The 72,089-nt window shown below is 36.0% G+C and overlaps 3 protein-coding genes and 1 pseudogene across 4 annotated transcripts in view; all 4 read left to right on the plus strand.

The window, feature by feature from the left end:
• LOC143613011 (patatin-like protein 2) overlaps nt 1-3,237 on the plus strand; it is a 21,410-nt pseudogene extending 18,173 nt beyond the window's left edge. The window contains exons 5-8 of the transcript XR_013150039.1: nt 681-873; nt 948-1,108; nt 1,610-1,913; nt 2,896-3,237. The product of XR_013150039.1 is annotated as a patatin-like protein 2 (transcript). The remainder of the gene's footprint in view (nt 1-680; nt 874-947; nt 1,109-1,609; nt 1,914-2,895) is intronic.
• Nucleotides 3,238-30,212: 26,975 nt separating this feature from the next.
• Nucleotides 30,213-31,886, plus strand: LOC143613007 (uncharacterized). Its single transcript, XM_077086841.1, has 2 exons — nt 30,213-30,684; nt 30,802-31,886. Exons 1-2 carry the CDS (start codon nt 30,213-30,215, stop codon nt 31,884-31,886), a joined length of 1,557 nt encoding a protein of 518 aa, XP_076942956.1.
• Nucleotides 31,887-41,882: 9,996 nt separating this feature from the next.
• Nucleotides 41,883-44,069, plus strand: LOC143613008 (phosphoglycerate mutase-like protein 4). Its single transcript, XM_077086842.1, has 6 exons — nt 41,883-41,953; nt 42,311-42,380; nt 42,499-42,613; nt 42,716-42,843; nt 43,626-43,701; nt 43,787-44,069. The coding sequence occupies exons 1-6, from the start codon at nt 41,883-41,885 to the stop codon at nt 44,011-44,013; spliced, it is 687 nt and encodes a 228-aa protein (XP_076942957.1). The 3' UTR covers nt 44,014-44,069.
• Nucleotides 44,070-44,631: 562 nt separating this feature from the next.
• Nucleotides 44,632-51,176, plus strand: LOC143613009 (phosphoglycerate mutase-like protein 4). The gene is made up of 8 exons (XM_077086843.1): nt 44,632-44,685; nt 46,109-46,284; nt 46,427-46,526; nt 48,191-48,241; nt 49,062-49,172; nt 49,731-49,862; nt 50,601-50,676; nt 50,759-51,176. The coding sequence occupies exons 1-8, from the start codon at nt 44,632-44,634 to the stop codon at nt 50,983-50,985; spliced, it is 927 nt and encodes a 308-aa protein (XP_076942958.1). The 3' UTR covers nt 50,986-51,176.
• The last annotated feature ends 20,913 nt before the right edge of the window (nt 51,177-72,089 follow it).

A 72,089-nucleotide genomic window follows, 5' to 3' on the forward strand; every position in this document is an offset into this window, starting at 1 on the left:
ATAATTTATAGTCACATTTACGTAGTTTATTTGTTAAAAGTATATATCGATGCAGATTCAAGCATCACGTCATCAAATGTTTATTTTCCCACACATACAAGATGTAGGTTGATGAAAAAAAAATTAACAATCTGTGTATGTAAATATGTGTTATGTTTGGATGAATAGTATTTGCGTGTTGGTGAAAATGGAAAGGATTAACAATCCTGCACAGTGAAATAATCCTACATTCATAGTAAAATAATAAATGCACACAGATTAATTATACGATCATAATATATAATCCTACGTATATGAATTACTATATGAACATATAATCCTACACGTATGCCAACGCAACATAATGTTTAACTGTTTTAAGCAACAAAAATAACAATAAAGGTTTTCATATGTTGCCCTATCAATCAATTTTATTACATGCAATCTTGCTACTTCTTGCATCATAAGTTTCGAAAAACTTGATCAGTATATATTCCTAGACGACTTTGAGTTTTGTATACATAACTTCATATTGTATTTGATTACTAGCTATACAACCAACCTAATTGTGTTTTAAGGGATAAAAGAAAGGCTATTGATTATTAGACTATCCTTGTGATAAATCTTATATATATATATATTATTCCTTCTAACATGGAAAACTGATAACTGGTAACTGGTAACTTTGATTGTGATATTAGCCGCATCGAGTTCATAAATAATGTAGCACATTTCTTTGGGGAAGTCATCGGACCAAAGTACGATGGGGAATATCTCCGATCAATTGCGAGGGAGGTTTTGCAAAACCAAACTCTCAAACAAACATTAACGGATGTTATCATACCAACATTCGACATCAAACACCTTCAGCCGATGATCTTCACCACCGATGATGTAATAATCTCTAATTTCCTCTCTACATTTATCAACTTTCATATGCAAATTATGAATTTTGTTAATTTGTTTAGGCAAAAGAGTTCGTTTGGAAGGATGCTCGTTTATCCAACGTATGCATTAGCACATCGGCGGCTCCAACGTTTTTCCAGCCTCATTATTTCGAGACCACTAACTCTGACGGAACCAAGCGGGAGTTCAATTTAATCGACGGTGGAGTGGCAGCAAATAACCCTTTAAGTCACTAACTGTAAACTTCTTAAATAAACAGAAAGAAATCTTTTTTATAGAGGTATGTGAATTTGAAATTTGGGATTACATAAGGTGGTATGGTTTTGAAACTTTGTTATCATGCATTCATGCCAACATCTCCCAACCTTTTTTATTCATGTTAATTATTTTTTTTTTTTCATAGTTAAGTTATTTTATATAACATGTAGTTATAACAACATTTCCATAAACTTAAATACACAAATTTGTTTTTTTAATTGCTACATTTCAATATAAATTTATTCAAAATGGAGTTATATCTAGCAGATAACATATTTTTTAATTGCTACATTTCAACATTTCCATAAGAAAATACGTTATTTTGAATAAAACTCGGTTTGCAATAAAATTTATATTCGGATGAAAAAAAATCAACATATAAGTTTTAAAAATGAAAGGTCAAAAGAATTAAAAGTCAAAGTAACTAAAGTATGACTAACTAATAGTTGTCTGAACCACGATTGCAAACGCAAATAGCGATCACGCATATAACGAAGGAGATCTTGATCGGAAAACATAAGTTTTCCGATATCGAGTCCATCGACGGTAGAAGAATGCTTGTGCTTTCATTGGGTACGGGTATTCCGAAACGCTCGGAGAAATATAATTCCCACAAAGCTTCCCGGTGGGGTTTGTTGAATTGGGTCTTCAACAATGGTTCGTCTCCAATATTTGATATCTATAGTGATGCAAGCTCCGATATGGTCGATATCCATGTCACCACTCTTTTTCGATCCCTCAATGCACAAAAGAATTATCTACGCATTCAGGTAACATAATTTTGGTGTGTAAACGAGCCAGCCGAACCCGAGCTTGCTTAAGCCTGAACTCAACTCATTTAACTTATGATCAGTGTGAGTTCAACTCTATTTGTAAGGTTCGTGTTCGGCTCATGAGTAGTTTCTAAAGCTCGAGTCCAACCAAGGCTCGGCTCATTTATATATTATTTATTATTGAGTTGATTACCATATATATATATATGATTACAAATTAACTTTAATAAGATTTAAGGCTTGGCCAGTATACACCCCTAAAATAAACTAGACGACGTATATTACTAAACATTTGGTTGAAGAAAAAGTTTAATTAATTTAACCGAAAAATTGAACTAAATTAAGTGAACCAATCGAAAAAACGATGGTTTCGTTATTGTGGCTTGGTTTCGATTACACACATGTTTTAACCAAAAACTGAACCGGGCTTATATATAGGTAAGTATACATGCACAAAAAACCCGATGTAATCCATATATATATATATATATATATATAAAAGGGTTTAAATAAGAATAAAAAGTTTCCTAAGAATGGTAAGAACTAACAAAATTTTGACATTTGGTATTACAAATTATGGTGAAAGAACAATTCTAAGAAACTAAGTCGGTTATAATGATGAAATAGTAATTCTAGGAAACTATGTCGGTTTTGGTAGTTTTAAATCTCAACCATTGATCAACATAATCCAATGGTTATGATTTATTCTTAGTCTTCCTAGAAAACTACTTATTTTTAGGATAACCCTCTCCTCTATATATATATATATATATATATATATATATATATATATATAACCTAACATTAAATTGGGGAAAAAAGTCATTTAATCAAATTAAAATTGTCATAACTTAAAAAATCCGGTAGAAAACCCAATAACTGGTTTAACTAGAATAATATTTAAGATTTCTTGTTAACGGAAGTGTTTAGTTATTATGCTCACCCATGACTAACATGTGACCATTGTGGGTACCGGCAGGAAGATAATTTAGTCGGGGACACGTCAGCAGTGGATATTGCCACCGATGAGAACATGAAGGCTCTCGAGGACATAGGAAGGAAGTTGTTGAACGAGAAGGTGTCACGAGTGGACATAGAGACAGGCATATTTCAAGAGGTGGAAGGAGAAGGCACAAATTCGGAAGCGTTGACTCGTTTTGCATTCCTACTTTCTGAGGAATGAAAGCATCGTCAAAGTAAGTAAATGATTTGTTTGTTTCGTTAATATCATTTTGAGCTCGGATTAGTATTCGGATTTACATAATCAAAATCTTTTTTTAACGAGCCTGTAACTGAAAATGTGATATTAACGTGGAAATGTAACAATGTTTTGTGAAGGATGATAGATTTAAAAGGAGATTTGTGTTTTTGAATGATGGATGTATTGCTAAGGTTGAAGGTAAGAGTGTTGGTTCCGATTTGGTTGATCGGAAGCTCTATAAATATTAGTCCTTATTGTTCCTTAGGTTAATGATGATTGAGAATATATGAAAACGGTTATATTAGAGATCTTTGGACGTTTTCAAATGGTGCATTGGCTCCTCATTATGTAGACAACATTGAATCCTGGTAATCCAAATTATCATTTTTTTTTCTTATAAAACCACTTCAAAAAGGTTGTTATGCATGGCTTTGTTTCAATTTTCTAACCCAAGGTCAATAATACTCACTTGTATTCATATTAGGTAGCAAAAGAAAAGATTGTGCATTGTATTCATAATATCTTGAACCTCACCAATTGAACTTGCCTTATAACCAAACTCTAGTTCTCAGCAAATATATATTACAAATAACTTTAATCATTGAATTTGTGACACCTAATAGGCATAAATATATAGATTTGAGGTTATGAGAAATGAAGAGTAAATGAGAAAACAGGATGATGAAGCATTATGGTAGTATTTTTTTTTATTTTTTATTTTTATTTATTTTTTTGCAAAAATGGACAAGTCGTCATCAAACCCCAAAGACATTGACGACACAAGGAAGCAAGTGAACACCTTGGATTTGGTGAATTTCAGAACGTTAGAACCTACAAACAACATTAGTGAAAATCATCTAAGAATGTTAAACAATGTTACTTGGGTAGATCATAGGATAATTTCATACTATTCAGTGTTAGATTCTTAATTTGAAATGAAGATGATGGGGAAATTCACATAAGCAAAAACAAGGAAAAAAATTTCATCACGAATAGGTGTTTGAAATGCGAAAAGTTTGAGGGTTTAAATGTTAACAAATTTAAATCATAACGTTAAGAGAAAAAATGTGTATGTGTGGCCATTTTTACTCTATTTTCACATCATATCAACCAAGGAAAATAGAATAATAACCGAAACAACACAAGGAGTCACAATCAAATTTAAGTAATTATAAAAATAAAATGAAAGTATAGGGTCATTAAAAGTAATTATTTATACAAACCAGCGAAGCAGTTTGTAAACTATTTGAGATCATATAAATTAAAAGCTAGATACGAGTTGAGCCTTATTCAGGAGTCACAATCAAATTTAAGTAATTATAAAAGTAAAATGAAAGTATACCAAACATAAGGGGGTCATTAAAAGTAATTATTTATACAAACCAGCGAAGCCGTTTGTAAGCTATTTAAGATCATATAAATTAAAAGCTAGAAACAAGTTGAGCCTTATTGAGCCTGAGCCTCAAATAAAGTTCATTTAGTTATTGAACAGGAAAATCGTTTACTCTGGTCGAACCTTAACAAGCCTAGTAACTATATAACTGAGTTTGAGTCAAACTTTTAACGTACTACATACGAGCTCGAGTCAAGCTTAAGCCGGCATAGACGTGCACAAAAAAACCGGTTCCGGACCCGACCGGTGGACCCGACCTATAACCGGTTCCAGGTCGTACCCGGTGGACCCAATACCCGGTTGGGTATTTATATACCCGAAATTTCTACCCGGTTCCTCATATTATTTCTCAAATCGGGACGTACCCGGTTCCGGTTCCTACCCGGAATAACCGGTTCCGCCGGGTTTTGGGCAATTAATGTTGCTGCAACTCAAAAAAGAGTCGCTGGAACCGGTTCCAACGGTAATATAGCCGTTTTATAGCCGTTGGAACCGGTTTTTAATGTCCATGGCCCATATAAAATGATATGTTATCAACTGTTTTACCATTGAAAATACTTCTCCATTTACACTCGTTTTACAATCCCTACTAAGCTACGTCTCAGTTTTTTTTCTCTTCCACCACTTCTTAGTCGTTATTATGGCAAGCACCAACAAGGCTAACAAGAAGGCTTCTACATCCGTTTTATTGACCCGGTTCGTGTTGAAGAAGACCCCGAAGTTGTGCAGGTCCTCACGCATACTCGCAACGAAGATGTATGGAAGAATTGGGATCGATTCTAACTCGAATTTAAAAAAGCACATCGACAATAAATTTTGTAAGGCCTTGAAAATAGTTCACGCAACTGATCAAGTCGATTGGGTCAAGATGATACACTCTTTCGTTACAACATGAACCGGGTTCATGATAGAATGGCAAAGTTCGTTATTCAACAATGTTTGTCGCCTAACCACTTTGACAACCCCGAGTTGACGGCCATTATTCGAGAAACTCTACAACCGCGATACACACATTTTAGTCGTAAAACCCTTAGACGTCATTATATCAAATTGTGGGAGTGTGTAAAAACAGATTTAACCGATTTTTTTCAAACTTTACAAGCGAGTGTCAGTTTAACTAATGATGTTTGGTCGGCACCACACGGGTTACCGGAATCTTATATTTGTGTCACCGCTCACTGGATTGATCTGGTGTCTTGGCAATTTATGAAACACACCATCGCTTTTGAAAACTTCTCGTACCCACATACCACCAATAAATTGTTTGAAATTGTAGATGAGGTAATAACGATTTATAACTAAAAAAAAAAAATTCAATGTCATTTGATAACGCCTCAAACAATTCAAAGGCGGTAGAAAAATTTATCATAAAATATTCACCACCTTGTTACGGGAATATTTTTCATGTTCGATGTGTTGCACATATTATCAATTTGGTTGTTCAACAAGGTCTCGGCAATGATAAAACGATACTTGGTTTGACTTTCTTTAGATTTATGTTACAAGATGTTTTTAAAAGTGATAAAAGAAGGCATCTTGAATATAAAAACTATTGCAAATCGATTGAAAGAAAATATATGGGGCCGAATTGGGACGCTCCAACCCATTGGAACTCAACTTGTCATACACTCAAGTGTGCTTTTGCCCAAAGAGAAACATTACAAAGTTTTCATAACACTCTTGTTGATCGATGCGAGGCCGATTTGCTTTCCGAGCGTGTTTGGGTCAATGTCGGTTATTTCTTGGAGTATCTTGATGTTTTCAAAATCCCAACAACTAAGTTATCAGGGGGTTTGTTATCCTACTAGTTGTTGGTTGTTTCAAGAATTGTACAACATCTCCTTGAAATTTAAGGAGTTTGAGGAGAAGAACGAACTTTACAATGATATTGTTAAGGTAATGAAGGAAAAGTTCCTAAGATATTATGAAGACATACCATCGGTGTTTACTTGTTTCGCCGCTTTAAACCCCTATTGGAATGTTAACGAGGTTGAGACATTGATCGAGGAAATATTTGACAACATGGGTATGCACGAGATCGACCCGAAGTTGTCGACGGAAGCGAGTGATAATTATAAAAAATACCTTCAACAACTTTATGATCATTATTTTCAACTTTATGGTCCATGATCAAGGTCGTCTTTTGGGAGGCAAACAACAAAAAGTAAGTTGGGCAAGGACAAGCTTGTCACACCCCAACCTACGACGGAAATGCCGGGGCGAACTGATTAAAATGACAATATCTATTTAATTCGATTTAATAATTCAAATAATTCAAGTACAAAATATAACTTATTAAACAAACAACAATTACAAATTTAAATTCTTGATTGTATCTTTCCTAACTTAAATTCTTCACTAAGTCTTCACTATCCTGCATTAAATGTCTATGATAACCTACATATGCGTATAAAATAGAATTTTGTCAACAACACATGTTGAGTGAAAAACACACCAGTTTAGTTGTACATATAGTATATATAACAAAATATGTAGCTGCAACAAGTCATATGAGAATAACAAATTAACCAAATGAGCAAGTATAACTGAGATGTCGAGAAGCACAAAGGCTAACGACTGGCGTATGATCATACTAGACTGAGATTATGTTGGACCTCTCCGAATGCGGAAGCATACAAAGAAAATAAGCACATAAACAAGTAAGGTATAAGTTGTTAACACATAAGACAAAGTTGCGGTTTTGAGTATTAGTATATATGAGAAGTATATTTACGCATATGTCCCCAAAACGTGGAAAAGAAGTAAAATAGGGGAATGTGGTACTCACCTTAGCAATAAGCAAGAGATAAGCGAGTGCGGTAAGAACGATAGTAAACACGAGTTACGCTCTTCGGAAGTTGTCAACGAGAAATCCTAAGTAACAATAGTTGAGAAAATAAATATGGATAGAACAACGAAGCTATACTAGATATAAGTTCGAGATTCGATGATCGGGTACACTCTAACGAAAGTTAGATATTACTTAAATTTATTATAAATTTTATTATCAAAGTTTTATCATAATAATATGATTTTGATTATATATAAAATACAAAAAACATTTAAATAAATAATTATATAGATTTTATAGTTTGTATAAAGAGATTCGTTTTAATCATTTATTTTGAACTAATAATACGTTTAATGTATCTTATTATTAATAGAGCTTTCTTTTAAATACATAATGTAAATAATCAATAATAAGTAGTAAATACTTTATATAACTAAAATTCTTTTATAAAATATTTTATAATCATATAACATAATAAGGTTTAATATATATATATTCGAATATATTTTAAATAAACAAAACCTTTTATAATCTTTATTACTCAAAAACTTTATAAATCTTAATACTCATTATATATATATATACACACACACATCTATATATGTATATAGATATAGACATATGTGTGTATACAAAAATACTTGCACAATATTTATTTGACATGAAACGTAATCTTAGAGTTGTCGGTTTAATACAATTATTGATTTATAGCATTAGTTAATCCTTACAAAATCAATTGTATAGCATATAATAGTTTTAAAAAAAATAAAGAGGCAAATACGGGGTGGCAGGGGTTTGAAGCCGTGACCAGCCACTCCAGAATCTTAACACCACCACCCTAGCCAACTAGGCTAGGGTGCTAACTGGTTACAATACAACATCGAACATTTAAAACTAAACAGACGCAGGTGACAGGTTCAACTAAGAACCCTAACGAAGATCAATCGGTTAATCCGATTCAATTAGGATTAGGGTTAATGATCATGACCTCACGACGAATTTGTTAGTATGATTATTTACCTTAAACACTGATAAACCAATGGCCAATTAGCGTAAACTGTCGCCGACGTGAATAGAGATCAGAACGCAGATGTAGAGGTCGATATAGAATAATTAGGTATAGAGGTTTAGTTGGCGCTGCAAAGGGGGTGCTATATGAGTGTTTAATTGTATTATTATGGTAGACTTAATATATATCAGTAAACGGGTTAAAGATCCCTAATAATATCAATTCGTATTGTTTAAGATCGAATTTCCTAATTCCTTACGTCGGTGGACTCGATTTGGCAAGAAGAATAATATCCCTGATTCAATTTCAAAGTTTGGTACAAAAATTATTGTCCAAGCTAGCCAATTTCGTATTCGGGTACAAGAAACTGAATACGGCTCCTGGTTTGGGTTATGGTTATCCAGAAAATAAATGGGTTATAACAATGTTACAAAATGGACCCTGAAGTTTAAAGGTGGTTACAATATAAGCTAACGGTTTAAGTTTGGGTTAAATTTGAATATAAATCAAAGTGGTTATATTTATATTAATTGAATATGATAAGCAAATATTAATAAAATAATATAAACTTGAATAACGCGATACGTTTATCGATAAAGTTTCCCGAATGTAAAACGATTCGGATCAATGAATAAAATATTATTTTAAAAAACCGAGTTGTTACAAAGCTTATAAATTTGATGAATGTTGTTCGTGAGTCGGCGGCTAAGCGGCAAAGGGAAAACACACCAACAAGTGAACTTGGTTGATATAGTGGAGCAAACTATGTTGTGGGTGCAACGGTCGATAAAATTCGCAACATTAATATTATGTCTTGGTGGAAAGGAAAGCAAAACGAATTTCCTATTCTATCCGCCATGGCCATGACTTGCTTGGCGTCCAAGCTTCAAAGTAGCTTCAGAATCAGTTTTTTCTTTTAGTGGGAGGGTATTATCAATGCGAAGAACAAAACTAACTCCCAAGTCTCTAGAGGTGTGCATTTGCCTGAAGGATCATTTGGATGCGGTGGATCGTATACAAAACAAGGCAAACTTTGAAGACCAAATACCACTAGAGCGTCCAATTCATGATGAGGAAGTGGAAGAAGGTGTAAGGCCCCGTTACCGGTACCTCACTTTTGGCCTTGGATTTACTCGTAAACACAATTTTAAATATCAGAGTTAATTAAAACTTTACGCGGAATATAAAACTTTCATAAACATTACATAATAAACCATAACTTGTCTTAAAACATTCTTGTCTTTCAAATTTAAAACATTAAATATAAAACATCATCAGTCTTCAGATGCCAGACTCTTATTCTTCTGCCATGTGTCCACACTCAAGCCAGCTGTCTCATTCTACTCACCTGCGTGCATACTAAAAGTCAACTACGCTGAGCGATTTCTAGTTAATCATACATTTTACAATACATATACTTACCTTCAATTATGCATCCGAAGATACATAATAATTACTTTACTAGTTTACTTTCATTACATAACTTCATACATACGTTCATACTTTATTACTTTCATAATATATAATTACCGTCCTTTCTATCTCAGATATTATTAGGTCTGATCCCTTCTTTTCTATCTCAGATATTATTAGGGTTTGATCCCTCTTTCCTTTGTCTATCTCGGTTATTATTAGGGTCTGATCCCTTTCTTGTCTATCTCAGATATTAGTAGGGTCTGATCCCTCTTCATTTCTCTATCTCATATATTATTATGGTCTGATCCCTTTCTTCTTTATCTAAGATATTATTAGGGTTTGATCCCTTACTTCTTCGTCTTCATACATTCTGTCTTTACATACTCGTAACATACATATACATTCTTTACTGATTCATACATATTCATATGTTGTACACATATCTGTCATTCGCATTCATTTATTATATACATACCTCCCTTGTCAATACGTGAAATATCCGAAGATCGTTCACATACCGACAAGCTTTCGTTCACATTCAAGGTATACATCACTAACATATAAATCATATATGGCATACACTTACCATTTAAGGTTAGTGTATTAACTATCACATCGAGTATGCACACAACCCCGAAAACATAACAAGGAAATGGGGTTAGAAACTCACCTGAACTCGGTTACGTTCACCGTTAATTGTTATTCCTTTCTTGAGCTGTGCACGGCTAATTGTATAATAATTACATATATCAATTAACTATCACTACTCGAATCATGGTATCTAGTTTAATTATAACCCTTAATGAACGGGGGTCCGGGGGCAGCGCCCTTGGCAGCGGGGTTCTAAGGGCGGCAACCCCTAGCAGGGTCCAAGGGGCAGAGCCCCTGGCTGGGTCGAGCTGCTAGGTCAGCTTGGAAAAATTTTATTTCTATTAACTGTCTTAACACATTTTCCATTAGAATTTTAAATTATTTTCTAATTCGTGATAGCGAATTGCCTCTGATTCGTTATGTAATCTTCCTTAATTCATTATCCTGATTCGTCTCTTATCATCATCTGATTCGTCATTCCAATTCGTCATCTGAACATGACTTAATTCGTTATCTTGATTGTAACAAATTGGCGAGTAACAAATCACCTGCTTCATTATCTGGTTCTTTATCCTGTTCGTTAGCCTAATTCGTGATCTTGACGTAACGAACTGGGTGAGCTAATTCGTTATCTTGTCTTAACGAATGGTTGAACTAATTCGTTATCTAGACATAACGAATGGATGAACTAATTCGTTATCTTACCATAACGAATTGCATCAGTCTTATCAAGACTTTGACCCAGGGTCAAAGTCAAAATTATCAAGAACACGAAATAGTCAACATACACCAGTCTGCAATTAAACCTTCGATTCTTAACGAAACAACATGAAACTGGTACCATTGAACTCGCAATCCAAGCGCCTACAAACCCTAACCATCAAATCAGCCAAACATTCATGTTTAAGGGGTGCGATTTGTTTCATTATAGACCCGATTATACACTTGGCAAATTAACCTCTCTATTGATAACGGATTTCAGTAGGATTTGTTGTGTTGGGTTCGTTTTTAACACACTCAACCAGATCTATGATTTCTAGACGTAATCCGAACCTAAAGGAACAAGTTTTCTATATAAACGTACCTTAAACGAGTCGGTTCACGAAAACGGTCTAGTCTTGATGTTGTTTAGTTTCGTTACAACGTTCCAGCACCAACAAGCTCGGGTTTTCGCCTTCGGATCTTGGTTCGGGATATAGGATGATGTTGTGTGTGTTTTTCAAGGTGTAGGCTATGGTGTAGAGATGGATAAAATTGGAAAGGTTTAGGTTTAAGGGGTATTTATACTCCCTTAAGGCCATGGATCTAAGGCCCATTCCATCTTGACGGGTGGTCCATGGGACAACCCTTAATTGATCTAAAGCCGTAATAATCATGTTTTGAATTTGTTTATTTTGTGAAATTAGATAATTACGGTATTGTTGGTGAATTGTAGGTTCAAAGGAGGTTTCGGGGCTATTATGGTGTATACCGAGGCAACCGAATTAGCCGAAGACATGCGAGAGGCCAAAACATGTGAAAATTGGAAGGCAAGGCTGAAGTCCACCGTGGCCCACGGTCCCCACCGTGAGCTGTCACATCCCAAGAACCTTAACTTAACAGCGGAAGACTTAATCAACTAATTTGGGCGGTGACAGACGCTGTTCAGCCAATCATATTCAAAATAATGAACCATTAGTTGGACTTTATTAAATATCAGAGTTTTACACGTGTCAAACATGCACGGTTCTATTTTAAATTACAAGTCCAACTATCATCCAGTCAAACGCACAACACCATTTTCCCGAATCCTTCAGGAAGCATCCATTTTCTTCATTTACCTGAAAAGTATGTTAAAATAATTTTGTCAACACGAATGTTGGTGAGTTTCTCAATTAAAAACCACGATGTAACAGTTCTTGACTTTACACACATTTATTCATCATTGTTATCAATGATAATTCTCATTATTCATCATTCTTATCAATGGGAATTTAGTTTTCCACTTTTCCAAACATATCTGTATATTTCTTAAACAAAACGTGTTAGTTGTAAACGTGCAAAGAGTACAACACATGTATGACTATTATTATAATAAGCTCGAAACATACCAAAATCAAAATATTCCCACCTTTTCAACTGTAACATCCCGAAATTTCTAAGTAATATTTAATATATTATTTTGTCGGGTGAAATAAACGAGTTAGTGGAACAGCATAATATGAAGACTTAGTAGGATAATTAGATGGGTTTGGATATGGACCAAAAGGAAATATGGACCTTCGGTCCATGGGCTTGAGGGAGTATAAATACCCTTTTAAACCCCAATCCTTTCCATTCCATCCATTTATCCATATCTCTACACACACCTAAAACACACACACCACATACACCGCCGGCGGCCGAGGAGAGGAACGAACAAGATCCGAGAGAGGGTGAGCGATTAGTTGTGATTAAATAAGTTAAACGAGATCCAAACAAGCTTAAAAAGGTATGATTCTTGATCTTTGAAGTTTAAAGATCCAAGCTTTATAGTGTATAAACGACCGAAAACGGTTGGGGAACGTAGTGGGTGATGTTGAACCATAACAAGGGTGTTAAAATCGCCAAAATGCTTGATAGAAACCAAACAGCGGCTGGACTGGGCAACTTCGCCACGAACTGGGCAACTTCGCCTTCAAAGCGATAACTTCGCCTTCAAAGCGATAACTTCGCCTGAGGCCAAGTTCGCCTAATTGATAACTTCGCTTACGGCCAAGTTCACCTAACTGGTAACTTCGCCTGAGGCCAAGTTCGCCTAATTGATAACTTCGCTTACGGCCAAGTTCGCCTAACTGATAACTTCGCCTAAAGCTAAGTTCGCCTGATGACAACTTCGCCTAAAGCCAAGTTCGCCTAAGGTTTAACTTCGCCTAAAGTCAAGTTCGATTAGAAAATAGATTAAAAACGATAAGTAAAAGTAAGCTAATACTAGGCCACCAGATTAAATCAGGCAAGTATTGATACGTGTAACTTATACAGTCACCCGAGCTCAGTTAAAGAAGGGATTTACAACTATCGGAGGAAGAAGCAGAGTTCAGGTGAGTTTCTAGCCCCATTCCTTGTTATGTTTTCGGGGCTGTGTGCATACTCGATGTGAAGTGTGAATACACTTACCTTAAGTGGTAAGTGTATGCTATAGATGTTATACGAGGTATATGTTTTATAATGCTTGTCGGTACGTGAACGATCTTCGGATATTGCACGTATCGCAAAGGATAGTAAATTCCAAGTGGTTGATAGCGTGTATGAATGTTACGATGTGACTTGTTCATTACGTAAATACTGAACTGATATGAAGTGTGATATAGGCAGGTAGAGGTAGAGTGTGTTAGAAGTGGCAAGAGTCTAAGGGTGTTAGTGGCATAACGTGAGCGCGTGATAGGGAAAGCCTGTACGTGCCATCGTTATTACGTGGGTATGAATGCTATGATGTGACTTGCTTATTATGTAAATGATATGAAGCATGTTGTAGACAAGTAGAGGTAGAGCGTGTTAGAAGTGGCAAGAGTGTAGTAAGAGTGTTAGTGGCATGAAGATAGTACGTGGTAGGGTAAGCCTATACGTGACTACGTCATTAAAGTGGCAAAGTGGCAAAGTGGCATAACGTTATACGTTATTAAAGTGGCAAAGTGGTATAACGTTTTACGTTATTAAAGTGGCAAAGTGGCATAACGTTTTACGTTATTAAAGTGGCAAAGTGGCATAACGTTATACGTTATTAAAGTGGCAAAGTGGCAAGGTGGTAGGTGTAAATAAGAGGCTAAGTGGTAAGGTAAGCAGGTTAGATGTGAAAGTGTGAATACACTTACCTTAAGTGGTAAGTGTATAGATGTTATACAAGTAGCTATTATGTAATGCTTGTCGGTACGTGAACGATCTTCGGATATTGCACGTATCGCCAAGGATAGTGATTGTCAAGTGGTTGTTAGTGTGTATGTATTCTATGATGTGACTTGCTTATGATGTAAATATTGTATTGATATAAAGTGTGCTGTAGACAAGTAGGGGTAGATTGTGATAGAAGTGGCAGAGTCTAGTAAGAGTGTTAGTGGCATGACGATAGTACGTGGTAGAGTAAGCCTATACGTGACTTCGTTATTAAAGTGGCAAAGTGGCATAACGATATTCGTTATTAAAGTGGCATCAAGTGGCATAAAGTGGCATAAGTGGCTAAGCTGTAGGGGTAATTAAGAGGCTAAGCTATAGGGGTAATTAAGTGGTTAAGCAGTGGCATGTTAGACTGTGGACTATGTGTCTTCGGATACGTATATATTGTATGTAGTGGTTGTATGATAAGTTGCTTGATTAACTAGAACTCACTCAGCGTAGCTGACTTTTAGTATGCACGCAGGTGAGTAGAATGAGACAGCTAGCTTAAGCGGGCACATGGTGGGCGAATAGGAGACTGTCATCTGAAGACTCAAGATGTTTTAATGTAATTGACGTTTATTTTGAAAGACAAGAATGTTTAATTAAGGCAAGATTGGATTGTTGTAACGTTTCATGAAAGTTTTTATATTCCGCGAAAGTTTTAATGAACTCTGATTTGTCAGAACTGTGTTTATGAGTAAATCTGACGCTAAAGTAGGGCTACCGGGTTCGGGGCCTTACATCAACCAGAGCGACAGGAAGAGTGGGGGGCGTCGCCCCGATAGAACTACCAATATTTTTAGGCCCTTTCCTAGGTTATTTATTTATATATTTTTGTATCCATACAAGGACTTTATTTTGTGTAACCCGCATACACCAAAATTGACCAAGACTTCACGCCACAGTTGGAATATTAATACGGAAATATAGGCATTGGCTTTTTCACTATTCTAAAACAGTGTTAACGTGTCGAGAGATTACTTGGGATAATCCTTCAGAGTAGGTCGGTATTCCATATCCTCTACTAGCACAATTGTGTCTTGTTTTCAGTGGCATATTGTCGTTTATGTTATTCTTGGATAACATAGATAAACAACATTTATTATTAATTATTATATGCGGGTGACTAAATTTAGGAAATAATCAGTTCGCACAATAACCAATATATCAGTCAAAGGATCATTGTGACAATTTAACTTGGAAAATTATAATATTTGTTTAAAAGTTAATAAAATAACTATTAAAATAAGTGTGAATACGCATCAGCACCAATCACAAGTTTTTAAATTTTCCATGCCAAAACATCAAAGGCATGCGATGCCTATCAAGATCTACAAGAGAAAATTACAAAAGGTCCAAGCACTTAATCAATGGTTCTAACACCTGAATCGAAACAGCTGTAGCACCCACAACCAAGTTACACAACCTCAAGAATCGGTAGAGGTAGAGTGACATTGTCATCCTCAGCCACTTATTACTTGAGTTAGCCATAGGATAGGCAACAATAGCAAATGCAAATTGACCTGTGCAGAAAGATGACATGTAGCCTAAAGCTAGTAGGGGAGTAGGTTATAGAAGTATGTGCACAGTTTCTAGCATAACATAGGTAGGTGGAAGCGGTCTCTCAACTCACTATAAATGTTGTATATTTATTTTATAGTGTGTGAATAAGACGTTTGTGACATAATCCGTACAAAGTAGTCCTAATAACATTAATATTTAAACAACATATAGAAATTTATCAATTAAATTTCACATTATACATAAACAGATTAAATGCAACTTCTCTTTTTCAATTCTTATGAAAAGTTGTTTACAAAATCTTTCAGCTTCATGAAGTGGGAAAACGTTTGTTCTAAATACTGGGTTATCGTCTAGAAATGTCTTCAAAATTTCTAGTTTGCTATAACTATTGGCTCTAATACCAACTTCTGTCACACCCCAAAAACCTAAACTTAATAGCGGAAGACTTAATCAACTAATTTGGGCGGTGACAGACGCTGTTTAGCCAATCATATTCAAAATAATGAACCATTAGTTGGACTTTATTAAATATCAGAGTTTTACACGTGTCAAACATGCACGGTTCTATTTTAAATTACAAGTCCAACTATCATTCATTCAAACGCACAACACCATCTTCCCGAATCCTTCACGAAGCATCCATTTTCTTCATTTACCTAAAAAGTATGTTAAAATAATTTTGTCAACACGAATGTTGATGAGTTCCTCAATTAAAAACCACGATGTAACAGTTCTCGACTTTACACACATTTATTCATCATTCTTATCAATGATAATTCTCATTATTCATCATTCTTATCAATGGGAATTTAATTTTCCACTTTTCCAAACATATCTATATATTTCTTAAACAAAACGTGTTAGTTGTAAACGAGCAAAGAGTACAACACATGTATGACTATCATTATAATAAGCTCGAAATATACCAAAATCAAAATATTCCCACCTTTTCAACCAGAGTGACTGGAAGAGTGGGGGGCGTCGCCCCGATAGATCTACCAATATTTTTAGCCCCTTTTCCTAGGTTAACGGTTTTTCCTTTTATAATGACTCATCCCATTTAACACAATTTGTAAAATATATAGCCCTTTTCTTTACATACTTTCCCCCAAAAAAACATTTATAAATCAGTAAAACATTTATAAGTGGGGATTTATGAGAAAACTCACATTTGCCTCAGCTCAAATAACATATATGTGTGATAACATGCCAATCAACGTCAAGATCTTATTAATAGTCATCCAAATGATAACCGGATTCCTATGTTTAATACCAAGTATATTAACACATAAATATAGATACAAATGGAATCCTATCGTAACATTTGTTTGTCCTCACGTGTCTTATTTATTATAATTTTAATAACTAAATTACAAACTTTTATTTTCTTTAGGAAAAACCGTAACTGAATCGAATGTTTTAAAATATCTTATAAATATATTGGAACACCATAGTTTCAAATAATCGTTGTAAAACTAATATATGATTTTGAAACTACATTTGGACGTTATTTAATAAAAGTATATATAGTTATTTTAAAATATAATATTCTTTTATAAATAGACGATTGTTTGAATTCTGACAAATATATTATATACCAATGTCTTAACAAAACATAATATAATCGTTATTATTTTTTTATTCCGAAACGTGTTATATTAATATTCTTAATATAAAAACTTTGTTTTCATATTTTATATAAAAGTTTACATTTTCTAAAAGTATATATTTATTTTTAATATTAATTGTGGTCACTATCCGGATAAACTATTTTAGTCCAAATATCGTGTTTATAAATGTATATATATACAAACGCACGAAATCGTCCAAGTCTCAATTGTACCATTTTTATTACTCGATATTTACTAACGGTTTTCTAATAATTATTAACAAGATTTTCATGGTCCAGGTTATTTCCGATAACAATATTTATACTACTCTCTCGTTATCCAATTCTTTCAACACTTAAAGGTATAAACAATATACATCCTCGCGTACGGTTCGAGTCTAGAAATCTGCTCAAACCCCGCATGCAATGCGATCCGGATACATCAACGCGTTCGTTTTTGCGTCACGAACGTCTCTCAACTCACTATAAATGTTGTATATTTCTTTTATAGTGTGTGAATAAGACGTTTGTGACATAATCCGTACAAAGTAGTCCTAATAACATTAATATTTAAACAACATATAGAAATTTATCAATTAAATTTCACATTATACATAAACAGATTAAATGCAACTTCTCTTTTTCAATTCTTATGAAAAGTTGTTTACAAAATCTTTCAGCTTCGTGAAGTGGGAAAAAGTTTGTTCTAAATATTGGGTTATAGTCTAGAAATGTCTTCAAAATTTCTAGTTTGCTATAACTATTGGCTCTGATACCAACTTCTGTCACACCCCAAAAACCTAAACTTAATAGCGGAAGACTTAATCAACTAATTTGGGCGGTGACAGACGCTGTTTAGCCAATCATATTCAAAATAATGAACCATTAGTTGGACTTTATTAAATATCAGAGTTTTACACGTGTCAAACATGCACGGTTCTATTTTAAATTACAAGTCCAATTATCATTCATTCAAACGCACAACACCATTTTCCCGAATCCTTCACGAAGCATCCATTTTCTTCATTTACCTAAAAAGTATGTTAAAATAATTTTGTCAACACGAATGTTGATGAGTTTCTTAATTAAAAACCACGATGTAACAGTTCTCGACTTTACACACATTTATTCATCATTCTTATCAATGATAATTCTCATTATTCATCATTCTTATCAATGGGAATTTAATTTTCCACTTTTCCAAACATATCTATATATTTCTTAAACAAAACGTGTTAGTTGTAAACGAGCAAAGAGTACAACACATGTATGACTATCATTATAATAAGCTCGAAACATACCAAAATCAAAATATTCCCACCTTTTCAACCAGAGCGACTGGAAGAGTGGGGGGCGTCGCCATGATAGATCTACAAATATTTTTAGCCCATTTTCCTAGGTTAACGGTTTTTCCTTTTATAATGACTCATCCCATTTAACACAATTTGTAAAATATATAGCCCTTTTCTTTACATACTTTTCCCCAAAAAAACATTTATAAATCAGTAAAACATTTATAAGTGGGGATTTATGAGAAAACTCACATTTGCCTCAGCTCAAATAACATATATGTGTGATAACATGCCAATCAACGTCAAGATCTTATTAATAGTCATCCAAATGATAACCGGATTCCTATGTTTAATACCAAGTATATTAACACATAAATATAGATACAAATGGAATCCTATCGTAACATTTGTTTATCCTCACGTGTCTTATTTATTATAATTTTAATAACTAAATTACAAACTTTTATTTTCTTTAGGAAAAACCGTAACTGAATCGAATGTTTTAAAATATCTTATAAATATATTGGAACACCATAGTTTCAAATAATCGTTGTAAAACTAATATATGATTTTGAAACTACATTTGGACGTTATTTAATAAAAGTATATATAGTTATTTTAAAATATAATATTCTTTTATTAATAGACGATTGTTTGAATTCTGACAAATATATTATATACCAATGTCTTAACAAAACATAATATAATCGTTATTATTTTTTATTCCGAAACGTGTTATATTAATATTCTTAATATAAAAACTTTGTTTTCATATTTTATATAAAAGTTTACATTTTCTAAAAGTATATATTTATTTTTAATATTAATTGTGGTCACTATCCGGATAAACTATTTTAGTCCAAATATCGTGTTTATAAATGTATATATATACAAACGCACGAAATCGTCTAAGTCTCAATTGTACCATTTTTATTACTCGATATTTACTAACGGTTTTCTAATAACTATTAACAAGATTTTCATGGTCCAGGTTATTTCCGATAACAATATTTATACTACTCTCTCGTTATCCAATTCTTTCAACACTTAAAGGTATAAACAATATACATCCTCGCGTACGGTTCGATTCTAGAAATCTGTTCAAACCCCGCATGCAATGCGATCCGGATACATCAACGCGTTCGTTTTTGCGTCACGAACGTTTCTCCATCACGAACGTTTCTACATCAACGCGTTCGTTTTTACGACACCTCAAAACCTACATGCAACTTGTTTTAAGAAACTATTTTCGTTCTATAATCTGACCAGTAACTTACGAAGCTTATAACTCACCATCTAAACATCTGATCATCGATCCCTTCGGTGGAATAAAATATCTATATGTTAGGAAGGTTCATAAAAAATTTCAGCTCGATCCGCTGGTCAGATCTCCCGAAATCTGCATTTCTTTAGAGCTGTGCTTTCAAAATCCGCCTAACGAGCTGAACACAAAAACGGGTTTAGAAACCCAGCTTAAGCAACTCCGATCCTCATCTCCACCGTTCAAAATGATTATCTATGGGTTATTAACTGTTTTTTAAAATATCAAGATGATCGGACCGTTAGATCTTTAGTTATAGACCGATCTCTGCGGACATGCAAAACTATTACAATCTATCCAGATTTTAAAACGAGTTTTTAACGAAATTAAGCTCATATTTAGGATAAACGGATCTTACCATCGCGTTCGGGACGTCGAAAAATGGTTCCGGGTAGAAGAAGGGCTTCGGCCGCCACCGGACCACCGCGTCGGACCACCACCGGCCACCGTCAGCCGCTGCCGGACCGCCATCGGCCGCCAGCCACCTTGCAGGAAATCTCTAACCTCTCTCTAACTCTCTCTCTCTAAAATGCAGAAATAATATTGAAATGAAGGTAAAGTGGGGGTAGGCCCACTTATATATTGCGGTTTTAAACGTGTTTTGCGATCGCATTTCGGTATCTCGCTCCAACGAACCCGCTACTTCGAGTGACGTGGTATTTTCCAAATACATTTCGTCGAAATACTTATTCTTATTCCGTTCTTGACTTAAATTTGTCTAGTTAACTTATTATTTCCGTTAATAAGTTATTGACGATTGTTGCCCAATGTCGATTATGTGTTATTCCGAACTTAATAAAACTAGTGTTGTTTTTCCCAAAAGCAACTCATCCAAACTTATGGTGTCTATTTGATTTATTTTATATAAATGCTAAACATCAAATACAGAGATAATATCGACTTTTACAAGCTCATCGGTACATGTGCTTTAACGACCGTGTTCAAAACTACTAATTTGCATTTTCCCGCTTCTTTATAACTCAGAATTGAGTCACGTTTTCGCCTGCATTCTCGGTTTTCGATCCTCTAAAAGATTCAAATGGATTCACCCCTGGAAACTTTCTCGAATGTCATGTTGATTTTTTACACATTTAACCGAATACGTTCGTTTCTCCGTCATTTATCACTGGAATTTCTTTATTTCGTCTCACTTTTTACATGTTTTACAATGTATATATTCCATTCATTCTTAGCTTAAAATACTATATTTAACTTATGGGTCTTAGTCTTCACTTAATCCAGCCTAAACATGTCTTAATCTCATTTATGGAATATAATAATACTTTTTATTTTTCCAGGTATCACATGAGCCACGGTCCAAGTGTGCAAAAAGAAATAGAGGCCACTGTACCGTGACCTCTGAGAGTACCGCAAGGACCACCGTGACCCACCGTTTCACCGTGGGCCACGGTCCATAATATTCACAACATCACCGTGACCCCGGTACAGGTCGTAACTGCCCTTTTCCTGCATTATTTTAATCATTTTTTGAGGGGCTTTTCATTATATTTTCATCCCAAAACACCTTAGAGACGAATTTTGGAGAGCAAGTATTTGAGTTTGGTGATTGTAATAATTGAATTGGATTTGAGAATCATCTACGTACTTTGATTTATGTTATGATGAACCGAATGATGAGTGGCTAGTACTCTTTGTGTTCTCGCCCAAATTGTAAGGGTTTCAATTGTTTTATATACCCACTTGATTATTGGAAGTAATTAGTTTAATGATTATGCATTATGGTTGTGGCTAGTGAATAAATGTTATAACATATGTTTGTTATATTGATTAATTGGAAATTATTTGTTGAAGAAGTGTTTAAATTTTTGGTCAATTGATTAACAAGTGATTATCCACAACCATAGTAACAAGCAAGTGTGGGGAAGTTTATGTTGACTTAACTTGGTTTGTTTGGGATGTTTGTTGTGTGTAGGTGGGTAGAACTTCGGATAAGGGAAAGTCAAAGGCATCATCTTCAAGTGGGCGAGCAGCCCAAGCAAAGAGACAGAGGATGCAGGAAGAGCAAGCATATGTGCAAGTACAAACGGTAAAACCCACTTGGAAAGGTGGAGGATTATCAAAGTATGCATCGGAATGGCAAGCGGAGCTGTTCATTGATAAAAAGGCTACGTTGAATAAACGAATATAAGGATACATGTGTAAGAAGGAGGTAACCGATCCCGGTTTTGAGGCTTTTGGGATAGTTGACAAATTTGAAGCTTTGGGTTGGGAAGCAGCTGTAAAGTGTTATGATGAAGAAACTAACACTTTGTACGATCGAGAGATTGAAGAATGGGTGTCCACAATAAGATGTCCCGCATACAAAAAAGGTAATGACATGAAATTGATGGGGGCGGTGGGAGGTCAAGAAGTGGTGATGTCATTTGACTCATTTAATCAGATCGCGCTTTTTGACACTAAACCAAGCAATTCATACATCTACCCTTCTACCAAAGACTTATTTGACTGCCCCGACAAGCACCCTCAATGGCACCACATTCTTGAAAAGGTTCTTAAAAGGGGTGCAGGTTCGGGTGATCAGATAAAGAGAAAGGATTTGAAGATTGAGGCAAAGTTATTGATGTTTATTTGCTTGTACAACGTGATGCCTCGAAGGGGAGATATTTCGATAGTGCGAAACTGTGATGTTCCCATATTGTATGTCTTGGTGTGTGGGACGCCCCTTATTTCTTACCGATATCTTGTCATGCATAATATTTGGATCAGCCGAGAAAGAAATAAGCGGAATTTAATTCCACATTGTCGACTGATCACAGCATTGCTATAGAATCATGGTGTGATAACTGTCGAGTCGGTGGGAATGACCAAGGTATTTAAAGAGTTTAAGTTGTCAGATTTGCCGGGTTGGGAGTACACACAAACTGCTAGGCATCATGTGCTTATGTGTGATAAGGTGAGATGGAGAGTAGCAAGAGAGGATGTTGAAGTGGAGGATGATGATGATGAGATTGAACAGGTGAAAGAGGTAGGGGAGCCCGATTACATGGATGTGGGCGGTGGCAGCAGTTCCCAACACGGGGGTTGGGACTATTCGGATGGTTATAACTCTTACGGGAATAATTGGGCCCATGTGGGGTCAATGAATGAGGTGGTGGAAAGGCATAGGCCCTCCACGTATGGAAATTGGTCAGATGAGTCGCGTGCACTATTCGATCATCAGAATTTTATGGGGGCCTATGCTGAACGGGCCGCAAAAGAGAGGCTCGACAGGTTAGAGACGTGGAGCCGTGCCAATGCTTATGGGCGAGAACATGAAATGAATATGAGATACTTGGATGATAGGAATCGAAGGATGCATGATCAATGGCATGCAGGTGAACCGGTAGTGTCGGATCCACAAATGGTAGATTACACGACTCTTCCTCCGTATGACGGTTCAGTACGATATCCCGAACCACCACTTCATCATTCAATGCGGGTCAGCCCAATGCAGTCAATAGCACCAACACCACCACAAGGAGAAGGAAGCAGCAGCGGCGATGAGGCGTTTAACTTCGGCCAGTTTTCAGAATTCATAACATCTATCTTTGGGCCGGCCCACTCGCCTTACAACTGATCTAGCCGCGTGATGCCAGGTGAACATTGTTCTGTATATTACTGTATAGTTGTTATTTTTTTTGTGTGTCTTTATGTGTTTTTGGGTGGATGGGTGGTAGACAAAATACTTTTGATTAAGTATTATGGGAATGTGTTGGAATGAAGGTTGTGTTTACCAAGTGATTTGTTTTATTTTTCTTAAAACCGTACATTGGGGACAATGTATCCCAAGTGTGGGGATGAGAAAAATTTTCGTTTGTTTTGAAAATTTTTAAAAAAAATAAAAAATAAATAAATAAATTAAAAAAAAATCAAAAAAAAATTAGAAAAATAGAAAAATAAAAAAAAATATGTGTTTAAAAGAATCGGAAAGTGGTAAGATGGCGGGGTAAAATTTTGGTTCCTTTTCATGGTCACAATTCCCTAAATAACATGTGCCTAGTTGTTTTTAAAAGGAGATTATATAGTTTTCTAACCAAGGTTAGCAAGCTTTCGGTGTAATAACTTGCATAACACGTTTATTTACACTTGAGAATTAGGGAAAGTATTGTTTGGTGAGAAGGTTTATATTCTCCGATAGAACTTGTACAATTAGTGCATTTCGAGATCTTAGCTTGGTATGAGTGCAAAAGTGATAGAGGCACATAGGTGAAGCCTCGTCTGGATGAGCGAGAATGTGGGTTTTGGGGGGTTGGGGCCTCATACATTATACATATGAGGATGGTTATGTGAGGGGCGGGGGGTTGGTTCCTTTAGAAAACTTTATTGGGCCAATTATTTCATTTAATCAACCCCGGTGTTATATTGCGAAACGATCCGACTTAATAGGTTTCTATGTAATTGTTTTAGTATTTATCAGTTAGAGATGTGAAGCATTATGTTTATCTGCTAGTATGTAATGTTCAAGTATTATATTAGATCAAAAAAAAAGTTTGTATTAGAATTGCAATGTTTATGTATGCAATGTTCAAAATATTATGTTTGGAGAAAAAAAGGAAAAAAAAAGAAAAAAAAAAGAGAAAAGAAAACGAGAAGTTAGTGATGTTTATAGTTGTTTATTTTATTATTAGTTTTTCTACTTAGTTTGTTTGTAATAATTCGGATCGGGTCGCTTGAGCTACTTTCAAAAATTCCCTTCCATACCCTTACACCTGGCCCCATTACAAACCGTTTAAAGACCTTTTGATTTGTATTCATGTCAATAAGCATTTACATAGGTGGAGATTTGATGATTGTACAAGCGTATGCGAGGAGAATTGATTAAATATGAAATGTATGGATAATCACCAATAAAAAGGGTTAATGTGTAAATGTGTTATGTATGGGTAAAAACCGAAAGCATGTTAGGTTTGGTTAGAAATCTATGGTTTAAATGGAAAGTTAAGTGAACTAGTGCAACAAATAAAAATAAGGGGATAGGGTATGACTTGGGACCTTATCTGAACCGGAATTGTGGTAAGATTGGTGGAAACAAGTTGAATGTAATAGGAAGTTGGTGTTGAGATGTTGCTTGGGGGCAAGCAACGATTAAGTGTGGGAATGTGACGGGTGGTCCATGGGACAACCCTTAATTGATCTAAAGCCGTAATAATCATGTTTTGAATTTGTTTATTTTGTGGAATTAGATAACTACGGTATTGTTGGTGAATTGTAGGTTCAAAGGAGGTTTCGGGGCTATTATGGTGTATACCGAGGAAACCGAATGAGCCGAAGACGTGCGAGAGGCCAAAACATGTGAAATTTGGAAGGCAATGTTGAAGTCCACAGTGGCCCACGGTCCCCACCGTGAGCCACGGTCCATGTGTGCAAAAAGAAACAGACCCCACCGTACCGTGGCCTCTGAGAGTACCGTAAGGACCACCGTGACCCACGGTTCCACCGTGGGCCACGGTCCATAATATTCACAACACCACCGTGACCCACGGTGGAGACCGTGGGCCACGGTCCAGGTCGTAACTGCCCTTTTCCTGCGTTATTTTAATCGTTTTTTTAGGGGCTTTTCATTATCTTTTCATCCCAAAACACCTTAGAGACGAATTTTGGAGAGCAAATATTTATGTTTGGTGATTGTAATCATTGAATTGGATTGGTGATTCATCTACATACTTTGATTTATGTTATGATGCACCGAATGATGAGTGGCTAGTACTCTTCGTGTTCTCTCCCGAATTGTAAGGGTTTCAATTGATTACTTGTTATTCGTTTATGTTATTTGTGGGATAGTGTTTTAATTCTATGATTAAACTACTATGGTGATTATGATTTTGATTAGTAATTGTTAATATAGTGTAAATCCGTGTTCTTGATTATCCGTTCTTGGTACCATAGGCAATCGAGATTTAGTATAAGAGAATTAGGGTTAACTATATAAAACTGATTATTGAGTGACAACCTTGCGTTTTCATAATTCAAGTACTTAGTCCTCTTTTATCACTGTCAAACGCATTTTCATGAACTATGTTTATGTAGTTCATCCCACATGTAAACGTTAACTGTATCAATATTGAAAACCTGAAATCAGGAGAGAGCATTGTTTCTCATATTGTTTAAAACTCGTTTAATTATTTCAGTTATTGTCGTTAATCAAAACCAAACAACCAACTATTTGAATTTACTTTTGCCTTTAGTTTAATATAGTTTAATTCCACAAACTCCTTGTGTTCGATACCCTCTTATCGCTATCTAATAGTTGTAATCGGTTTATTTTTGAGTGAGTCTTCGACCTCACGTCACATCTCTTATTCCATCTTTTAAAGTACAATCCCATCATCTTATGGTTTATTTATATAAACCGACACACGACACTTTATTGAATAAACGAAATTTCATTTATTTATTATAATCAAAAGTAGGATGTTACAGAAGGGCTTTCTTCCGAGATATCGGGTGGTGAAGAAGACAAGGACGAAGACTAAGAAGAAGAGTTTGAAGACTTGTAATTTTTATTTATTTTAGTAACTTAATTTGTAACACGAACCAATCGATCAAATTTCAAGTAATTTTTAGTTTTGTTTTGTTTATTAACTAGTTTTGTTTTGTTTATTATTAGTCATGTTTTATTATTCTTTCACTTGATTACATCAACGATGAACATTTTATTATAAAACACAACATATTACAAACATTATTAAACATAATAATTTAAACAAGGTTCGTCGTTTTAATCTCATGCTCTACAACGATTAAGCGTTGTTACCGGCGGCGATAAGTGCTTGAGTTGTAGAGCCGGACGACTCTCCCGCTTTCGCTTTCTTGGCATCCAAACTCTTTTTCTCACGGCAATACTTATTGGTATGCTTTCATAACGTGGAGTTCGACCCTGCTTTTAGAAACTTGGAACAATATTTGCACTGCGCCATCTCTTGTGAGTCGGTCATGACACACAAATCATAATGAACCCAAACCTCGGAGCATCGTGGTGTGTCGATGACCATAACAACATCGTCATTACTTGCCATTGATTGCCGGTTTAAGCTTAATTGTGATTTAAAGTGTGTTTTAGAGTTTTAAAAGTGGTTTAACACTTTCTACACACCACCTAGCTATTTATAGTATGTGTGTAAGGTATATATGGTTAAAAACCGGTTCCAACGATCCAAAAACGGCTATATAGCCGTTGGAACCGGTTCCTAACAGCTATATTTGTTTAAAATTCAAAAAACTCAGTGTACCCGGTTTTTGGGTATAAATCGGACCCGATTCCACTGGGTTCCCATATTATTCGACCGGATTGGTTCTGGTTCTTAACCGGTTCTTGACTGGAACCAGTCCCATTTTGTACCTGATCTAAAAATAACCGGTTTCTATCCGGTTCCGGTTTTAAAAATACACGATTTGTGCATGTCTAAGCTGGCAAGGCCTGTTAAAAATATATAAAAATAATAAACGAATCAGCTTCAAATTGAAAAAGGAAAAAAGGCAGATTTAAAGGAAACAAAAGGCTCCAAAGTTGTGAAACTCGAAATCAAGCTTTGGTATGGTAAGTCAAGCATCTTTGAAACCGTAACGGAGCCAACAAAGAAAGAAATCCGGATACGATCATCTTCTTATTTTATTAATGGACGAAACTAATTCAAGGTTAGTAGCTTAATTAGTCGAGCTTTGTTTGTATATACATGATCCATACACATTTTCATGTCCACTTGATGTGTGAACTGGAACATCTATAGACTGATCGCCGAGTTCAATTAGGTTATTGAAAACTTCTAATTTTGTAATTTCTGTATTTTGTTGTAGTAGTGCTGGTGTTAACCGGAGATTTACTGAAATCGTAGTTGTACGTCATGGCGAAACCCAATGGAATGCAGAAAAATGAATCCAGGTTTATTTAATTTGGATCAATCATGTGATTGATTTAAGAAAATGTTTTACACACACATATATATATGCATATGTGAAAATCATAATTAACTAAAGATGAAAACAATACATGATATCTTACAACTTAATTGTTTCCTTAACGCCTTGTTTTTAACCAAGGAAAGAAAAGGAAAGGAGATGGAATGATAAGAAAAGGTAGGGAATGGAAGGAAATTTTTTTTAATTAGGTGTGTTCTTGAGTTTGAGGGATATTAGAGGAAAGGAAAGGATAAATATGTTATCCTTAGTAATCATCCCATTTTTGGGAGGATAACTTATTGAGAAAAAATATCAATTTAATCCCTCCTAACTCCTACTACTCCTTTCCTTTCCATCCTTAAAAAATTCAAGAACACCCATTTTTTAACTATCCTTAGTTTTCCTTTCCTTTCCCTTGTTTAAAAAAAACTTAAGAACAGGGCGTAAATTACCTAACAAGTGATTTGTTATGTTGACCAGGGACAATTAGACGTTGACCTGTATAGAGGTAGGGTACCAAAAAGACCCAAATACCCTTAAGGACTACCCGCGGGTCAATCAGAAGTCCCTCATAAGGCACCCACGGGACACATAAACAACCCGCATAATCAGTGGAGGAAGAAACACCTTCATAGCGCATGCGGAAGCATCACAGCACCCTCAAAGGGCATCCGCAAGAAGGAATATCCTTCCGCATAAATAACCATGAGGTAAATGCCCCGGGACAGCTGTCAATAACCAATTATCTTCTAGAAGACTTGCCAAGATGCTTTCTTGAGCAATACGTGATCTTTCGGCCAATCAACCAGTGACATCTGGCAAGGTCGTTATAACCGTGCACATGGCCAATATTCTCCCGTTAACCAATGATAAAGTGACACGTGTCCAGGTTGTTATACATGCACATGCAACGTATAAGATGAACCTATCACATACGGACACGTGTCCAGACGGTTATTCAGGCATCTTCTTAAAGGATAGCTGGCCCAATCACCTTCCTACACCCTTCGGCTATAAATACTCTCTCAATCACCATGAGGTATTCATTCACTCTAACAGTACTCTCTAAATTTACTTAAGAGTTATCTCCTACAGTACAGTACTTATTCTCACGCCGGAGGGTGGTTATGGGAAGACCCCCCCCCCCCTCTTGTCCTTCCCGTAACGAGCTCCCGGTGTCTGTTTTGCAGGTGTTCGTCACTGGACTTTAGGCATTTGGGTTCATATCGTTTGGCAGTTAACCGTATCCTACCATGTTGACTCATTGGATCTATGACCCGTACTTGGGGAGTAGATCCGTGTTTCTTCATTGGCGCCATCCATGTTTTTTGTTAGAACAGCAATTTTTGTTTTCGAAGTTACGATATGAGCCAAATTCCCAAATGGCCGACGGGGACCTCAGAGCAAACTCCACGTGTTACTAATCTAGAAACACGTGAAAGGGTAACGTCATTGTTCGCTCAGAATCTTACTCTTGATGAGCAAGATGATGTTGTGACACCCTGAGGTTTTACTTTGGGTGGTTCATCAACTCGAAAGCATTTTACCCCACTTGCAGGCGCTGCTCCAGTGGGTACGAGAAATGCAGTAACACCAGCTGGTACCCCTCCCAATGATCTAGGGAGTAACAGCTCAGAGAGGTTCCAATTTGGGAGATCTTGGGCGAGTTATGAGAAATAATCGCCGGAATCACCTAGAATTGAACATCGAAGAAAATTCAGGTGACTCAACCCCGGCAAAAACTCATACAGCAAGCCATAGATCTGAAGAACTTTTGTCTCCAGATGAGTGGTACCGTATCAAACAAGAGAGTCTGGCCGCTGAATATGGACGAAGGGTACGGAATGAACGATTTCATGCCCGTACCCTGAGCTATGACGACCCTCCTAGGAGATCTGTTTCTCCTCCAATAAGAGGAAGTCATATTCAGTACAGTCACCCAGAAGAACAATACCAGAAAGAAATTCTAAGGTTACGTCCTCGTTCCCGCGTAAATATGAGAGTACTGTCTTACGAAGAAGAACTAGACGGACACGACTCGACATATCATCCGGGATGTAGTTATTACAGCGGAGACAGCCGTTTTCTTCCATTTTGAGAGGCTAGTTACCCGCGATCGGCTATTCGCCACGCGGAATATTATAGCAACACGGAACACGATTTCTCCAAACCATATCGTCCGGAATCATTTGCAGAAAAATCAAAGTTTATTCCGGCCATCGCGACAGCTCCGTTCCTGATAAACGCAAAAATACCAACATCCGTTGGGACATATATCGGGATGACGGACCCCAGTGATCACTTGCTGAGGTTCGAAGCGGTTGGAGGAGTCAGTGGTTGGACTCTTCCATACTGGTGTCATATGTTCGCATTGACATTTACTGGAGCTGCACGAGAATGGTTTGAAAAATTGCCTTGCGGACACATTAAGAGTTGGAAAGACTTCGTAGCAAAGTTTTCCCAACACTTTAGTCAGCAAAAGAAACACACTCGTGACCCGTCTGAAATACTTGATGTAGTAAGGCGAAATAATGAATCCATTGAGGATTTCATTACCCGTTTCAATGAGAGCCTTAATATTGGCGGGGTTAGTGAAGACATGCTGAGGGGAGCATTCCGAAAGAATGTAAATAGTGAAGCTCTGATTCGTACTTTAACCGGAAGAGATGGTATGCCAAAATCTTGGGACGAAATCATGACGTCAGCTAAGCTATTCGCAAGAACTGAGAAAACCTTGGGATCCGGCAGCCAAAAACAAGTGCCGAGAGTCGAATTCCAAACCCCAAGACCAAACCGACAGGCCAAGGGGCCAATTTGGTCTAGACTGCAACCAAGTACATAAGCACCAAAGCAATTTGATGCGAGATCATTGATTAGCAACAAGAACAAACGTAACTTTCCCGCACGTTCTTCCAATAACAGTTGGACTCAGTTGTCAAAATCTCCATCAGAAATCCTCACGACAGAGAATCTGACTTTTCGCAAGCCTCAACCATTACCAAGGAAATCATTCCTTGACAGTAATAAACGTTGTACGTACCATGATGACATAGGGCATAACACAAACGAATGTGTGGACTTAAGAAATGAAATAGAGGCAGCAGTAAAAAACGGGAAGTTAAACCATTTGGTCAAGAATGTAAGACCAGGGGCTGGTAAACCTCCCGCAAAGGACAACCAGGGCCTAGCCAAAAGGCAAATAAAAGATCTGAACGTTCATATGATTCACGGAGGCCAGCAGACCAGCGGGAAGAGGAAAAAATTTGAGGATGAAGAGTGGAAAAATGAGCCAGTCATTTTTTCTCGTATCAAAGGAGGACCATGTAAAAAAAACCCTTTGATAATTACTGCCTTATTCGGACACTACCGGTCACAATATGTGTTCTTCGACACTAGTAGTACATTCGACATTATGTATGAGCAGTGCTTTGAACAGCTTGAGGAAGAGGATAAAGAACGATTACAACCTAATCACGCACCCATTTCTGGGTTTGGTGGGGAAATAATGCACCCGCGGGGTGTCATTACTTTCCCGGTCACACTTAGTGATGGAGTTCACTCAAGAACTGAAGAGGTTGAATTCTTAGTTTTACCGGCAACCTCTAAACATGATATTATCCTCGGACGAGAGGCAATTGCTGACTTCAATGCCCATCCGTCCACAGCTCATGGAGCAGTAGGGGTCCCGACCCGCACTGGCGTGGCAATAATCCATGTTAACCGACATTGCTACACAACTGAAAGTTCAAGGCCGAACAAAGTTTCCAAACAAAACCAGAGGACTGAACCAGAGAAATGGGTTCTCAACAAGAAATTTCCCGATCAAACTGTTGTAATTGGTCCGGCCATCTCTGAAATTGTCCAAACTTTTCTGAAACAATTATTGACAAAGAATATCGACATTTTCGCATGGCAACCCGCGGACATGACAGGTGTCCCGCGGAACATTTCAGAGCACAAGTTGAAGGTGAATCTTTTGATCACCCCAATTGTGCAAAAGAAGCGAAAAATGGGCCCGAACAGACAAAAGCCATGAACGAGCAAGTGCAAGACCTTCTTCACGCCGGAATCATCCGAGAAATCAAGTACCAAACATGGGTGGCTAACCCGGTGATGGTCCCAAAAAGTAATGGAACATGGAGGATGTGTATAGATTACAAAGATCTAAATAAGGCATGTCCAAAATATTGTTACCCACTTCCGGAAATTGACTTAAAGGTGGATGCTGTGGCCCCATTCAAATTCAAGTGCTTCCTCGATGCCTACAAAGGGTATCACCAGATTCATATAGCGGATGGTGATGAGGATAAGACAGCGTTCCGCACTGACCAGGGCACATTCTGCTACAGAATGAGGCATTTCGGGTTAAAAAACGCGGGGGCCACGTATCAAAGGCTGATGGATCAAGCCTTCAAAGGTCAGATAAGTCGAAACCTCGAAGTTTACATGGACGATTTAGTGATCAAAAGCATCGAAGAAGATCAAATGCTGAGGGACATAGAGGAAACTTTCGAGACACTAAGAAGTATCAACATGAAACTCAACCCAGCAAAGTGTTCCTTCGGGATGAAGGAAGGGAAGTTCCTCGGGGTAATCGTTACAGGTACGGGTTTCAAAGCTAATCCAGACAAGGTACAAGCTGTAGCTCGCATGTCGTCCCCCGCATCCCTCAAAGAAGTCCAAACACTCAACGGGAGATTGGTAGCATTAAATAAGTTCCTGGCAAACCACGCTGCTAAATCTTACCCGTTCATATCAACATTAAGTATTGCCTTAAAAAGGCACAATTCAGATGGACTCCGGAAGCCGAGCAAGCATTCCAAGAAGTCAAGAAGTGTTTAATGGAATTACCCACGTTAACTGCTCCACACGCGGGTGAACCATTAACACTATATTTTTCGGCATCCGACATTGCCGTGGGGGTTGTCCTATTGACGGATAGAAAAAGTGTCCAAACTCCAATTTATTACGTCAGTGGAACACTATCGGACACGGAAACAAGATATTCGATGTTGGAAAAGCTGGTTTTGGCACCGGTCTATGCCGCCAGACGACTCCGTAGATATTTTCAGGGTCATCCCATCAATGTGTTAACCGGGTACAAACTCAAGAACGTGTTGAGTAAGCCTGAATTGTCCTGTCGACTGGCAAATTGGGCCATAGAATTGGGGGAACACTCAATCGAGTATAAACCAAGACCGGCAATCAAAGGACAAGTGCTGGCGGACTTCGTCACAGAAGTCCCGCAGCATAAAGAACAAGAGTGTCTGATCGAACAACAACCTCAAGCACCTCCGGAACAAGGACAAGTTTGGTCATTGTTTACGGATGGAGCTTCAAGCAGTGAAGGATCAGGTGCAGGCTTAAGGCTAGTCAACCCCGAGGGGCATGAATTTACATACGCCATCAAATTGGACTTCAAAAGTACCAACAACGAGGCGGAGTATGAAGCCTTCTTGGCAGGCCTGCGGATAGCGAAAAAGCTTGGGGTGAGACACTTGGAAGCACGCGTGGATTCTATGCTAATTGCGGGACAAATAAATAGAACATATGAAGCCAAAAACGATTTCATGGCTTCTTATTTGTCACAAGCGAGGGTCTTGATTCGCCAATTTACCTCCTTCAACGTTATTCACATTAAAAGGAGTGAGAACAAATCGGCGGACGCTCTTAGCAAGTTAGCTTCGACAAATTTTGAGCATTTTGCCAAAGATATTCGTGTAGAAGTCTTAGACCATCCATCTGTTCCCCAGAATCAAGTCTTGGTAATTCAAACGGGCGTCGGATCATGGATGACGCCAATTAAAGCTTACCTATCTTCCGGAGCATTTCCAGCTGGGAAAGCTGAAGCTCGGAAAATCAAACACAAAGCTTTGAATTACCAGTTGACTGATGGTATCTTGTACTGAAGATCATTCTTGGTCCGCTGTTACGTTGTGTGGACGTGGAAGACGCAAATTACCTCATCCGGAAAATTCATGAAGGTATTTGTGGACTTCATGCGGGTCCAAGAATGACAGTTGCAAAAATCATGAACGCAGAGTATTACTGGCCTGGAATGCATTTAGACGCTGTGCATGAAATCAGAAAGTGCGATTCTTGCCAGCGTCATGCCCCAAATACCTTGCGTCCAAAGAACGAACTAATTCCAGTAACATCTGCCTGGCCGTTCCAGAAGTGGGCTATCGACATTATGGGACCTTTCCCAGAAGCCCCGGGATGAGTCAAGTTCCTGATAGTGGCCATTGATTACTTCACCAAGTGGGTAGAAGCCAAACCATTCGCCTTAATAACGACATCAAGTGTTAAGAAATTCCTTTGGGAATTCATCATCTGCCGATTTGGTCTCCCGCAACAGTTGGTAAGTGACAATGGGACCCAATTTGCTGATAGCGGATTACAAGAATGGTTATTCAGATAACCCAAGTTTTCACATCTGTAGCTCACCCGCAAGCAAATGGTCAAGTCGAAAGGACCAACAGAACTATCAAGGAAGGAATTAAGGCGAGGTTGGGTACTAAATGGACCGGTTGGGTTGACGAGTTACCCCATGTACTCTGGGCCTTCCGCACCCAGAAAAACTCTAGTAATTCAGAAACGCCGTTTAGCCTAACTTACGGCACTGAAGCCATGATCCCGGCAGAAATTGGGATCCCATCCGCGAGGATTCTGTTAATCAACAATAACGATCGCAAACTCCGGATGAATCTCGATTTGCTCGAGGAAAGACGAGAATTTGCATCAATCCGTGAGCACAATTACAAAAGACAGCTTCAAAAATACTTTAATTCGCGGGTTCAAAAATGCAAATTCGATGCGGGAGACTTTGTCTTCCGCAACAACGAGGCATCCGGACAGGAGCCTCCGGGCAAGTTAGCCCCAACTTGGGAAGGACCTTACAGAATCAAACAAGTATTATCCAAAGGTGCCTACAAGCTGGAGAAATTAGACGGGACTGAGATTCCTCGGACATGGAATGCAACACAACTAAAGAAATGTTATATGTAGTGCTCCTATTTGTCTTTTATTTTTGGCCTGCGCACCCACATAGTACAGTAATTGTGTAATTTCTTTTTATAAGAAGGCTTGTGCCCAATATATGAGAAATGTCCAATCAATTCCATGTTATTTTGTTAAGCTGTAATCTTTTATTGACAAAACCGAAGTTCTGGATAGGCACTTATATTATAGTGCATAAGACAAGGTCACCGGGAGAAACACAAAGACTTCTTATTATTGATCAAAAGAGATTACAAAACAGGAAGAAAGATTTACAAAGGAAAGTACATTTACGGGGCGACATTTTTGCCTCCCGCAGTATCTTCGGCTCCTTCGTTTTCTTCTTCCTCAAGATCCAGCAACTCCTTTAGTTGCTCAATGGCATCATCCTTATCTGCAAGCTCCGATATATGATCAGAGAGGGAGAATTTCAGAGTGTCATAATCCTTGGTTTTCTCGATAAGGATGGAAGCGGTATCCACACCAGCCAAGACATACTCCTCCGGCACTTTACCTTCGGAAGCAAAATTATAGCCTTCCTCAAAACCCATTTGCCAGCCTGCTTGTTCGGAAGCACGGAGGAGTATTGCGACACAGTTCCCAAGGTTGTCACTATTCCGAACATCAGTAATAACCTGTTGAACTCATAAAACTCTGTATGAACACATACATGTGTAAATGAATTATGGTAGCAAAAGATTTAGTACCTTGGGAATTGCCGTCGACAGAAGCCATTTCTTGTCCGCCTGATCTTCGATAAGATCCATCTTATGATTAGCACACTCCAGCGCTTGGTCTCGACTCTTAGCATTAAGGTCGGATAAACGCCTGTCCTTGGCTGCTGAGTTGGCTTGAAGGGTCTTAATCAGCTCAGCTTGGTCGTCTAGCTACTTCTGGAGAGCGACCTTAGCTTCCTCAGCAGCAAGCTGTGCGGCTTTCGCCACTTCCATAGCTCGATGACTGTCTCGAGCATCAGTTAATGCCTTGAGAGCCTCTTTCTTGGCATCAAGCAAGTTCCGCCCGGTTTCCTCCAACTCATCATTCATAACTAACCAATCCCGGCGAAGTTCTTGATTGGTAGACACAGCGTTCGCTACATGATAAGAGTTGGAGTCGAGCAGATCTTTGCGGACGCGGCGACGTTGTCGTTCCTTCTCTGCAGGAGGAAGACTTTCGTCGAGATATTCCTGGCAAACATCCGCATCATTCAGTACCGAGTTCCACCGTAACGTCCATCGGGGATGATGCAGAGCAGTATCTTCACCCGTTTGAGAAGAGGAAGTTTGCCCTCTGTGTTTAGACACATTAACCCCACCCTGATCATGGAGATTGTGTTCATCATGGGGTGGAGATGTGGGAAGCTGTTCAAACTCACCAACCTCATTTTCCCTGATCGGAGAAGAGTCTGATAAGTTGATCGACTCTTGAATAGTGTTGAATGGAGAGGTTGGCGTAGTCAGAAGTGGTATAGTAATTGAATCCTTGAAACCTGAAATTTCCAAGGCAAAGCTTTCTTAGCTATCAGAAAGTCACAAGGTCAAAATATAGCCATAATGGTTTAAAACATGACCTTTAGAAGCATCTCGGGAAGACAGCTCTCGAAGGAGAGCACCCAAGTCAAGAACCTGGGTCTTTTCCTCCTTCTTCTTCTTTTTCTTAGGCGCAACATCTGAAGGCTGCGCGTTCCGCTTGCCAGCAGCCTTAGAAGTACCCGCATCCAAAACTTGAGGTTCACCCTCGATGGATTGAAGACCACCTTCCTCACCTGTTGGCGGATCGGCGGTGGTCTCTAGGTCGTGCTTACGGGTCAAACCTACAGTGGAAGATGAAGGGTTAGTAGCACCTATCGGCAAATCCCCTCACAGAGTGATGACTCTTCGCTGGATGACAAAAGAACTATCACTCCGCTTGAGGTGACGGCGGTTACAGGGCGAGGTTGAAAAATACCTTCGCATTTTCTGACAAACTCCTCACCTTGGCATACATTGCTTCGGAGACAATCGGTTCTGGAGTAAGGGTGGTGGAAAAAAGGAAATTCCTTTCCGTGCGGTCAAAAAATGGTACGTCATGTTGAGCAATGGGGCGGCGTACCATCATGCCACCCACCTTGTCCATAAGAGTGGAAAGAATTGAACCCTCGCCTGAAAAAGAAAACATGTCAAACAATGTAAGTTGAACAACCAGAAGGATATAAATGCAAACTTACTTCCATCCGAATTCTCGTAATACGGTTCCAAAGCTGGAAATGGCCACAAACGGCTCATCTTGGCATGAATCATCGCCCCTTCATGAATAGGGCGCATGGGTGTCGGAGTCTTGGTCAAAGTTAGGTACCAAGCATGCCCTTTATACTCGGAAGCAAGAATTTTCCGCAGCTCATCTTTGGCTTTTCGCCGCGTCATAGTGAACGAGATAACATCTTCCCGAATCCAGAAAAATTTGGATTTCCACCCATGAATGCTGCGAAGCCATTCAAAGCCAATAACCCCTTTCCCGGTGGTAGCAAAACTATACCAACCTTCCGGAAAAGTCATTTTGTAGAAAACGGCAAACATGCCGACGGAAGGATCATAGTTATGTGCTTGGCAGCAGAACTCGAAGTGGCGAATCCTGAGCATCCCAAAAGGGTGAACTTGGGATAAATGAATCCCATACGCCGTCAAGACCGATCGCACGAACTTGGTTACGAGCAACCGGAAGTTCCCGGCGGTAAAATGGTCCAAGTAAACAGCCATCTTCCTCGCTGGAAGCGCCGTTGCAATGGCTCCGTTTAACGGACGTTCAGCCTCCCATTCAGGAGGAAAACCGTATACGTTTTTAACGTCTTCGAAGTCTTTCTCTTTAATATCACACCCGACTTCAGTAATAGCGGGAGGATTTTTCTTCTGGGCAGCAATTGTATGGTAATGATATGAGACGGATATACGAGAGAAGAAGTTCTTTGGTATGAGTAAGAGAAAAAATATGTAAGTGATAAGAATGGATTGAAGATTTCAGGCCTATTTATACCCATCGCAGTTAATGCGACTGTCTGACTAACAGAGGAAAGAGAAAAATCCGGGCCACAGGATGGCTGACACGTCAGGCGAGAGATTCGAAAAAGTGTATACAGGCTGTAGTGGACGATTTACACGTCTCGTCAACCGTCGCCTATACCCTCTTTCTGCCACGTCATCAGCTCAATCCAAATTGCACAAGTACAAAAATTCAAAAAGACAAGATATTTCACAAAAGATATTATCAACATAAAGTTTCTTTTCATTCAAAATAGTGATCACAAAAAACATGAAAAGAAATTACAAGCCAAAATTTTGAACACCTACATATAGGAGTATCCTATGGGTTAGGAGGCGTTGTATCTTCCGAAGCAGTATGAGCCACATCTTCTGCCTTGTCATCATCGGACTCATCATCATCAGATTTGTCATCAATATATACCCGCAATTGATTCACACCATCTTCAGATGAAGCAAATTCCGGAAGCATATTTTGTAGCGGGAAGACAAGGTCATCATACTCTTGAACTCGCATATCCAACTCCTACTTCGCGTCGAGGCCATAGAGCGGGTGACTCTCAATAGGTTGTCCGGATTGGGCAAACGCTAATCCTTCGTCAAAACCTTTCACCTGGCCAACGCCTTCCGAAGCAGCAGTCAGGTTCACGAAGCAATCGGTAAGCTCCGTGCTCCTCTTGATATGACGAATGACCTGATAACAAAAAGAGTAAAGAACATGTTAGCACTAAACCCAAAATGCATAGACAAAGCAGCATACGAAGAAAATCTTACCGAGTCAAGGCCACGGTTGAGGAAGTACAGCCTCTCCCGTTCGGCACGTTCCGCCCTATCACGGAGCCCCTGTAACTCGGCGGAGGCTTGGTTGTTTGTCTCAGTGTGAGGCTGCAAAAGGGAGTCGTATGCATATTGCATTTCAACAATAGTCTTATCCTTAATCTCGGACTGCTCCCCTTGCAATTTCAACGCTTCCTCGAGCTCTTGAATCCGGGCGTCCTGACGAGACACCTCGTCCTGTGCCCTCGCCAACTCATCCTTCTTCTTTTGAGCTTTAGTTCGAGAAGCTGCAAGAGTGGCGTTAGACCTTTCACATGCCTCTTTCCAACTCTTAGCAGCTTCAGCACTCCGGTCTTGTTCCAACTTAAGAGCAGCTTCGGCATCGACTTGTTTCCATTTTGCCGCTACCGCTGCCTTCCGCTGTTTCTCAGCTTCTCTCTCCGCAATCTTCACAGCCTCAGAAGCTGCACCCAGTTTCTCACCCATAGTTCGCCACTCCCGCAAGATTTCCTAACTACAATCTAAGCTATTAGTCAAAGAAACAGCTAGATCAGTATGAAGTTCTTGGCGGGAGCGAGTTTGTTGATACGCTATTTCAGCAGGTGGCATACAATGTTCAACAAAACTCATACAGGTATTGGGGTTAGAAACCTGAGACCCATTGACAATGTCCCAAGACGGGACAAACAAATCATAGTCTCCTCCCAACTGAACGTTCTCGAAGTACTGGGAGCTAGAAGTCCCGAGACGAACAGGAGTAAAAGAAGATTGTTGAGGGCCACCCCGTGATAAACCTCCCCCAATATCATGGACAGATGGTCCAAAGAAAAACTCACCCCCCCCCCCCCCGCCCGACACAAAGGGAGAAGAAGTAGAGTAAAATGGCTGGGCAGGTTGCATAAGGGGTTCATTAGCCCTGAAGCCTTCAGTAGTGACTTCAGGGTTATCTTGTTGAGAACCAGTGCCGTCCCCGCCTTCAAAAAGGTAATCCAACGGCACAACAGTCGTCGGTTGAACGCTAGACCCCTCCACAACCGTTACAACAGGAGGGGTAACAAGCTTCTCTGCCTCTTTCTCCGGAGGAGGCGACGGTTGCTTTTCAACAATTGGTTTCGGCGTTGATAGCCTACCAAATGTGTGACCCTTAATAATGGACGGATCTGCATAGCACAATCAAAGTCAGATCCCATTGTCTTATACAAAAAAAAAAAGCTAACATATACGAACGTACCGGTCACTGCCCCCAGTCGTTCTGAAAGGCTGGGCGGTAGTGGTTTCCGCGGACGATGGGTCCGGCATTTCTTTGTTTTCGGTTCTTTCCCAGCATCCGAAGCACTAGTACCCGCATCACTCGCCTGCGATGCTTAGAAAGGCCTCTTCCGGTAAAGCTCTGCTAGTAAAGGATAGGCAGATGAAACCTTAGAAGCATCATCTGAGCTTTCCTCCTCGAGGATGGCAGAGTCATCACTAAGAATGATGATCGTCCCGTCGGAGGTCAGCACATTAAGAGGAGGTGGGTTTAAGATGTACGCACCTGTTTCAAAGATAGTATCCGAGACAACTGGCTCGGCCCACACATTCACAGGAAAGAGGAAATATTTGGCATTCCTTTCCATGACAGACACTTGCTTAACATCGCAGATAGTTTTCCCAACACACCCCTTGTCATCATACAAGGCGTTAAGCATAGATCCAAAATCTGAAAAACAAACGCAGAAATTAAAATAACAGAAACTTTGGAAGACCACCCAAAGAAAATCAATAAAACTTACGGCCGTTCGGCTCAATAAAAACAGGCTCCATATCGGGAGCAGGCCACAAGAGACTCATTCCCGCCCACACGAGAGCTTCTTCAGGAAGTGCTCGCATCGGTGTAGGCGGAGTAGTAAGTTTACGAAACCAATCACGCTTCTCATAAGCAGCCGGCGTGATGTCAATAAGAGCGTCGTTCAGAGATCGACAAACCATGGCCTCCGGTATCACATCCTCGGAGATCCAAAAGAACTTCCTCTTCCAGTCCTTGGAAATTTCTTCAATAACATTACCGATAGTCCTATCAGGCAAGCTATGACAAGTAAACCACCCATTCCGGTTAGCCATCTTATAGAAGACAGCGAATCGATCTAACCGAGGTACCATGTCATGCGCCATACACATGAACTCGAAATGACGTACCCGCATAACGGCACGAGGATGGAGTTGAGATAAGTGAATTCCAAATGCCTTGATCACTTGTTGAAAAAACTTCGTGATGGGAAGACGGAAATTCCCGTGAACAAAATAGTCGGCATATAAGGCCATTTTTTCTGGAGGTGGAAAGCTGGCTATAGAACCAGTAGAAGGGAATTCTGGTTCCCACTCTGGTGGAATACCATAAGTCATAATAAGCTTCTGGTATTCCCCTAGGTCCCAGCAGACCTCTATTTCGTCAACTTCGGATTGTACAGATGCCATTACAAGAAAACTCGTTACAGTATTGAAGTAAATCAAAGGAAAAATCAAAAGGTTCAAAGAAAGAAAGGAAGTTAATATTCAGAAAGCAAAGACGATAAAACTTCTAAAAGAAGTTAACTCCATATATTTATACCCACCGCAATTAATGCGATGGGATACAAACAGTAGAGAGAGAAAAAACAATCCAGTAAATGATCGCCACGTCACGCGGGAAATTCAAAAAAGTGAAAAAGATGCACAGTCGGGTACAGTTACAGCCGTCATAAACGTCCTGTCACCTGCACACACGCCTGCGAGTGGTCAACTTGTCCTTTTTCATGATTATCCACAACAACAAAAGATATTTCCCACCAACTCGTGAGGTCAAAAACCCCCAAATCCACATTAAGTCCAGAATTCCACCCGCATAAAATACTTCACACGGAAGAAACACTTGACTGGGGGGACTTATAGAGGTAGGGTACCAAAAAGACCCAAATACCCTTAAGGACTACCCGCGTGTCAATCAGAAGTCCCTCATAAGGCACCCGCGGGACACATAAACAACACGCATAATCAGTGGAGGAAGAAACACCTTCATAGCGCATGCGGAAGCATCACAGCACCCTCAAAGGGCATCCGCAAGAAGGAATATCCTTCCGCATAAATAACCACGAGGTAAATGCCCCGGGACAGCTGTCAATAACCAATTATCTTCTAGAAGACTTTCCAAGATGCTTTCTTGAGCAATACGTGATCTTTCGGCCAATCAACCAGTGACATCTAGCAAGGTCGTTATAACCGTGTACATGGTCAATATTCTCCCGTTAACCAATGATAAAGTGACACGTGTCCAGGTTGTTATACATGCACATGCAACGTATAAGATGAACCTATCACATACGGACACGTGTCCAGACGGTTTTCAGGCATCTTCTTAAAGGACAGCTGGCCCAATCACCTTCCTACACCCTTCGGCTATAAATACTCTCTCAATCACCATGAGGTATTCATTCACTCTAACAGTACTCTCTCAATTTACTTAAGTGCTTATCTCCTACAGTACAGTACTTATTCTCACGCCGGAGGGTGGTTACGGGAAGACCCCCCCCTCTTGTCCTTCCGTAACGAGCTCACGGTGTCTGTTTTGCAGGTGTTCGTCACTGGACTTTAGGCAATTGGGTTCATATCGTTTGGCAGTTAACCATATCCTACCCTGTTGACTCATTGGATCTAGGACCCGTACTTGGGGAGTAGATCCGTGTTTCTTCAACCTGAATGATGTTGGAAGACACCAAGCAGTTGCAGTAAGTTACATCTCAAAACAGACTTAAGTATATTTTTTTATTTTTGACAAAATATATGTAATCTATTACTTTTTGTTATAAAATTCAGTAACCAAAAAAAGTGTAATCGTGTTTGAAGGTGGCTGAAAGATTATCAGGAGAGTCCAAAATTTCTACTATATATTCTTCTGACTTGAAAAGAGCTCTTGAAACAGCTGAGACGATAGCAAACAGATGTGGCGGGCTGAAGGTATGATTACAATAACCACTTATAAATTATAATTTTCTCTACATTTATGATCCATTAAACGTCTTTTCTGCCCTGATATATATTTTTGTTCATTGATAATTAGGTAATCAAGATCCTAATCTTAGAGAGAGACATTTAGGTGATCTTCAAGGTATTGTATATGATGAAGCGCCCAAAATGAAACTCAAGGCGTATAAAGCTCTCCAGTCTAATGGAAGGGACGTTGAAATTCCGGTAAGCATAGGCTCCTTGCCGTCTTTTATCGTTACTTTGAATTCTTTTATAAACTTTCTTGGTATATAAAGCGAGACATAACAAACAAACATGCAAGCGTACCCAATAATATCCCACTTGTAGGTCTGGGTAGGGTGCAATGAGGGCAAAGTCGCAAACCTTACCTAGTGATATCCGAGATCTGTGGCTTAGCGTTCTTTCCTTTTCTACAATATAACATTACAAAAAAAAAGGATCACAAACCACCAACGTCGACATCTTTGGAAGAAGGCAAATTCTTTTGCATATATATGTATATGTAATGTGTGGACACTTTTTTGCTCTCTTTTCTTGGGTTTTCTAAGTAATCAATGTATAAAATGATTACAAATACTATTTTATTAATAGTAATCTAATTTTTTTTACAAAAGGATTTAAGTGATTGTAAGCATTTAAGTACACTTTGGGTCACTCTATATTTGCCTGCAGAAGCAAAAACTAGACAAATTTGACCAAAACAAAGACTCCATAACCCATTATTTATACTAACACTTGATATCGATTATTTGACTCATTAAAGGTACAATATAGCCCGAATCAACCTGTTAATTTCTTGGTAAATGGGTTAAATTATCACATTAGTGAAAGTAATAATTAAATGTTTACTCACTAGTCAGTAAGTTTCTTGTTCTTAAACACATCTTATGTTTGGTTAAAGTTGATTTTGTATATAGTTAACATGTTCCATTGTAAGGAATGACTTTATAACCAGATGAATTTACTGATTACAATTCTTTATATAGGGTGATGGTGAAAGTCTAAATCAGCTCTATAAACGTTGCACCAATTCATTGCAAACGATTAGCAGTAAACACCGAGGTAAAAACTAAAATATGACTATATTAACATTCTTTTAGTTAGCTTAATGATTACTGAAATGATACAAGATAATATTAATAAACAGGGGAGCGGGTTGTGGTGGTGACGCATTTTGGTGTGATTGCAGCCCTTCACCAGCGGGCTTCTTCAAGAAAGGGGCACCGATCAGGAAAGATACTGAATGTTTCAGTCAGCGTATTACATTTATCGGATCCCGACAAATGGGTGATCAAATCATGGGGAGATGTTAGTCATCTGAATGGCACTGGGTACTTAGATTCAGGTTTTGGCGGTGATCGAACTTCTGGATAGACTTCGCATACATGTCAGTTTCTTGATATGTTTGTAGTATCATAATTTGGGAAATAGCGATTTGTGGAAACATATAGCTTTATAACAGTGTAGTTATATAGGAATGGGACGTGGAAGGTTTTAACAAAATGACAAATAAATTTAAGATATGGTGATTTTTAGTTAATCTATATGGATGAGTTTGACAAGATGATTTTTTGAGCGATTTATGCAAAGGATGATCAAACTTCTCCAAAATCTTGACTAACTTTCCAAATCTCATTTGTTTTCTACTCATTCTCTTTTGACGATCATTGAGGTTCGTCCTTGTAGGCTACAAAAGTAAACATTATTTGTTTTTACTTATTATAGTTACCAAAAAAAAATTAAAGATACTTTTTTCATAATACTTAACCTCACAACTTAAACCAACCTTATAATTAAACTAAAATTCAAAGCAACAAATATTACAAATAGCCTATATCAAAGTTTATTGATATAAATAGCTTGAAACAAATTTTATTTGATTTTTGAAAAATGAAGAAGTGAAGAACAATTGATTAAACAAGAAACATTATGGGTGTATATATCTACAAAATGCCACAATAAAATAAAAATAATTACAAAATGTAAAATGAAATGATACCTAGCTCTCAAGTGGTAGATGATACATCCAAAAACCTCAATTTAATAGTGAGTATTACGACAAAAATTAGGAGGTTTCAAGTTGTGTAAGGGGTTTTATAACATATGATGAGTTTTTTTCTTAAGGTGAAACAGGTTGTGCTAGTGACACGTCAATTATATGGAAAAAAAAAGAATAACTTAACCACACACAAGGGTAAAGTTAAAATACAAAGTACAATAAAAATGAGAATGGTGAGAAGGAATCTAATTCATTGATCATAGATTTGAATGGTGGAGATTAATTTGAAAATAAAAATTGATGAAAAGGCCATGAAGATAATAACCCACTTATAATGACTCTCTCTCTCTCTCCACATACAAGGCACATGTCAATTCCTCCATCATTTTAAAACGTCTATAATTTTTTCATACGACGTGTTTTTTAGAAATTGTTTTTACCATAATAACAAGCGTTTTTTTACCTTTAATATGAATATCATATTGTTATATAAAAATAAAATAAAAATTGGTGGGTTTTTTTTGTATTGTGTTATTTGGTTGTTCATTGTGTTTTTTAATTGGGTTTTTCTATGCATTGTGTTATATATTTTGGTCATTGTGTTTTTCAATTGATACTCATATTAAAGATAAAAATTAAAACAAGATTACGTCATTGGGTCTTTCGTCTGTCACTGTGTCTTTGTGCTCAACATTTGCTTTATGTTGATTGTGTATTACGTTCAAGCCATTGTGTAATATGTAGATTCCATTGTGTTTTACGTTTAAGGTCATTGTGTTATATGTATTTACCATTGTGTCTTACGTTTAAGGTCATTGTGTTATATGTATTTACCATTGTGTCCTACATTTAAGGTCATTGTGTTATATGTATTTACCGTTGTGCCTTACGTTTCAGGCCATTTGTTGTTATATTATATGTATCCGTTATTGTGTTTTACGTTTCATATTATTGTGGAATATGCATTCATCATTGTGTTTTATGTATTTTATGTATTAGATAATTTGTTGGTATTTTTCGTTATATATATGTTATTACATAACGGTGTTATTAGTATTTAATAAAAAAACACAATGATCAGTTGAAAGACACAATGGCGAAAAAACACAATAATAAACAGAAAGATACAGTGACGAAAAAAGACACAATAGTAAGTAAAAAGACACAATGACGTAAATTATTTTTTATTCTTATATAACACAATTATACTCATATTAAAGGTAAAAGACACTTGTTATTATGGTGAATTTTATTTTAAAAAAATATATCACATGAAAAAGTTATAGACATTTAAAAATAATGAGAGAATTAACATGTGACTTGCATCTGAAGAAAGAAAATATGTAATATTACTTTTTTTCATTAATCTCTTTCTCAGTTTCTCATTTTTATTCCTCATTGTGAATAACTTACCCCTACACATAAATACCGAGAGTTGCTGACTGTTTAGTGTTAAATTCCCGTTGAAAGGCGAATGAGCGTGGTGCGCACCTGGCAGTACTACCTTTTAGACTCATCCGCCATCTCCAATTCACCGTTGATCATTCCAAACCTTATCGGAGAATTACACAACAACACACAGGCCTCTCCGTTGCGATTCAACCGATACATACTCATTTAACTCCAATGGCCGACACTAATTCCAGGTTAGCACTTCAATTAAGCTACTTACTTATACATGATCGATCGATACACATATTCATGTATGTATATTTGATGTATGAATTGGAATGTCGATAACTTACTTCTAGGTTATTGAAAACTTTTAATTGTGTGGTTTTGTTCTAGTATTGGCGTTGAACGTGATTCTGTTGCTGATCGGAGTGTTACTGAAGTCGTAGTTGTACGTCATGGTGAAACCGACTGGAATGCCGAAAAACGAATCCAGGTTTAATCTAGCTTTTGTTAACATTTATGTGCTCTTATAACCCTCGGGCGGGCAAAAGTGAAATTGCACTAATTTTGACGTTATTTTACTAATCTAGTGAAAATAACGTTAAAAGTGGTGGAAGGTTAATCAAGCATCATGTGGCGGTGTTGATAGCCGAAAGACAAGGGTACATGCACCAATCGGCGGTGTCCCGATGGTTGAGTGTTATGTGCCTTATGTCCAAGGCTTGATACAAAACTACTATCGAGCCGGGGGTCTCACCGGAAGCAGCCTCTCTATTCCTAAAGGGTAGAGGTAAGGCTGTCTACATCTTACCCTCCTCAGACCCTACCATAGCTTTACTGTTGGTGGGATATACTGAGTACGATGATGATGATAATATATCTTCAGTAGGCTGCCAATTACTGTGTTGATCATATCATAGGGACAATGTTTTCATGTGGTAGTTGGTTAATTACATCTGTTTGTGAAGTTGTAAAAAAAGCATCTGTTATTCATTAGTTTCAGAATCTGAATGACAACTGATCGAACATGTGACTAAGTTTTACTTTAGTGTAAAGCTATGCAGTTAATGCGGTAAAAAATCGGATGTCAGTCAAGGACGGATATTTGAGATATAGGTCATCGTGGTCAGATATCGTTATTTTCAATATCATGCAGAATTTATATTTATAGCAATTTAACACTAGCGAGTTCAGTATACTCTCCTACCATTAACAAATAAACCTTTTGCAACTAGCAAAACACTAATAATTGTAGCAACTAGGAACTGATTAAGACTTAAAACACCAACATTAAACACTGAAAGTTGAAAATTAAGACTTAAAATGCTGATAGCAGCAATAAGAAGAAAGACAAATAGAAGAACTAAGAAGAAAGGTACTGATATCTCCATTCGGGAAAATTGGTGATATGTCGGTCAATATCGCCGATATTACCGCTACCGATATTCTAACCAATATTTCACACGGGGACCGAACACCGATATTGACTGCATAGGTGTAAAGATGATGTAAACTGTTAGACATGCCAAATGGAGTCTTGAATGGGTGTAACTAGATACATATGTAACATTACTGTAAAAAATAGGTATATGGTAATCTGGTCGATTAGTGCTCACTTAACCGATCAATAACATGAATGCAGTATGATGAGGCCCCGATTTGATTCCCCATTCAAAGCATCTTTGACAAGTTTTCACATGTATGCATAATTGGATACACATTGTTTCATAACTAAACTAAACTATCATATGTGAAAATCATAATTAACTAGCCAACGAACTAAATTACCGATTGATAAAAACAATATAAGATGTGTCGTTCAATTATCGTGCAAAAATCTGATGATTTCATGATGCAACTCGCAAGCAATTTGTCAATGTAGTTTTACAATCAATTCATTATATATATATTATTTGTTTACGAAAGTCGAAAGACTTGAAACCCCTTAAAAACTTCAAGACACAGTCAAGAAGAATATGATGCCACCTGGCTCATCTAAAAATGCGAATGCTTTTAATTTGGAATTGTTTGTTTGAATTGCATCTTAGTTGCTTGACTTCTGTTTCCATGAATTGTATAAAAATTTCAAAGCTTGTTCATAGTTCCTATAGGATTTGATGTTGCTTTCTTAATAATTTTTTCCTTTGTGCTGAGCAGGGACATTTAGATATTGACCTGAATGATGTCGGAAGACAGCAAGCAGTTGCAGTAAGTTACATCTTTAATCTTCTAAAAGAAATGCTAGTGTCCTTGTATGTTAATTTGGTTGTTTGCTGAAAATCTGTTATGTTTAGTTTGTGTTGGTATTAAACGTACATTCTGTCACTCCCTTCATCTCAAAACAAAATAAATTTCCACTAGACAAACCCACACATTTCTAGTAATGTACAATTATTGCATTTTTAAACAGTTATAGTCTATTCTACCCTTTTAAAGTAGTATTAATGTGGTGTTGTGAAAGGGTGTAATTAAGGGCAGAGTGGGAAAGTTATTAAATTATTTTTTAGGCAGACACTTTTTTTGAGACAGTAAAATAGAAAGGTGGACATTTATTTTGTCATCATCATCATCATCATCATCGTACTCAGTATATCCCACCAATAGCAAATCTATGGTAGGATCTGAGGAGGGTAAGATGTAGACATCCTTACCTCTACCCCATAGGAATAGAGAGGCTGCTTCCGTTGAGACCCCCGGCTCGATAGTGGTTTTGCATCAAGCCTTGGACATAAGGCACATAACACTCAACCATCGGGACACCGCCGATTGGTGCATGTACCCTTGTCTTTCGGCTATCAACGCCACCACATGATGCCTGATTAACCTTCCGTCACTTTTAACGTTATTTTCACGAGATTAGTAAAATAACGTCAAAATTAGTGCAATTTCACTTTTGCCCACCCGAGGGTTCACACATATATACATTATATGCGCGCACCGCAAGCAGGGCGTGTGGACATTTATTTTGTAATTTATCCTTTTTTTTATATAAAATTTATTAACCCAAAAATGTGCAATCTTGTTAAAGGTGGCTGAAAGACTATCAAGAGAGTTTAAGATATCTGCCATATATTCTTCTGACCTAAAAAGAGCTCTTGAAACTGCTGAGACAATAGCAGCCAGATGTGGTGGGCTTCAGGTATGATTCCGGTAACCACTTACAATTTCTCTACATATATGGCCCATTAGACTAATATGATTCTTCTTGATATACAAAAATATTCATTTTTACTCCCCGAAATAAGGAAATATGTACCCGTTGAGGGAATAGTGTGATATGGAGACATGGAAAAGAGAGGCGGGGAAAAAAAAATCACATATAAGCTGCTTTGTTTTTATGAAAACCCGAGGGTAGAAAATATATTTTGGAAAATTTTGGGTGTTCCCAAGAAATCAATATACAAATGACATATGACAAAACCGCGAAAGTATGTAACAATGTAATATATAAATATTGTAGTGCGTTGTAGGATGGTAGCGTGTGATATATTATTACTAAAACCTTGTTGACAAAGTACCTGAAATTCTGAAATTGAATTAGCTATGTTTAAAATGTGTAAAATGTTTAAAGTATGTTCTTTTACTATCTACCTAATTACTAGCATGGTTGATCCAGTTAGTTAGATAATTCAAAAGATCCAGCATACATTTTATAACTTTTTTTTTAAATCAGGATACTTACTGTCTTTATATGCAGGTAACTCAAGATCCTAATCTTCGAGAGAGAAATTTAGGTGATCTTCAAGGTATTGTATATGGTGACGCACCCACCATGAAAACCAAAGCATATATGGCTCTTCAGTCTAATGGAAGGGACGTTGAAATTCCAGTAAGCAATACTCTTTTTGGCTGTTTCATCATATATATTTGTATTTATGTTTTATATATATGGGTCAGAATGGTTCTTTTTAGTACTGGTCAAAACAGTTGGGTCAGTTGTGTTGGCTTGTGGTTGTGGATACTTTTACCTCTTTATCTTGAGTTTTCTAAGTAATCAATGTTTAAAATTTGATTATAAAAAATATTTTATTAAAGGGCAATACCGTAACAAAACCAACATACTTTATGTTATTTTTCTTACGAAAGTCCCTCTGCATGTTAAATTCGAACAAATTGTGAACGTTTTTTAAACAATTTCGAACTGGCACATCCAAATTATTTTTATAAACTAGGATAAAAAAATAATCCACATGAGAAAAGGAAATATAAACATGTAAGCAAAACAATCGGATGTACCGTTTCAAAGTTTTTCCACACTTTCGTTCAAGCTTAACATGTAGAGGGACTTTAATGTGTAAAAAATTTTGAAGGGACTTTTATGAGAAATAGAAAGTATGTTGGTTTTTATAATATTTGCTCTTTATTTAAATACGAATCTAGTTTATGTTAATAAATCGACTTAAGAGGTTACTATATACACTTCGGGCCACTCAAGACGCATTCCTTATTATTATGCACAGCTCATGTTTGGTAAAAGTAAATAAATAGCTCGTTCCATTATCAGGAATGACACAGAAAAGAATTTTTTTTTTTTAATCATTCACCGGTATATTGTTTGTTTATATAGGGTGGTGGTGAAAGTCTGAATCAACTGTATAAACGTTGCACTGATTCATTGCAAACAATTGCCAGTAAACACCGAGGTACTCTAAAAATATGTCTTAATTAATGTTCTTTCACTTAGATTAATAATCGTTGCAACGATACAATAATATTAATAAACAGGGGAGCGGATTGTGGTGGTGACTCATGGTGGTGTGATCAGAGCACTTCACGAGCGGGCTTCTTCAGGAACGGGACATCGATCAGGAAGGATATTAAATGTTTCAGTCAATGTATTACACCTATCAGATCCCGACAAGTGGGCCATTAAATCATGGGGAGATGTTAGTCATCTGAATGGAGCCGGGTACTTAGATTCGGGTTTTGGTGGTGATCGAATGTCGGGTTAGAGTTTACATACATGTCAGTTTCTTGACTTGCTATATGCATTTAATTACAACATGTTAAGTCTTTGATGGGGGTGTGAATTATTAATGCCTTGAATTGATTTGTTTCTAATCCCTTTAATTGGGCAATAGTGATATGTTGGAAAGATATTGTATTTGAATTGTTGGTCCACATTGCACATGGTGAGAGTTGGTTTGAAGGGTGTTAGGATCAATGATTAATTGCATACATATAAATTTACAGTTGTGGGAAATTAGTATTTGATTATATATTCTTTTTTGTTTGATGTCTGAAGTTTAATTTATAAAGGGTTATGGTTAATTTGCACCGACCCGAAACCCTTGCAGAATCTATTCAACCCGTTGCCGGTCCTAAGGGGATGAGATAGGAGGAGGAGAATTTCAATTTTATCAACAAGTTTATCAATTCTATCAACAAGTTTATAGACCAAACATTTTGATGGGATTTACAAATATTCCATTCCATTTCCAATTCAAAATATAATTTAAATTCTTTTAAAAAAATTCCGCGAACTGAACGGCTGATTGGTATAGTTGAGTACATTTTTAGGACAGTGAAGAATGTTGCAGGGAACCGGGACATCTTGATTCTTGCATTGGGATTTGGTTGGAGGGAAGAATAGGAGTAGTTGGCCTTGGAAATATACGATAACGTGTGTATATATTTTAGTTTGCTGTTAGGTTAACAAGGTCACCCATTTCCCATTGGGCTAAAGGATTGGTTTTTTTTTCTTTTCTTATGCTGAAAAGAAATAAAAAGAAATAGTTCACTTAAATCATCACATCTATTTTTAATTCACTCATTAGGGACTAGTGTTTTATCGAAATGCAAGGCAAACAGACAATAAGTTGTGTCGTTAACTTTCTTTTAATAGCAAAACTAAGCTAAGTCGTTTAAAAATTAAATTTATATATATTATGGTCATAACATTACCGTTTGATGACTCATAACCAGTTAGACATAACTAAGTAACTCCACAGCCTCAGATGCAAGGAAATTAAAAGTATCAAACGTGAAAGGTATAAAAACGTGTTAGTTGTCAAGACACATTTTCTCATGTTTGGTCTCTTCACATGAAGCAACTTTTAACAGAGCTTGTCCCACCATGAAACATTACTCCTGAAGCCCATGAGAGGGGAAATTCTGGTTAGATTTGTATATGTATGTTTCCTTCCCATCCATCCATCCAAATACCAAAATGTCAATTGGTTTTATTGTTGAGCATCCTTCCAACGATTCGGTCAAGAAATTCGCAGGTGCTTATTTATTAATAGAATTTCCAACGTGCTTGAATATGTCAAAAGGAACATATCTAACCAGGTCGTGTTGGAACTTGAACTCTCGGAGCTCTCTACAATGTATTGCATACTTCCCAAAAGAGTCCAAACACGCATTTCGACAAACAAGGCAAATTTTATGAATCGGAAATAGGAAATAATGAGATGATACTTAAGGATACCACGATACTCCACCGACGTCATATGTTGGCTTATTGCATCTTTAGTGATGACAAGAAAATCTTGAGCATGTGATGCTAGCAGACATTTAAATACCACTTTCTGCCTACTTGTCATGTCATATTGTGCTTCCATGTTGTGGAAAATTTTACCTTAAAGTGGAAACATTTGTTAAACGGTATATAAGAGCATTCTCATCCTATCCCCTAAAAGTATGTGAGGGAATTTTACAAATTATATGGTGGGGTTTTGAGTGGTTGTGAGTGTAAATTATAGAGTAAAGAGAGAAAATGTTGTGATTTTTTGTAAATTCGGGGACAAAAAGTTTGCCCCTTTTCAAAATTTTAATATTTTTTAATTGGTTGTGAGTAGATAAGAAATGAAACTGTAATGATAAACAGTACTTAATTCGTCCCTCTTTAAGTGTCATCATGGTTTGAAAAACACAAAGTTCAAGATAGATTGATTACTTTTTTTGCTTACTAAATGACAATAATGCCCTTGAAAATTGAGTCCATCAATATTGTTTATTAATGTTAATTGTGTATGTTTAAGGGTAAACTTGGAAATTGGCTAATAAATTTTGAAAGTGCATTTGTAATGAGACAAATAAAAACGGAAATGGACACTTTTAATGGGACGGAATGAGTATTATTTAATTGAGCAGGAAAGAAAAATGTAGTGTTTTTTAGTGTAATTATAGAGATGAGGATGTTGGATATGTTGAAAATGCCCTAAGAACATTCTCAACCCATCCCCTAAAATTATGAATGGATTTTGCTATTATAAGGTGAGATTTTGAGTAGTTGTGAGTGTAAATTATAGGTTGGAGAGAGAAAATGCGGTGATTTTTTTGTAAATTTGGGAAAAATTTGTTCGCCCCTATTTATTGTTTAATATTTGTTGATATTGGTTAGGTAGAGAATGAAAAAACCTTAATGATAAAGGTATAAAAATATTATTTAATTGAACACAAAGAGAAATGTAGTGTTTTATAATGTAATATAGAGATTGGGGACAAGCTAAGAGCATTCCCGACAACTTCTCCATCTCTATCCTTATAATTACACTAAAAAACACTATATTTTCTCTCTCATATACAATTAAATGATACGAGTACTTTTTTACATCTTTATCATTATATTTTCTCTCTTCTACACTCACAACCACATTCAAATATATTAAAAAATAAATAGATGACGAATACTATTCCTTCAAATTTATTTATCTCTTTAAAATTTTCTCTTTATTCCGCTGACAGCCACTTATAATGCTCTAAAAAATATAGAGATTTCTTTACCAGTATTTTAGAGGAGCCGAGAATGCTCTAAGTTATAGTTCAATTCTCAATATATCAAACTAATACTAACATAGCCCATGACAAACGTGTGTAGCCTCATTTGTTACAATTATCCAAACTTAGGATAACCTTTCTCCATCACAATTATAAAAAGTATGGTTTTGTGGTCCTCGGGTTGTTTTCAACAAGCAAAGAATTTCGAATGTTTTTATTCAATTAAACTTTATGAAAAATGATCCACTTTATTGTTTTCCTTTAAATTATTGTTCACTTTTTTTTTCACAAACCACTCGTTAGATAATGTCAAATAATCAAGACTTTAGAAACATGCCGTATATTCCAACACATGTTAGTATCAATTAATGAGCATTGAACATGAGTTCGAGAAGATGATAGTTTAAGTAGCATGAGAAAAGGATCATTGGGCTTAATTTACCATGTAATTCTTGTCTAATTTTCTAAGTCTCAGTTGTTTTCTTCTTCTCAATCTCTTTTTGTTGTTACTTATAACATCCAATATGCATTTCTTAACAAATGCAACATTATCATCTTCTACACATTTTCTTTTTCTTACTCATCAAACTTTTTTTTGTCAACTACTCAACTATGCAAGTAAAAATTGTGGCTTTGTTTCATTCTTACCCTTATCAGCATCAATGTGTTGTTTCAATAGTGACAATTTGTTGTTGTTTATACTTTTTGATGACATAGATAGGCTCACCACAAAAGACAAAGTAATTAAACCCGCCAACTTTATGGCTATTAAGCTTAAATGGTCAAAGGCTCAAAAGCATTTATTTAATGGGACGTCGACAGTAACACCAAAAGTCTGTGCGCTGAACGCAAAGACTGATGGTCACTGTAGCACGTAGTTGAATGAAGGAAGTCTGTTGTCCAATAAATAAATGTCTTGCTCACCTAAACTGGTAAAGTCTCACCTAGAGTCGAGGAAAGGGGAGAAGCACATACCCCTTTGAGCATGCAGGAAGCCTCCTCATGCGATGAGCTAACTGTTTGTTTATCGTTCAGATCCCGTTAAACCCTCGGAGCTGACCATACCATCCCTTATCACTATTTGTTGTAGCAACACTTTCACTTATTGATGAGCATGAATTTACATTTATTGGTGCCAAGGCAAGCTTCTTCGTTGCGGCTTTTATGTGGTCTAGTTATTTGGTCTGGATTTTTATGCGGTCAAGTTTTTAAACTGAAATTGGTTTAATTAGATTGCTAAAAGAATAAGGGCCTAGGCTTCATGTTTCCGTTTGACTTCATATATAACAATGCAACAAAAAGGGCAAACTTAAGAAATAAAAACAAACAAAAAATGTTACAAACCTCTTTGAGTGATAATAAGGGTAACAACTACATTATTAGTCAGTTTGATTGACCACACATTTGGATCGGTAACTGAAGAAACACAGATTCGATCCCCGGGTATGAGTCCTGGATCTAATGACTCCACAGAGTACAATACGATAATTACTAACACAATATGAGTATAACTTTCCAAAGTCCAATGACCGGAACCGGCAAAACAAATACCGTGAGTCTCGTTACAGGAAGGACAAGAGGGGGGGGTCTTCCTGTAACCACCCTCCGGCTTGAGAATCAGTAACGTTCGTAAAGGAGAAAGTACTGAAGTAAATAGACTAAGTGTAGTCAGAATATGAGTGAGTGAATGAATACCTCATACCGTTTGACAAGGGCTTTATAGCCGAATGATATAGGAAGGTGATTGGGCCAGCTGTCTTCTTCTAGAAGATCTTTGATAACTGTCTGGACGCGTGTCCTCTTATGATAAGTTGAGCTATACGTCCCATGTGCATGGGTATAACAACCTGGACACGCGTCGCCCAATGATAGGACAGATCGCGCCCTGGCCATGTGCACGGTTATAACAACCTGGCCAGGTGTCCTTTGCTCATTGGCTGGTAGGTCACGTATTCCTCAAGTAACGATCGTGAACATTCTTCTAGATGGTAGTTAATTGGTGACAGCTGTCCTGTTGGCATTGACTTCTGAGAGTGCCAGGATGCTTGATTGAGCAGCAACCCCAAGCGCCTCCTGAACTTAAATGAACTAAAACGAAAAACTTAACATCCATTATTAAAATGAACTAAAACTGATGCGAAAATCTAAATAAAGGATAGAGAGTTGAAATCATTTTTGGATATGACCCACTCAAAAGGATAAAAATTGTAATTTAGTTTCAGTTTTTCAGAAAAATTGCATAAATTGTAATCAAAGTTTGCCCCCTAAATTTTAAAATTGTAAACTTTGTCTAAACATATGTAAAAGAGTTGCATGTTAGCCACTATTAATCCCAAATAGTTTTAACAGAAAAGTGATGTCATGTGTCATTCATACGAGGATAATTGTGTCATTTTTAAATTGAAACCTTGATAGCATAGTCTTTCATGTAAGGTTAATCCCATTTTATATGAAAGCCTAATATAATAAAACTGAAGGGTTGATTTAAAAAACCAATGATGATGAAGTCGATGTTAGGAGATAATGTGGAGTTTGAAAGACTGTTTCATTATGGTGTTTCATTATGGTTTCAAATTTGAAAGGCACAATTGTCCTCGCATAATGGCACGCGATATCATATTTTCATGATTAACGGTGAGGACTAAATGTACAACCATCTCATATATGCTTAGACTAACTTTGCAATATTTAAAATATGAAGATCAAACTTGTAAAATAGTCAAATCATAGGGACCATATATATGGAAGATTCAAGATTGTGCCGACAATATCATATTGTATGGCAAACAATTGATAGTTTTGGTATGATTTAAGTTTGATAATTATATCCCTAAGTGACACTAAAATATCCGGATAAGAAAGAATGTTCTACTCCCAAATATAGCTTTTTGTGGAAGCAGACAATGTATGAGATTCAAGTTGTCGTAAAGGACGTACGGTTTAAGTCAAATTAACAATATTGTCGGCTTTTTAGTATTTAATGAGATCCAAATTGAAAGTTGAAGAACCTTCTAAAATCGAAAGTGAATAAATGGGCAGGTTGTCTAAAAAGCATATGGTTTGAGACTTGTAAAAGAAGCGAGTTGGAGTCAAGGTAAACTCGCTCGCTAATTAGCTTGTTTAAATTAAATATAAATGTGTTATAAGTATATATTATTATTATTATTATTATTATTATCAACACCTAAAATAGATTAACTTATTCTACAAGTTTTCCTCTCATATATATACCATATTGTATCTCATTGTAATATACATCATTAATGAAATCTTATCTCTCTCTTTCTCCCTACATCTCATTGTCATATTGTTTTAGCAATTATGCTTGTTTTACAACACGTTATCAGCACGAGTTGCTTTTGGAGTGAGATTGCATTATCACAAGGTAAGTCGGTATTGTCTATAAACTATTGTTTTCTTAATTCTTTAAAACGTAAACCTTATTGTAATTGATACAATAGTGGTTTGTGTTCGAGATTTGTTTTACTCTTCAAATTAAATCTCATAACATAATTTATATAGTAACTTATTCAATTTTGAATTAATTCGATATTAATATTCCACAGACAAATTTGTGATGGTAATTTGTGTGGTTAATTTTACCTAAAAATTATAAGTTTTTTTCAGAATCTAATTTGGCCCAAAGTATCTGATTTTATTTTAATTTTATTTATGTTTCTGTTTCATCGAACTAAGAAAAAAAAAGATTGACTAGAATTCTTCTGTGAATCTATCTACCGATAGAATTATTGGGATGGTTGTCTAGTTTTAATAGTAAGAATTGAGAATTTAGTTATGATATTCTTTTATGCTTAATAAGATATACCAAAACTGTATTTATTCTATCAGTTAAATGAATGATGACTCTATAATTTTATAAAATATAAATTTCTATTAAAAAACATTATGTGAAACTTATTTCGATAAAGAAATACATATGAAAGAGATTTTTATAATTTATATTCCAAATTGTATGCCAATATATTCTTATGCATATTAAACATAACCTATTTTATTAAAAGATATTGTTGTTTGTTTTGTCTTTTGAGATTAAGATTATTTTGGAAAGAATATTGTAATTGATATTGAGACATAATTTTGTTGTAAGTTCACATGTTTATATGCATGTTGAGTAATTAATTTTGCATTAGTATGGTATATTTATGTTTTATATGTTTAGGTTTTAATATGCGCAAATAATTGGTATATATAAACTGTCTATATGCATACAAGCTTTAAACATATGGTTTGCATATGTAACCTAAAGAGTGGCAAAAAACGACAGAAAGAAATTGGCTACTTATCATTATAAGAGATCCAATTTTTTGGTCATTAAGGAGCACAAAAAGAAGCGTCGAAAAAATGACAAGATATTATCTAGGTTTAAAATTTTGTTGATTGACTTGTCTTAATATGATTGCACATGACGTTTAGCGATATAATAAATCTCACATATATGATAGGTTAAATTAAGTTTTATCCTACTTAGTGTTTATATATTCTGGCTCATAAATTAGGATTGTGTTTAGGCTTGCTAAACCTAGCCTAGAAAGGGTTTTCATCAAATAAGTATATTTCATGTTGAATCGAATGATAAATAAAAGAAAATCTTTAATTGTAAAAGGAAAATTTTAGAAATCCTTATTAATTTATATGTTTTAATTAATACTGTGATACATGCTATTATATGTATGTTTTCATTCTTTATCATAGCATTAATTTGAGATGGCTATTGAACTTAGCATATAACTTATATGGTTTTTATTAATGAAGTAATTTAATTAAGTATTTATGTGGAGACATACTTGTGTTCCGTTTAAAACTTGCTTTATATAATGACATGTTATAACGTCATGTATTGTATATTGATTTTGTGTTTATGGTGTGTCTTGCATTCTATATGCTATTATTTGTTATGTAGATTAGCTAAATCAAAGTTGTGGTTTATATTCTCATGAAATACTATAAACACGTTTAACTAATTACAGTGTATATATATAGAATAATATGACACCTGAAGTGTCATTCTCCCTAAATCTCATTATTAAATATTATAAATTTATCAAAATAATACATGACTCATTCATGTTATTGCTTCTCTACTGATATCATGTGAAAAGAAAATTAATTATGAGGAAACACAAAATTAAGACCATTTTTTATTTGTCAAACCTCAAATATGCTCCTATAATAGCATATCATTAAAACGTTTGAAGGGTTTGAAGTGATTTTGTATCTATGTCCGAGAAAATTATGAATAAACTACATGTGGCAAAAGGTATATGAAAACAAAATGTGAAAATACAAAAGTGAAACCGCATGATCTCTTGAAACGATAATAAAAGGTTCTCTTACATTTTATGTATTGTATTAAAGAAGCATATAATACATATATGATCATAAATATGAAGTTTATGGATCATGATTATATAATGGCATGGCCGGTTAGACCACACCGAGTCAATGATGTGAAATTTATTGAGGAACCACAAGATTCCTCCTTATAAACATGTAATATTGCTCTCAAGGGAAATCATTTATTTACCAACTGAAGGAGGGTGTTAATCCCTAGATGTTACGGAATTTAGAAAAGGATACACATATCCTAACATGATACCATTTAGTGTTTTGAAAATCGATGCATCGTCTAAATGGTTATCAAGATCGCAACTTCATGTTTGCATGATCTATGGCTTAGTTAATAAGATAGCAAGCATATTATTGCAACTTGGTATACTTACATTTGGTTATAATAATGAATTTGATTCCCAAGTTAATAATGATCATTGGAATAAGTGTTGAACTTTATAACAAATTATGTTTTTACATAAATTGTTTTGTTAAAGACGGTTACTCAACGTCTGTAATCGGTTGCAAAGGCAATTATCATGAGAACAAAGGTTCATGTTTGTATTTGAGTACAATTTTACATGTCTTTAAACCAATTCACATCAAGCCAACAAGTTATGATACTTCCTCCCCATTGCAATTGTTTTTTTTTTTTTGTCAGTAGCCAAATATTTCTCATCTAATGCGTGTTATATACTGAAATTAATCCACCACAAGACACAAAGATGAGGCCACAAAGGAAGTTGGGAATTTATGTCGATATCTATGATTATATACTTAATGCCGTTAATGTGATATTTGTTTATAGCTCATTAGTTTTCACTTCAGTGAATCAACATTCCCAACATTAGGGGAAGAAATAAAGCAGTTGGAAAATGAATTTAGTTGGAATGAATTATCATTGATCCTCTAACTAAATTATATGAACTAAAAGTTCAAAGGATAATTCATGTATAAAGATTAGTGAATCAATTACCATATGATTCACTGACCAAAAGAGAGTGTCTAACTAAGACACCTATAAAAACTGCTAATGCTCCAATTAATAAATGTCCCAAAAGGACATACGTAGATTGATATAATTCTAATGCACGCTTGTAGCGTGGTATTTGATCGGTTCTAAAGGTAAAATTTTCTCTAAAATTGGAGCAAATAATAAAGAAGGTCAAGTCGAGGTGCAGTAAAAGGTCTCTTGAAAGAGATTAGACATGATGGTTCTTGAAGAACCTTAGGTACCTGAAAACAAAGAGCTCTCAATAAATTATATTGTATTATGTCTATAAAGATATATGGAATCGAAATAAAGTCGACGTCGTTATACACATATAATTAGCGCTTGAAATGATGATGAGGATCAAGATTCTAAATCTGCCTATGAAAAATGATTGGCCAAAGTGGAAAGACGCAAACATGACAGAATTGAATTCTCTAAAAAATGGAAAGTTTGTTGGATCAGCAGTCCATACAACTAAAGTTGTAAAATGTGTTAGATACAAACGGGTCTTGTATATGAGTTATGAAAATTCATCAAGTGATATAAGGCAAAACTGATGGCACAAGGATTTTGCAATGACCCATGATTAAATATGAGGAGACACATTCTCCAATGGTGGAAGCAATGATTTTCTGATAACTAAACAGTTTGGTAATATGAAGAGAGAATTGACATGCGTCCAATAAATATTGTTATTTAGTTGATACTGAGAGTTTACAAGAAAATCTATGAAGGATTTGAATTATCAAATCATGTAAAGTAAGTTCTCGAGAACACAATGATTGTTGTGTATAGATTCATATTTTTAATACTTTACGATTATTGAATATGTTGAACATAAATGGAACTCCTGAAGAGTTTCCTAAGGTAATTAAATACTTGAAAAATTAATTGATTATGTGCATCAATAAGCATACACATAGAAGAGAATGTACGTGATGAGTACAATATCTCAATAAACAAAGAGATTGTACAATATGGATTTTTGATATGTGATACAAAATGATATGTTAATGTGCAAGTTTATGCAACAAAAATCCTAGAAAAGTGAATGCGTATGCATATTTGTCAAGTTAAAAGAAGTCCATGATGGATTGGTGAATGCATGGATTTATGCTTATTACGTATGGACTAAATTATACGAATTGAGTTTGACACAAATCAAGAGATATTTTGATAAAGAGGGAGATAAGTTGGATATAATTAGTCATACTTTTGTCAAAATTTCACTCTTAGGTCATTATAATCACAGTTTATAATGATGTACATGTCACCAAGAGAAACTTATGAGCTTTTAAAGAGAAAATTCTTTTTGAAAGACCTTGACATAGTGTGATTATTGTTCGACTTATAGTTCGAGTAGATGAGTAATTATATGCTTATAGATCCATCAAAGTGCATCTAGAAAATGTTGAGACATTTTATCATGGACAAGTTTAATCATATTTAGCACGTTAAAGGATGTCAAACAATGACTCGATATCATTTCTTATCTAAATATGAAATATTATTGGTTCGAAAATACCATTATTAAATGCATATGTGCATTATGTCATACTGTTATCTATATATGATTATTATTTTCTTTATTTATATTTATCAGCATGTGTCTTGTTAGGAAACATCAGAATGGGTTAAAACATGTATTTCAGGTATGAAAGATATGTGTTTATATTTTACTAACCCATCAAAACAAGTTTGGTTAGTCTTGTTGATGCAGAGAAACACAACATGATCATAGTGTTTACAAGATGAAGCAATAGAAGTTTTCACGTGAAGATCATACAACATTATTCAACTTAAGGATTCAAATGTCAAGAGACGAAGACGCAAACGATTGACTACAAAAGTTTTGGGTAACTTTCACAGAAGATCAATATTTAGCATTTTAACGGATATATAAATCAGGGGGAGACAATACGCACTGCACTCTTTTTCCCTTAGCTATGGTTTTGTCCCACTGGGTTTTCCTAGCAAGGTTTTTAATAAGGCAGCATCTCCAAGCGTATTAAGTTGATAACCAAGGGGGAGTGTTATAAGTGTTTATTATTATTATGATTATCAACACCTAAAATAGATTAGCTTCTTCTACAAGTTTTCCTCTCATATATATACCCTATTGCATCTCATTGTAATATACATCATTAATGAAATCCTATCTCTCTCTTTCTCCCTACATCTCATTGTCATATTGTTTTAGCTATTAGGCTTGTTTTACAACAAAAATGATTATTTAGTGGTTTCACGTAGGACTGTGCAACGAGTCGAAACCGTGAGAACTAGAACCGAAAATGACTGAAAAATTGAACCGGAACCGAAACCTATTATAATAAACTGGTTCGGTTCCAGAATCGGTAAAGTCGGTTCCCGCTAATCGGTTCTGTGCCAGAACCGGTTCGATCGTTTATTTATTTATCAAATGAGTTATGAAAACTTTACGTAGGGCCGTGCAACGGTTCGGAACCGTGAGAACCGGAACCGAAAATGACTGAAAGTTGAACCGGAACCAAAACCTATTATAGCAAACCGGGTGGGTTCCAGAATCGATAAAGTCGATTCCCGCTAATCGGTTATGTGCCAGATTCGGTTAGATCGTTTATTTATTTATCAAATGAGTTGTGCAAACTTTGCAAATTGCAAAACAAGTTTACCTAATTATATGTCTTCTTCCACAGTAAAATTAATTTTGGTTACAACATGGGCATCCATTATATGTTTTATTAAATTCTAATTGTTGAAATTAGATAAATCATTAGTGGCGATAGATTAAAGGAATACCATATCATATTATATTATATTACCTTGAAAGCTTGAATCAAAATTAATTTTGGATGCTAGATATTGAACGCAAAGAAAAAATATCTGAATGAAAGAATGATTAAATTGATGCCGCCTAATAAGTTACCCTATAGTAAAATGGGGGTTTAAAAAGTTTTTAATATTCTGGTTCTTCGGCTCCACGTCTAGAACCGTCGATTTTACCCGGAATCGAACCGGGAACCGTTTAATGCAAATACTGTGAACCGAGAACCGTAAGGTAACACACGTTAGCGCTTCTAAGGAACCGGTTCAGTTCCGATTCCTCGGCCATAACGGTTCAAAACCGTTTTTTCTCATCCCTAGTTTTACGTGAATTGCATTACTAATGTATCTCTTTTTTTCATGGTAAGTTAATATGAAGTTAATATATTTATCTTCTTTTAGAATGGGACAGTTTATAGTATGACTAGGTGGTCACGGATCAGCTTGCAGTCGACCTTGGTTTGGAACCACAGTTTCTTCCGAAGGGCATAACCCCCGATTCCCGGGTCCTCCTAGTGTCCTTGGAGGAACCTTCTCCTCTGATACCACTTGACACCAGTTACGGCATCAAAGATTCGAAATCATCTATCGTAACGCAGACGGGATAAAACCCCATAAGGTTGTTAATGTTTACTTGATTATCAAAACTTTTTCTTTTTGAAATTTAACTACTTCTAGAAATTGGTGTAACGAAATCGTGTTATAGACAGATCATTCACATTCACTCCATCAAATTATGTGAGTGAAGTTTTCATAATGTTGATAGTGATTTATGGTGTTGTGAATGGAGGAGAGAGAAATGCAGTGATTTTTTTGTATATTTGAAAAGTTACTGTTCATGTCTTATAATTTTTTAATATATTTTGAAAATGGTTGTGAGTAAATGAAAGAAAAATGGTAATGATAAAAGTATAACAAATTCTTATTTAATTTAAAAAGAGACAAAATGTAATGATTTTTAGTGTAATTTTATATTTAGAGATAAAAAATAGAAGAAGAATGGGTATTCTAAGTGAAGAAGAGACTCTTGTTTTTATCAAATTAATGCAAGAACGAATATGTTTTCCATTCGAAAAGGGAGGTTTGTGAACAAGAAAGGATATATGAAAAGACGTGAATTTTTTTGTCAAAAGGAAAACCGGAGCCTAAAAAACTACACAAAAAATCAAGAAAAAAGGCTATGCAAGATGTGAATGCAAGGCCCACATGCGTATAACATTGAGAAGAATTAACTAATTTTTTTCAGAAGAATGACAAGTCACTAAATTTATTGCGGAGCATAATCATGATATAACAATGAAATTACTTCTTCTTTTGATTTTTAACTTTTATATTTATATTAAAAAAGTCACTATAAGTTTGGGTGTAAAATAAATCGTTTTAATATTTGAATATTCTTTCATATAAATGAACAGAAAAATGATGGGAAAATAGAAGTGATGAAAGAATATCTTTTAGGCGGAATTAGAAAAAATTTATTTAGTGTCATGAACGGAAAGAATATATATAGGAGAAACAATCAAAAGTTAAATATGGTAGTTATTACAAGATTAATATAACTAATATAAAATTGTAGTTTTAACAAAAATATTCACTTAATAAATTATTCTTACATGTTAGAAAATTCCTATTAGAGTACTCGCATTGCATTTACTGTATATATATCTTTATTATCCTTATGTTAGTTATAAGATAAAGGAAAAAAAAAGAAGTAAAATAACACCATTCAAATTACTCCTATGCCCATTCATAAATTACCTCTTATTTTTGTAATTTAAGAGCCGAATATAACATAGTTTTTGTTACGCGAAAATGAGAGATGAAATAAAATAAAAATTGCGAAGAATATAAAAAGTTAATGTATACTTGGTCATTGGTCAATGAAATGAAATCAACAATTACAAAAAAAAATCTCATTTGGTCTACACACATTAAAACCATTTATCAACCCTCCCCCCTCCCACCTGTTTTTTCATTTCATTCACTTTTTCAACTTACTTTCTTGACACCACTGTCAAGACCACCACCACAACAAGGGTCACCACCACCACAACCGCGCCACCACGTACCACTACCATTTTTTTGGGATATATATATATTTTTTGGCAGAATTAGTTTTGTCATTTGTATTTCATTAACACATCTTTTGGTGGCTATGATGACCGTCGTTTGAGTCATGCAAAAACCTAAATAACCTAAGTAGATAGGGTAAATAAGGTATCGTATCCACCAGGAGTATGTGGTCAATGTAATCGTGTAACAGATTTATAATATTATGAAGTAGCAGATTTTAGTGTTGATCACACAAGCAATTAGATTTAATTTAGAATTAAGCAACGAACAAGTGAACAAGTTTACATCAATTAATAAAAGCAAATCACACCCAGGACTTCAAGTAAGTAACTTACAGTAATATCATGCAACCTAACAGATTAATCATTAACGGTTAACTACAGACTGATCAACTAGACAAAACCTTAGACATCAATAATCACTTTACACACGGCACTGGTTATCAAACAGTCCCTGCCAGTGTGACTCAGTTAAGGGCAATCATATGTTTTATCGTATTCAACCTAATCAAGCAGTCTTATGATCAATTATTATAACAACTGGTAACTAATCGTTCAGATCAACGTAAACCTAAACCGATTGAACACACAGAAATACTAAACATCAATAATCATAGATTAACCATAAACAATTATACATAAGCGTTCTTAGTTACATGAGAAAATTGAAAATAATATAAACTTTACATCCCGGGTATGATTCGGAGAAGTTAGCCGAGCATCGACATCATGGAATCTTCAATTATGATGATATGGAACATGTATGTGATCTCAGTATGAATCGGAATGGTGGAATCGCCCTCTTGTAGCTCTGTAAACTGCCAGCCAGAAGTCTATTTTCCAAACCCTAATTTTATCCTTATATAGGGTTTTAAAAATGCGAATCCCGTACTTTATTTTGGTCTAGCATATGGTACTCTAGTTTCAAAAAATGGTACTCTAGCTCAGCAAATGGTACTCTAACTTTGGAGTATGATACTCTATTTCAGCATACCATACTTTAAAGGCACCTGATGTACGCTCCCTCTTATGCTCAGCATATGATACTCTATTTTCAGCAAATGATATGCTAAACCAACTTTTACCCAGATTCATCAGTTTTGATCATACACTATCACACATCATCCCGGGTCTTCATCCCGTGCTCGTACAGGTCCAAATTAGGTAGTTTAACATCTATGACCTGAAATACAATAAACACGTATGAAGTATCGAAGTTCCCACAATAAACAGTTAAAACTAATAAATAAACGAACTTAATTATATACAAATTAACCAACCATCAGGCTACGAAACAACATAAACTAATAATTCATTATTTCATTTTATTCTTATGGGTTAACCAAATTAAACAATGGAATAAAATGATTCACGTCATTCCCTTGTCCATTTCAAGCCCTCATACCAAATAGACACTAAGGTTGCTATAATATATTCTTATATTTACCAATTCATCATAGATACCATATACAAACACCCCTTCATTTCCTATTATTGTCACACCCCAATCTATAGCGGAACATGCCGGGGGTGACATAATTTGTATGATAGCTCCGAAGACACTAAGTAAAATACACGTGTCAATATCTAAATTACTCATTTATATATCATGTTTCAAAAGCACAACATTGTTCTCAAATTATATAACATTTCAAAAGAAAATAAAAATCCATCTTTATTTGACATGCAACCTAAAGTCCAAAACTACTCTTTAACTTCCTTCTTCATCCCAAAAAGTACATGCATAATGCGTGAAAAAATATTTTTTTGTCAACATAAAGTTGAGCAAGTAATCACAGTTCTATGTATATATAATATTTAAAAGACAATTCCATGCAATAAATACGAATCACTACAACTAGCGTAACAATAATGAATAAAATAGCCATTTCTCTCGTCCTAGACGAGTCGAGTTACTCCGGTGGCGTATGATAATACTAATGAGTATGAGTATGAGTATGAGTATGAGGATGAGGATGAGGAGGAGATACCAACCACACAACAAAAATAAACACATTGTCAATTCTTACGTATCAACTAATCGAGCAATTTCAATTTACACATATATTGGAATTGTATGAAAATCTATAGTAAGTTTAACTTGTGAACGCATAACGCCCCCAAAATATAAAACGGTGAAATGGTGGATGTGAATTACTTACCTTAACAAGTGGAATAATGTGGATGAGATAAATATTAGAAAACGATTAACCTTCTCGGGATTCGTCGACAAGAATTCCTAGTTGTTAGATATAATATAATTATTACAAACAAAACAATAACGATATTTCATGACGGACTTGGGATTCAATATGTAATTAGAAATTATTATTATTATTATTATTATTATTATGGTTGTTGTTATTTTAATTATTATTATTACTATTACTACTACTACTATTACTACTATTATTAGTAGTATAAATTTGCATTTATGTTTTATAAATAAGAAGTTAATTATTGATAAATAAGTAGTTATTTAATATTATTATATATAAATAAATAGATATTATATATTAACGAGAAAGTTAAACGAAAAAATATAAGTTTATCTTGAACTTTTAAGATAGTTCGGTATGTTAAGCGAACGATAAAATATTATTATTATATATGTTACAAGTAATATATATATACACACACACACATATTGAAAGGTTAATAAAAGTCCAAATGTCACACCCCAGAATACGGAAGTTATATTTATGTGGATTAAAATATTTACATTGCAAAAGACGAGATTATAAAATACCTGTTTAATATTTATAAAAGATTACTTATTTATACAAACCACCATTTATATTTTAAAGTTTAACAAAATAATCCAAGCCATCGGATATCTTAAGTACTTCGGCATCCCAAGCTCATATTCTTGATTACCTGCAAAATGTTTAGAAAATACGTCAGCAACACATGCTGGTGAATATGCTGACGCGAAAATATTTTCTTTTACTTGATTACCCCTCGAGACATAACTTAGGTTCGGCCCATCGTGGCTTAGGAATAATCAAGCTTTTAAAACAATCACAATTATAAATTCAAGTCACACACAAGACACCCCAGCAAACACCGCAGCGTTCGACATTACTTAGGTACCATTGTATACACATGGTCAGTCTCACACGAACGTAACTTAGGTGGTGCGGTGTGCCCATCGACTTCTTACCACATATGTAAGGATCCAAACAAACGTACACGACAGCCTGAGGGCTAGCGATTACTTTTGTTTATAACGTTTTAGAGACACGTAGTCCCATGTAATTCATTTCATTTATTTTGACTCGATTAAACATGTTTGTAAATTTGGGGCGTATTCACCTTTTTCTTTTGGATCAGCTTCAATACACTGTCCGAGGGTCTTTCCCTTTTCTTGCTATCTCGCACATATAGTACGAGTATAACATTTTGTTAGTCGGATATTTAATCCGGCTTAAGACCTCTAGTCTCTTTTTATAATCTTTACCTCGATTATATTTTATTTATGAACCTTCAGTTCAAAACATTCTTTACTTTAAACCTTTAGTTTAAAAGTATTATTTCTTTCTTTTTTTATAAGTTAAAACTCTTTCTTTTAACTTATTTACTTTTCTTTAAAACTCTACGTTTCTTCTTCTTTAAGAAACGTATAATTTCTTTTACTTATTATCTAAGAATAATTATAAACTTAAATAATAATAATTATAACAAAGAATCATATTGATATCATATTCACATTTCTTTTTTTTTCTTTTCTTTTTTCCTTTGTTATGATTTCTTTTTGTTATTTATCGAGGTATCGAGTATATCCTCGACTTAGGGTATTAAGCCTTTATTATTTTATTATTATTTTATTCGGGCATTGTGCCTACCTTGGTTGGCTTATAGAGACCCTACACAATCGAGCAGCACTTCGACGCCACTTCATTTTCTTTATCTTCTTGATCAACCCATCCTTTGACACGTTTATCGAGGCACCCAATCTTCACGACACGTGCTTCGAGATGATCGTTGGGTCGTCTCGTGATGGTTTAACTTTGAGATGACGTCGTCGGTACTTCGGTTGATGATGGTTTAGTAGCTCGAAATACGGGGAATTTGGGCACGTTTTACGAGGTGATCGAGGGTATGTTTCACGAGGTTTAAAGAGATGTTAGAGAGAGAGATATGTGTGAAATTTTGGTGTGAGAAATGGAATGGCCGGAGCTTGCTATTTATAGAAATTTCTAGGGACCCATCGTGATACGCGATAGGCCGTTGGCAAGCCCGTCACGTATCGCGACGTAGGCTGTACCAGTCACCACTAGTCCTGCCACGTGGCGGAAGCAGTGCCAAGTGGTGACACGTGGCGACACATAGTGCCACCGGTTGACACGTGGCGACACAAGTCATGCCTGTCAGAGTGAGTAATCGCGATACGCGTTGACTTTGACCCTAAGGCCGTCACGTATCGCGATCGGCTAAGAAAACAGAATTTTCATTTTTAACCTTGGAGTTTAGAATTTGACATTTTTAGTCCTTTAACTTTTGAATCTTGGTATTTTAAACCCGAAACTTTCACGATGTTACACCAAAGACAAGAAGACAATAAGTCGGAGGTTAGATTTCGTAAAAAACGCGTGTATTTAACGATTTAAACACGAAATAACGATAAAATTAGCCAAAAGAACAAAATAAATGTCACACCCGCATCTTAGGCCTAGGTGTATGACCAACATTGGTACCACATTTGTAAATATATCAGAGTTAACGTATTAAAAGCGGAAGTCTTTAAAACATGTGGATTTAAAATACAATATTTACTGTCACGCACGACCAAAGGCGACGGAACATGCCGGGGTGCAACGTGATTGGACAAATACACAAGACACTATTAAAGTGACAATATTTATTCAACTCATTTTATTTCAACAAATCAATAAACAACACATCTCGTCCACACAAACAAGTTAAATACAAGTAGCAATTATATTGTTCGTTTTACTAATCTCCTAATAGCCTTGGTATCGTTTTCGTCAAGTCCTCAAGTCAACAAAAGTCAAACCTATAACATTTCGTAAAATAAAGTTTGTCAACACAAAGGTTGGTGAGCAATTCATAAGTTTGAGCATATAAGTATATAGTAATAAAAAGCCACAAAACTTGTATACGAAATGATAAATAAAAGCAACAACTTGTATAAATTGACAATCGCTAATAGAATTACGTTAGCGCCACCTAGCTACAAGGGGTTGCCAAGTAGTCTAGGATTTTATTGACCATTGCTAAACACATTAGCACCACCTAGCTACAAAGGGTTGCCAAGTAGTCTAGGATTTAATAGAATATTATTAATTGCATTACGTTAACGACACCGTTCTATAAGAGAATACCAGATAGTTCACGGGTTTATGAATCAACCTTCTAAAAGCGGTAAACACATAAGCATATAAGCATGTAAGCATAGAACACCAAATCGAGCAATTATTTAAGTAAAGTATACAATCACATTTGTGGGTTTAAGATTCAAGTAAATAAAGAATTTAGTTTGATAAGTATGAAATGTCACCCCAAAATGAAAGATGGAAAAAGGGGTATGAAAGTACTCACCTCGATTGACGAATCGAGAACTAATAAATGATTGACATATAGAAAGCTTGTGAACAAAACGAACAAATCCGACTTGAAAAGTAATTGAAAAAGAATAAATAATATATTAATAAACTTGAACTTCAGTTGAAACTACATTGAAACATTGAACGAGAAGGTTCGGTTGTTAGTCGGGTTACCGGTTAATTTGTTAACGATTAGGGACTCGTACTTAATTGATAATTTAAAATAAAATGATATTATTTTACTGGGCTTTTAAATAACTAAACCAATATTAAATAGAAACAAGACGGGTTTAATTCAAGAGTTCGGTTTTATAAAAATGAATAGATAATAAAGCTTATAATGATGTTATTAATGATAAAGATAGTAATGATAATAATAATTCTAAAAAGATATGTTAGATATATATATATATATATATATATAAGATAATGATGATAATAATAATAACAATAATTATTATTAATAATACTAATATAGTATAATACTAATAATAATAGTTAAAGAATAACGATCTTAGTATTAATTAAAATGTTGCTGATAAAAATAATAATAATAAATAATATTGATAGTAAATAATGATACCACCCTCGACGCCGGTTCGAGTTCTAAACGAGTTCACAAAATAAATATAATAATATTATTTCTAATAATAAATGATAAAAATATAATTTTAATAAATAATAATAATATGATCTTTAATAATAATATTAGCAACTTTATATTTATAAGAATAATGATACTAATAATAATATTAATAATAGTAATAATTATACCATACTAAATTTTGATTCGGTTTCTAACGAGTTCATCATATTAAAGATCTATTAATAAATAGAACATTTATAGTACTAATAATTAGAATTAATAATGATATACATTTTTTTATGAAGAGTTAATAATAATAATAATAATAATAATAATAATAATTGTTAAAAATAATGAGTTTTATATATTTAAATAGTTTTATACTAATTATACGACTTTTAACAAAGATAACAGAAAATCGGTTTTAACGTGGGACTCAAACTCGGGTCTTGACGAGATGATTCAACAATCTAATCCCGAAACACAATTTGTTAACAATCCAATTCCATATTTTATATAACAAATTAAAACCAAACTCTTCCCCACAACGAAAACACCAAAATCCTAAATTTATTTACCTTTTAGAGGTTCACGAGTCGTGGCTCTATACCGGGAAGGAACTGAGCCGATTACCGCCAGAGGTTGAAGACAACCGACGGAGAGAGAGAGAGAGAGAGAGAGAGACTGAAAGAGAGAACAGCGGGGAGAGAGAGAGAGACACTGAGAGAGAGAGAGAGGCAGAGAGAGTGAGACGGTGAGAGAGAGAGAGAGAGAGGCAGAGAGCAAAAAGAGAGACAGAGAGAGAGAGGTTGGGGCACCGGTGGCTGGTTTTTCCGGACACCGGAAAAACAGAACAGAGGGGAAGGGGGTTCGGTGGTGGTGTGCTCGCCGGAAAACGAGGGAGCTGAGAGGGTGGGGGTTCGGTGGCGACGGAGATCGAGAACGGGGAGAGGGAAACACGGCC

The sequence above is a fragment of the Bidens hawaiensis genome, unplaced genomic scaffold (genome assembly GCF_021521415.1).
Source record: "Bidens hawaiensis isolate Kalapana, Puna unplaced genomic scaffold, B.hawaiensis_p1.1 tig00036375_1, whole genome shotgun sequence".
Classification (NCBI taxonomy): Eukaryota; Viridiplantae; Streptophyta; class Magnoliopsida; order Asterales; family Asteraceae; genus Bidens; species Bidens hawaiensis.

What these genes read in the sequence shown, in the direction of transcription:
- LOC143613007 (XM_077086841.1), top strand. Translation starts at nt 30,213, where the DNA reads ATGTTCGCATTGACATTTACTGGAGCTGCACGAGAATGGTTTGAAAAA. An exon ending in TTGGTCTAGACTGCAACCAA is followed by an intron (nt 30,685 to 30,801) that starts GTACATAAGCAC and finishes AATCTCCATCAG; the next exon opens with AAATCCTCACGACAGAGAAT.
- LOC143613008 (XM_077086842.1), top strand. Translation starts at nt 41,883, where the DNA reads ATGGTCAATATTCTCCCGTTAACCAATGATAAAGTGACACGTGTCCAG. An exon ending in GAAGACACCAAGCAGTTGCA is followed by an intron (nt 42,381 to 42,498) that starts GTAAGTTACATC and finishes TCGTGTTTGAAG; the next exon opens with GTGGCTGAAAGATTATCAGG. An exon ending in GATTAGCAGTAAACACCGAG is followed by an intron (nt 43,702 to 43,786) that starts GTAAAAACTAAA and finishes ATTAATAAACAG; the next exon opens with GGGAGCGGGTTGTGGTGGTG.
- LOC143613009 (XM_077086843.1), top strand. Translation starts at nt 44,632, where the DNA reads ATGATACCTAGCTCTCAAGTGGTAGATGATACATCCAAAAACCTCAAT. An exon ending in CCAAAAACCTCAATTTAATA is followed by an intron (nt 44,686 to 46,108) that starts GTGAGTATTACG and finishes TCCCGTTGAAAG; the next exon opens with GCGAATGAGCGTGGTGCGCA. An exon ending in GAAGGGACGTTGAAATTCCA is followed by an intron (nt 49,863 to 50,600) that starts GTAAGCAATACT and finishes TTGTTTATATAG; the next exon opens with GGTGGTGGTGAAAGTCTGAA.